Genomic DNA, 72,089 nt, shown 5'->3' with positions numbered 1-72,089 from the left:
CGCGCTACACGGAGGACGGTTGTAGCAGAGACACAGTCCCAGGCAACTCTTGTTCTTGTTGACCTGCTTCTATTTTAGCGTTCGTTGATTGTTGACCAGCTTCGATCTCGGTTTTCATTTAATCTTGACCGGCTCTGATTTCTTGCAATTGCGTCAGTTGTTCCATTTTTCTGGCATAAACTTTCACTAATCGTTCACTTAAAAATAACCCGACACTTGACACCGGTGTAACACTTATTATTTATAACATAACACAAGCGCATCGAAGTTGGAACTGTGGTGTAACGTAATCCGATTTGCTTATATAGTAAAGTCGAGTATACCGAGTGGTGGTGAACATTCTGGAACAAAATACGGAAAGGTTACGTCACTTCCACCTTCGTTCTTTATCGCCGATAGCTAATCTTTAATGGCACCTCGATGTCTATCGGGATTTCTGGAATATTTGCTACACTACTCAAATACTCTCCAATTCTTGAATAACATACGGGGTGTTATATTTAAAAAGAACGTAAATTAAAACAACACTGGAATCAGAAATATTTTAGAAACATGGCTACGGTAATTGCGCACAATTTTGCTTTTATAAAAGAAGGATCTTAGATGCTATTACACCCTGTATGGTGGGTTGGATTGGTAGAGCAGCATTGGCTGAAAATAAAAATATTCCGTTGCATTTTAGAATTCCTTCCAAAATAAAGAGAAGAGAATTTAAAAGAGAAGAACTTACCGACAGAGAGAACAATGCAGAGTAACAGATCCCTATTCTGGTCTTGATAAGCTAAAGAAATAAAATAATTGACAGGGTAGAACATAGGCGAGGGTGAGTTGAACGATTCAAAAATTTTCAAATAGGGCACTGTAACATCTATATGTGAAAGGCCAAAATTTAAAATTTAACTCAATTTTTAGCAAAAGAGAGCAACTTGTAGTCAGGAAAATTATCCAAATCAAACTAGACTTCCACAGAAAACAACGGAGTTAACTCAATAGGAATCAATACTTCAGCTTACGTTTACTAAACAAAAGCAAAATTTTGATCGACAACGAATCGTCCGTACAAATCGGTAAAATAAAAGCATAAACGTGACATTAACTTCAAGAATACTGCTTTACAATACACAAGTAACTAAATTTCCATACAACAGCAATGATCTAATTAATTCAAAATGTAAATAAACCAACATGAACAATTTCTTCAGTGCGGCACAAGTAACTTCACTAAGAATCGTTTCGGAATAAGTCTCGATAATTTCAAAAACTAATTTACAAAGCAACTGTAACTAATATCTTCGTATACCATTCTAATCTGAACAATACAACGAAATCAAACTAACAGGAATTAATCTTCGGAGTAACAAAAGTATCGTAGACAAAATCAGGTCTCGGAACTCGGAAGGTATCTCGCTAAGATGATGGCGGAAGTTTCCAAAGTGTGGTACTCAAATTCGGCGTAGATAATTATTTCACAACGGGTGTTGACGTAGTAGTATCCAGATAAATAATAAGGCAAATGTAATCCAGAAGAGAAAATTAGGAGTCATAATATGTACCGGGTGACCCAATAAGACTGTTCCTCGGTCATATCTCGGGAACCGTTCGTCGTATTAAATCGGTCATGAAGAATCGCTGGAAAATATTTTCAAGTTCTAAAAATGACCAACAGAGGACGTAACTGCCATCTTAAGTTTTAAAATTGCATTTTCTTTAAATTTCGCATAATAAACTTCACATTTTTAAAGAGAACCAGTTTATCATTTTCGTAAAAACAAAAACTCAGTTATTTCAAAAACAAAGATGGTGTGGGGCGTTCAATTGTTTTTGCAATAACCTGCTTTAACTTCTTAACCGTTTGACCGATTGTAACAAATTTGGTATCGTTGAAAAGAGCAAATATAGTTAATTTAGTTGAATCCTTCCCCGCCAAGGGGCTAGTTTTGACACTGATTCTCATTGCACAAGGAATGCTCTTTTCAATCATACCAAATTTGTTAAAATCTCTTCTCTTTAAAAATGTGAAAAAATAAATGTTTAGTTTATTATGCGAAATTTAAAGAAAATGCAATTTTAAAATTTAAGATGGCAGTTACGCCCTCTGGTGGTCATTTTTAGAACTCGAATACATTTTCCAGCGATTCTCCATAACCGATTTACCCAATAATTTTTTTCCCCTAAGTCATACGACAAACGGTTCCCGAGATATGGCCGAGGAACAGTCTTATTGGGTCACCCGGTACATACCTCTCACTATATAATATGGATCCGCTAAGGGTATTGAATGGAGTACCCACAAGCCACAACACATTAGAAATAGAGAGGAACACTCTACAGAAATATAGTGATAGCCAAAACAATGAGCCCTTATTCAGGTAGACAATAAGTCAAGTAAAAGTAATTGCGTATCAAGTAACCATGTAGGCAAGATCTTCTCTGAACGGAACAAATGTAGGGAATGCATATATAAAAATTAAAGAGAGATTAGAAGTATCACGGACACATCTGCACGACCTCTGGCGGCGAAAATAAAAAAGACTAATGTAAGTGAAACCTGTAATACTCAACTAGCTACATTTAAACTAAACGGATTTCAAAGGAAATACATAGATGGCGTAAGAATATCACTTATATGAGAGTATAAATTGAAGGGGGCCGACTTTGTGGTTTAATGGTAGAGCGTAGGGCTATAAAACCGAAGGTCGGGTGTTCGCACCTGGACTGAGGTAAGAATTTTTCATCTGTGACAGAGATGGGAATTTCCTTGGATCAGTTCCATGCAATAAATTTATACCGATCGATTTTATTTTCAATAAAAAATGTAATGGAATTTCTTAAAAAGAACCGATCATATAATCTTTTATACAAATCAAAAAGATTAGGTTACCCTAATTAGTTTTTTTAGGATCAGTGGTACAAACGGTACAGCTCTTACTGGAAAAGATGGCGCCTTGCAGCTGAACAATATAGAAATGATAAAATTGGATCTTCCTCGGACGATTACGTTTTGTTATATAGAAATGATCGAGCAATGAACTTTTTTTATATATCTCGACTACATTCCACCGTTACTTTTTATTGTAAATTGGTACCCTTATGTGGGTTGTGCCATATTTATTGAAGAATTCACCCGGTCTCTTGAAAATTAAAGCGAGTTACAATATAATTTGTTACTGTGGAAATACCTCAATCGACAACGGTAGCGTATATAAATGCAATAAAAATTAGGGGAAAGTAAGAAAGATGTCCATAAACCCGAAAGCTCATCTCAAAATGTAGAACAGTTACATGGCGTATTTTGCGTCAATTATTGTACGTTTCCAATGAACTAATTAATGCGTATAGGAATAGTGAAGTCGATAAAAAATTATTTAATTCGACAGTTTGATTTTTCTTATACCTACGTGAAACTTTTCGAAAGGGCAAATGAATAACTGGCGAGCGGTCGAAATGGACGACATTAATGCATTAATCACATTAGAAAACGTACTCATTTCCATAAATGTGAATTCCGCTTCGAAATTTAGTTTGCGTCCATTAGATCGGTACGAAAATTTATCGTCCCGATTAATATCTTGCCTGGACGAATCTCTCTTTATATTAGAGATAATTTAGCCGAAAGCTTTCAATAAATCATTCTCCAATACCTCGACTAAAATTTACTCGGGGAAAACAACAATGGCCCCTATAAACTGCGTGTGTTTCGTTTTTTTTTTCGAGCACGTTCCCCGAATAAGCGAACTTCCTTCGGTCCCAACGCATATATAGGACGCATTATGTTAGGGTCTTTACCTTGGCTGCCGTTTTAGTAGCCCATGTCTCCCTTAGGAGATCGGGTGCGAGACGGGAAGAATTACGTTCGTATTGGGAATCGGTGTACGACTAGTAAACTTTACTGGAAGATTTTCAAAAAGGGTGTACGGTTGTGTAAAGCACACAAAAGTGACAATTTCTCCTTCTATTGTTAACCTAAAACAGTGCGAATTTTTACAAAGCCCGACCTTTTCGCATTTTTGCCATTTCATTTATTTTTTTTTCGTGACGTTTTATAAAAGCACTCCTTTCTTGAACTTAAATTAATATTCCTAAATAAAGATGCTCATTGCTAAGTTAATGGGTGAATTGAGGCCAGCTTTTTATCATATTTTTCTTTTCAGCTCGACGAATAAAGTACTGGCATAAATAGCGACAGAAGAAAAGCTCCTTTTTTCCTTTGGAAAAATTACTCGCCGTTATTTAAATTCTTAATTAAAAGAAACTTTTCAGTTAACCGATCTCGCGAAAATGCCAAAGGTTAGTCTGTGTACATACAATAGATAAAGTAAGGGTTACTTCATGTCAAATCTAATCTTTCATCTCTTTGCTTTCACGAACATTCAGGATCTTTGCATGTTAACTTTGTAACTTACTGCTATCACCTCTTTATCGTAGCGCATTTTTGAAAGCATTTATCTTTTTAGTTTACCTGATGGAAATTTTCTCGTATGCGGGATTTAGAATCACTTTGTAGATGATACCGATGTATTGATCTCTACGTTTTGTGTCTATTTGCACAACGTGAGATCAGAGTTGTTGAATAGTTGTCGTTTAACTTTAACTTTGGAAGATATAACGAAATGTATACGGTTCTCAGTAAAACTTAATTATACATGTATAAGTGCACAGGTCCTGTGCAGATATAGCGTATTTTTTCAACCGAAATAGCTTTTGTTTTGACATCACCAATGGATATATTTCTTGCAGACGTTTCAATCGCCCTTTGTGAGTACCTCTTCCGACAATCCGTTCTTGAGGTATAAGGGAATATAGCCGATCACGATAAGAGGTCGAGGAGGAGGGCTATGGTTGGTAGAAATTAATTCATTTCGTTGAGACCTTTCATTAGAGTACCATGAAGGATAAAACTAGTTCCACTCTCCCCCCTCCCCCTCCCCCCGTATTTTGATAAGAGGACAGAAAGAAGGGCAGTAGTTGGTAGAAAACGGTTCGGTTCGTTGAGCCCTTTAATTAGAATACAATGAGAAATACATTTAATTTTTAACCCCCCCTCCCCTCAAATTGGTTGTCGTATGTAAAAGTTATGCACGTTTTACTTTCAAAAAAGCATCTCAGGAGCCCCCTTTTAGACAGCGAAATTTAATGGCCGTCTGGCACACCTTCAAGGTATAGGCTACCTACTGCAAAAATTCCAGGACTGTAGGACCATTTCCCTAGAAGTAGTTCAAAACGGTAGAAGTGGGTCCGGACGGACGGACAAAACGACATTTTTTTTAATTCTTAAAAAATGCGCTAAAAGTATGTACCCGAATGTGGTCATGTTGATATGAGTACGTCGATTTTTATTTAAAGATATTATGAACGATAATCACTGATGAAAAATTAAGATCTCCAGAAATTAATATTATATTGTGAGAGAACGAGATAGTAGAAACAGCCGGAGCGGAGCTGAAGAAGAATCACACAGAAGAATGTTTATCACAAGTTTCTTTATAATGATTATTGAATATTATCTGCAGTTTTTATAATATGTATACGGGGTCAGGTAAAAGAGTGATCGGACCTAACCTCATTTTTTAACGGAACACCCTATATAAAATTTCTTCTCAGGGTGATATTCAAAAAATTCTACAGATGTAGAAAAATAAAAAAAAATTAAAAAATTAAAATAGTTTTTTAGTTTTTGTTAAATCTTTGATTCTTTTTTAATCAGTATTGAATTTTAAAAAAAGGGAATCTAATATGGTATTTTTTTAGATTAAAATATTATATAGTGTTGCATTTAAAAAAATGAGGTTAGGACTTATTTTGAAAACTGTAGATGATTTAACAATAATGATCAAAAAACGTTTCTGATGAATATTTTTCTGTATCTCTTTTAGCTAAGAAAATATAGAGCAATTCTGAAATTGTCAATTAATTAAAGCGAGCGATATTTTCAGATTTTGACTTTCTCTTTATAAACTGACCTCTATAATAGTGCATGATGCCTACATACTTTTTTGGTCGTCAGTTATGGAAATATAAAAGTGTTAAAAATGGGACACCCTGTACATGAAAAGAAAAAATGTTTTAATTGAAAAAACTAACGAAAGGAAATGAAAATAATTTGTGAAAAACTTGGTAAGAGTTTGGTAGGAACTTCAGAAGTGTAAGAGGATTCTGGATTACGATAGCAGTATGGACAAGGGTCTCACGTATCTAGGCCTCATATTCGTGCTCTTTGTATTATCTCCCTGACTAGAGTCGTCCGACCCTCAACGTCATTCAAGCCATCCCACACGTGAACCCCCAACATAGATCGCCTAAGTTGGACTAGAGCGGAACATTAATCTGTGGTGTGCCGGTCTCATCGTCTCTGTAACAAGATGGTGATTTTATTAAACACATGCGGTGCACGTGTTGCCCAGGAATTATGCATCTCCCAGCGCTGTTTGATCCCCACCAGGTCGTCAGATTCCCCCGTGATCCAGATGGGGAGCCTAGAAAGGCAGTTTTCGTGTACTACCATTACATGTGCAGCCTCCCACAATCGTGGAAAAGAAACCTTTGAAACTGTGGTCGTAATGACCTTTTGGGCTCAGAAGGGCGCTTTTCTGCCTTATCTGTAACAGATAGCAACACAAACAAAAAACAAGAGGGTTAGAAAATAGCGCGACACAAAAATATTGTGGAGGTAATGGGCGCGTTCATAAGACGCAACTGTTGTGGAACAGTTACCGATACGTCTCATAATTACGTCGCTACTTTGCGCTCTTTACGGAGCAATCGGCCAGTTTTAGTAGCGCTACATCTCAAAGTAGTGATCGTGACATAAGACCATAACTGTTACCTGCTGCGAGCTAGCGTATCGGTAACTGTTGTGTCTTATGAACCAGCCCAATGTCTAACGTCGGACACTAGGGTAACGCGAATACTAAAACCGGAATTGATACTCAAATAACTCAATTTATGTTAACTAAACAAAAGCAATATTTGATAAAGAACGTATCCGGCAAATCGGATATATAAAAAGCATAATCGTGGCAAAACTATTATTTAAAGTCAAAGGTAATACACAACTGTAAACTGCCTTAGAACTCGCGTCAGTGAAGCATTGAAAGCAAATCACAAAACACAACACTTTTGCACAAGGAATAGTCGTAGCAGTGCGCACGCAGAAGAAAATAAATATCTGCACGACCTCTAGCGGTCTACTTCTAAACTAAACAGGTTTACAAAGGAAATACCTCGGGAAATACATAGATGGCGTAAGAATATCAGTTAAATTAAAGTCACTAAATATAGAAAGTACCGCAATCCATTGGGCCCGTGTGTTAGAGAGAGAACGCATGATTTTTGCCCAAAAATGGCGGAAGTTACCAGATTCTAGTAACTTTAATGTTAGGGATTGTTCCACCTGTTTGGAGATATCTGTATATATTTTTATAAAACATGACAGCTATTCAGATTTTATTTGTAAATTTTTTTAAGTTGGCAGCAAATTTGCCCAAAAATGGCGGATGATTGCGGTACTTTCTATATCTAGTGACTTTAAGTTAAATAAGTTAAATGAAAGTAAGAATCGAATATAAATTAAACAAAACGTTACAAATTGAAGGTCCATTACAAAATCATACACCTTCATCAGTTGAAAGGAGGATTTTCGATCCTGGCGATTACCACACGGAACAGTTACGAACTGGTTATATGGTATTCGGCTTGCGCTTAGAAAAATGCCACCTCATGGATTCTATTCTCCTCGTGGCCACAAAAAAACAACTTTTTTATCAGAAATACACCTTCCCGTATAACATATTCTCCTGATGCAAAGGTTAAACGAAAATGAAGCCTTGAGCTTAGAAAAATTCCACCACATACATTATATTCTCTCGGTAGCTAGCGAAAACGTACATGCATCACAGATACTCAATAAATTAGTAGCGGAAAGACCTCCTCGCCCAACATATTCTCCTGATTACACGAAAATAAGGCGTTGGAACATTTCTCTCGCGCTTACAAAAAGATCTCGCAGAATAAAGTCGCCTTATACAAAACTGTAAACAAAAGTAAGCTGTTGGAACAGTCCTCTTGGCCTCCTTCTGACAGTCGGAGAAAAGATACTCCGTGAGTTAGAAGCAAAAATACCTCTTCGCATAGTATATTTCTTTGATACAAAATTAAAATGAAAATAAATTGTTGTAATATTTCTCTCTAGCTTAGGAACCACCGCCGTCATGTCCCTTACTTTTAAACACTCTGTATATAACATAAATTTACTCTGGGGCTGGCGGAGCTGTGATCCTTACTGGGTGAAGTCCAAAAGTGACATCATTCCAGAAATCTCGATAGACACCGACGCGTCATGAAAGATTAATCATCGGCGATAAAGAACAAAGGCGGATGTGACGTAATCTTTCCGGGAAATATGACGTGTTTATTCGAGAATGTTCTAGAATGGTTGGGTGCGTTCGGAACCATTCGAGATCTTTCAAGAAAGAGAGGGCTATATAAGCAAGCCGAATTGCGTTTGTCAGTCCTAATTTCGACGCCGAAGTAATAAATAGGTCGCGCTGTTATAAATTGTATATGTGTGAGTGATAAATAATATTTTAGTTGTTATAAATCAATTCGTTTCAAGACTGTTATACATTTATTGTTAATTACTGTTAATAAATAAGGCACGTAATTAAATTTACGTTGCAATATAATTGGTAACACCGTAACAATTTAAGAGGTAATTTGTATAAATGGATAAAAACAGTTGTTGATGAAAAGTGTACAACTAAACGTTAATTCTTCCCTTCAACGCTTAAAAAAAGTAATTCGCCTGTAGTTATAGTTGGATTAAACAGCGTAAATGAGTCAACATGATCCTAAAAAATCAACAAAGAGTAAATTGGAAAATGTACCTGATGTGCTGGGATGGCTGGGTATATTTTGTAGTCACAATGAAAGGAACTTTTTATTTTTAGAACAACGCCAAACAACCAATAAAAAACCTTTAACCGAGTACATACATTTGCAGCCGGAACGAATTAGTAGAAAAATTGCTATCGTAAAACGCGAACGTGTATTTCAGTAACGTTTACTTGCAATGAAAACTAAATTCAACGTGTAAAGAGAGGTAAAATTAGGAATTCGTTTAAATATTTAAAAGAAGCTCAGGTTAAAAGATATCATCTTAATATACCTCGTCTCCTCACAACTACTGCTGCAAGACAAAGAATAAAGGATCTCATCTAAGCAGATGAAATCGGTTGCATGACAACAAATTAGATACAACATGCAAATGCGTCGTGCACACGATTTTCATATGAAACCTCCCCCATTTCAGTGATTGTTTATAACAGATTTTCAATACTTACACCGTGCTTAAAAATAGTAGATCGTAAATTACGGGAAGGACTTTGATTTATTGAAATAATATCAACGAGGCGCGCCGTAAATTATAACACCAGGTGCCTCGATAAGTCTTTGTATATTATAACATAGCACTACACTATCCAATAATAATAAATAAAATCATATCCATATATGAATGTTATTAAAAGTTTGCAAGTTTTTTTTTGGATTGGGATTAGCAATTCATTTATTGTAATCGTTCGATTACCAGGAAAGGACTGGACAGGCGAGATAATCCCACCTATCGTATTACGTTTATTTACAGTAAAACGTGTTAGAGGTCTGAACACTTTAGAAGGGGCCAAAACTATAGTAGTTTGTCACCATTTTTTGAAATGAAGTTGCAGCTGCAATCACGATGGGACACCCCGTATGTCAATTTTTAATTATGTTAAAAGACTACATTTAAACATCTGGAAATTATTTTTAAAACTTTATCTCAGGTTTTTTTCTCCGGCCGTAGATAAGAAGTTCTCTTATCGCTACAAAGTGAATGAGTGTTATCGGCAAAGTGAGCGGATTATTCTAAGACGGTGCGTCATTTTTGTAAAGGAAGGAAGAAGGAAGTAAATGAAGGTTTTAAATAATTGAACCGGACGCTCTTTGTTGGTCAATCTTTTGCTTGGTGGTGGCTCCTTTTTGGTGGAAGACGTGAAGAGAGTTTTTTGGACGTTGAAATTTACCCTTGTTGGACCGCATTTATTTGGAAAACAGTAACTTTTGTAGTCATCGAGATAGTCAGTCTTGTTTAATTGTGAAGTGCACTTAGAAGTCAATTGTGGTGGAATAATTCGTTATTTAAGTCAACGTTGTAAGGTTATAAGGAGTTAAGCGGAAGTGTGCTTTTACGTTTACGAAGAAGTTTTCCCAATACGCGTTAAAGAGTCAATACTATAATTGTAATTACAACGAAGTCAGTGTCGTCGAAATCGAGATTCAGGCGCTATAATTGAAGTCGAGAAGTGAAGTCCCGAAGTATCATTTTATATCTGTTCGTTTGAAAATCGCAATTGCTACCGGAGATTTAGGATTATTGACATTTTAACGTAATTAAGTTTCGCTTTAATTAATTGTCTATTGCTCTCTTGTTGCGTGGCATGTCTGGTCCTGAGTGTCTATTTTTCTTTTAGCTTGATTGTTTTATGTCAAATAAATTTGATTCAATTGTAAATGATTGATTTTGTGATTAACTCCGGCCCAAAATTACAACCTAGGTAATAGTGTTATTGAAGTTTAAATAGGGGTAAGTTAGAAGCAAACGTGACCACATCTTACCTTGATAATTGGAGGAAGTTGTGGAGAGCTTTCAAGAAACTCGTCGTTAAGATGGTTAAGAATAGGACAGAATTTAACTAATTTTTTTCTCTGAAGCGACGTTAATAATTACATTTAAACGGCGTTAAATTAAATCGACTTCTTACTGTAAGAACGATAGTCAAAGAAAGTGAGGAGGTTTTCGGGTTAAATAATTAATATAGATGACTAGATCTTTGACCTATTTAAATTTTGCGATTACCGAATGAATTGGGATCTACTACAGATGCTGGAGCTTCTGCATTGTCTGTAAAGATACTGCACCTACCAGGAACCGTTAACCTTATCCTAGGGTAATTTTGACTATTGTAGATCTCGGACTAGAAGGGAATAGTGGATTTATTTATTTCTAGAGCATTTTTTAAGAATGCTATTGTTTGCGTTTTGTCCGTTCGTCCGTCGATCTGTCCGGACCCTTTAGCGAATTCGGATGTTTTTCGAAACAGGCCGCCTATAAGCTTGAAGGTGTGGCAGACGGTCATCAAATGCTGTTACCTTACCTCCCCTTTGACAACCTTTAGCAGATTCTAACAACGATTAGGGCGGGGGAGGGGGGGGGACTTGAAGATGCTGTCGAGAGGAACTTGAGAAAAGCTGAAGAATTCAAAATATTTTTTTTGTTTTATTTCTGTTTTGTTGCACAAATTACACGACTACTCGTTTTTATAGATTACTCTATACTTGCAATTGGCAACCATGATGAGGAAAAACTATAAGCAGAGCCATCTAACCTTCATGTCGAAATCAAATCTGGCGTAATACACAAATATAAGAAATAAACTACAACAAAATGCACTAGAAATACACAAATCAAACATCTCAAATCGTACAATAAAAATCAAAGAATCGAATCAAACGCCCCGGCATCGGCTACCATTCATTTAACAGGTAAAAATACAAACAGTGTTTATGGTGAATTCGATTATGATAAACAGAATCACATACTAAACAGAAGAAAAAGAGGACCCCCGCTCCCTTTCCGTCGTATTGCGAAGACGCAAGAAGTTCAGTCTACACAAAATGAGAAAGAAACATATACAGTGAAGAATCGGAACGGTATGAGGTATTTCCTCCACAGTATGAACAGTTAGTCGAATCGTACAGGGCAACAGTACGCGAATACATAGATAAATACTTAATAAAACAATATAAAGGCATAACCACCTATACATTATAATTTCAAGATTGAATTGTACAAGAAATGAGTACTTACTACCTGTTGAAGTTGAAATTGAGAATAATAATATCCAGCAGTCTTATTGAGAAGTGAACCTATCCGGAAGTATGACATTGTAGACAAATGCGTGTGTAGAAGAAAACGGCATAGCCTAAATAAGAGCATAATATACGAGTTCCAATTGACGAAATGAAAGGATTTCATCAATTTACTGAAATAGGGTCGTTTATTGGCGGTGATTTACGAAAATTCGAAAACAATTTCGTGTAAAGGACTATGAAATATGAAGTCGGCAATCGATTCCTTTCCACAAACAAATCGTAGTTAAAATCACACGCGACTCGCTCTCTCAGCCGCAAAGTAATTGCACGTTAAAATTGGTTTTTGTATGTGACATTTTAAGGGAAATAAAACGAAGTCGAGAACGAGATGGACAGTTCATTTAATCAGTAATCGTTCCGCGCATTTGGCAACAATACGGTCATCCACCTGACCGTTCAAGAAGAAACGAATTGTCAATCGAACTTTGGACATGGCTTGACAAACTCAATAGGATCTCATTGTTTGGTAAGCGCGATCGCGACGAGTTTTAATTTCAAATTCTCGAAATAAAACTTCTTTCGAAGACCTTGTGCGCTTCTTAATAAAAATTGTTGCCATTTAAACTGAAATCGTGAAAACGCTTCTTTTAGAAAGAAAAAAAAAGTAATACACGGATGCTTTTCAGTTACACAAGAATTTTATATATAATCCGATTACACTCTGGAAAAATTTGTTTCTAAAAGGAGATTTGTTAATTGAAAGTCTCAAATGTTTTTGTTAAACAAACTCGGGAATTTGCATAACGGTTTCCTTTTGAATATTCGATGAAATTTTCAACTTTAATCACCTTTTGTGTTTTACATTACGGATTCGCTTGTGAAACGGGGAAAAGTTCTGTAAAAGTAAAGATCTAAAAGCGAAATTTCTTTGCGTTAACATAAATACCAAAGCCTCTTATAGCGGGGACCAAGTCATACATGATGGAACAGATTGTAATTTTAAATTATACGTTTTCTTGCACTTTGTAGATTTGATCATTATTTTATTCTTCAATGCAAGATACTTTGTAACCCTTTCTTCTTTAACCATGATGAATCCTTAAAATACAGACAATTTAAAAAGATTCACGCGATTATTTGATTGAATGCAAATTTGAATTCGTTGATAATTTATATACCTACTTTCTAATTTGAATTTTCTTTTCAGGTAATTTTCCTACCCCATTTGTCTCCACTGTCAACAAGGGTAAGAATAATAGAAGCTAATCAATGATTCGAAGTGTTTGCTTGGGAAAATTTGCTTCCAAATGAGATTGATATTGCAATCTGTACTTGAATTGCCTGGCTAATTTCACGGAGCGATGGACCTTTGTGCTAAATAGCATTGAGAGAATTTTTTCACCACAACAGCATACGAATTTTTGTACAAATATTAACAGCGTGAATTATGCACTAGTTCGGCTAAATAGGTGAGTTTCTACACAAATAAGCAAGTATGCGCTATCTTGCCCCGTTGAAATGAAACTGAGATTTACTTACTATTTTTTCTTTAGAAGGAATAATGCGCCTGTTTGCAACATTGGAACGAAATTTTTGGCGTGTCAATAATGTTCATAGGTCGATTCCTTTAGGAATATTAAAATGCGAATTCTTAAAAATAACCGACCACTACTTTCTACAAATCAAACGTTTAAAATAAATTACAGTAATTGTGGTGGGTAACAATCTTGTTCTCTTTGGAAAATGCCGCTTTGTTGAAACAGGTCGCTTCGATGGTACGTGATGAATGCAAAACTTCAGCGAAAAAAAAGTCCCGTACATATTGGGCATCGAATCAAACCGGCTGCAGCTTCCCGAGATCGTGATTATGCACAGGAATAAAATGCCAATGTTCCGCTGTGTGGATATTCATTTTACCCAATTCATTAATTAGGTTTTGTTGCAGGTAAATGCACAGATTAATTGTCCTCAAATTCCCCGCCGTATGCCGTTGTATACAACATTTTATTTATCGCCTAATGTGCTATCTAATAGCGTTCCTTAAAATTTAGGAGCTGGCTTTCAATCAACCGTTACAATTAGCGATGTGACGAATTGTAATTAGTTGTAATTGTTAAATTAAATAAGCATAAAGAAACTATACTTTTACAATAAAGTATACATCACTTATAACTCAAACGGAAACTGAAGGCACGAGGACGGACGGACTCGAGCGCCACCAGGGAATGCGCAATTTGCCCCTGGGTAAGGTTTAGAAACGGATGCCACAGATAACACGTCGGAGAAACGGTCTTCAGAGATCTTGTGGGCAACGGCGATCGGCTTCTGGCGAAGCACTAATATTAAGTACCGGTAGCTACGGGTAATCAAATACAGAAAAGCAGCCTGTACCCCTTTTGTAATTAACAGAATGAAAAATATCAAACGCTTACCTTTTAGTTTAACGGAACAGTGATAAAGATTAAGCTAACGTGTCTTGCAAATTGGTAAACATGGAAAAGGCACAAGATCTTACGTTTCGGTTAAAACACTAAAGGCAAGAAGATCCCCGCGAAAATCTCAGTTAATTAATCGCACTTCCAAAGAAACCACTTACGGCCGGTTCGGATGTGATTCACTGCAACTCATGTAAATAGGTACTGTTAATTTATAGGTACTCACTTCAATGGGCGAGATTAAATTTCAAAATTCGGTAATCCATTATTAATTGGTATGTTGGGAACAACTGGCGGGATCGGCAATAGCACGGCCTCGGCTGGTTTGCTTTATTTATAGAGCGCGTGAACGCTGCCTTAAAAACTAACTACCTACATTGTCGATCGCCAGATGTCACTAGCTAAGAATAGCAAAACATTGCGCGAAATGACATTTCCACTTCCCTTGCGTATCAGTAATCATTTCTGTATAAAAAAGAAGATCCTTCTGATTGACCGGGCACTTCTTCCTGTCACTTACTGACCTGAAAACCTGATATGCAGATCTGAAAACTTAAAACCGTTCATCTGCTTTCCCTTTACTCATTTCATACCACTTTCCGTTTATCCCTTTTATCTTGTATCGTTAAACCAACTTTTCCTGCATCATTAACGTCGCCATCCATATATTGTATATGTACCGGGTGACCCAATAAGACTGTTCCTCGGCCATATCTCGGGAACCGTTCGTCGTATGACTAGGGGTAAACAAAATTATTGGGTAAATCGGTTATGAAGAATCGCTGGAAAATATTTTCAAGTTCTAAAAATGACCACTAGAGGGCGTAACTGCCATCTTAAATTTTAAAATTGCATTTTCTTTGTAATTTTCTAAAATGCTGATTTCTAACCAAGAAGCATTTAATATGCTGGCGGCAGTGGTTCGTGGTCGATTCGGATAACGCAAATAGAAGAAGTGGGCAGCGATGGTCGCATTTTCAAAATACTCAAAATATTTCGCCAGCATATTAAATGCTTCTTGGTTAAAAATGGGCATTTTAGAAAAGATTACAAATTCAAAAAACTGCACTTTCTGAATGTAAACACAGTAGAATAATTTACAAATTACGGCTGTTATTATTTGATAATGCATCGTGTTTCATTTGTTTAATTTTCGAAGGCCCACCTAAAAGTGTAGGGTGCTTTTGTTTCGCGCCATCGACAAATACCGGAAATACGTAAAAAGTAAATTTAAGATACAATTTAAGCATTTTAAAATTAATTAATTAATCTCACTTTCCCAATATTTGAGGTTAGGAACAAGATTTTGAAAAACTGTTTTCACTGGTCTCTTTGGATGTTATTTGGATACTTTTTCATAAAAAAGGTCATATCACTCCATTTGATTTTTTATATTTTTTTAGGATTTTGGGTTATAGTGTGAAAACTAACCCCCTGGCGGAGAAGGATTTAATTAAATTAACTATAGTTTGGATTCTCATTGCCCAAGGAATGCTCTTTTCAACCTTACCAAATTTGTTAAAATCGGTCAAACGGTTAAGAAGCAGGTTATTGCAAAAACAATTGAACCCCCACGTTTTTGAAATAACTGAGAAATTTAAGATGGCTGTTGGTCATTTTTAGAACTTTAAAATATTTTCCAGCGATTCTTCATGACCGATTTACCCAATAATTTTTTTTACCCTCAAGTTATTTGACGAACGGTTCTTATTGGGACACCCCGTACAGGGTGTATAATAAAAGTGTAAAAAATTTTCAGGGGGCGCAATCCCTTATCATTTTATTTCAATTTTGATTGTTACATTCGTAATCTTAGATTTTGGCCAAATAAAGTGTCCACAGGTAGTTACAGTTACCTGGATCCAATTCCTGTAGTAAAAATGGCTTATCTGTTTTTTAAATCTGAAAATTCAAAAATTCTCTCCTCCGCCTTTGACCCATTTGATAGCAAAAAAAACTCAGAAGTTTTTTGGCACCTCATATCGAAAATCGAAATGTAGGTACAATGGGAAATTTCTTTTACAAAAATTAAATAGCTACAAAATGCTCAAAATCGAGCCGTTCAAGGACACAATTCGAATTGAATATAAATAAAAAAATACACATTACCTTATTTATACGACGTCTAAAACTACCATCGAGTCGTCCAACCTTGGAAAAAATCTGGATCAGCATCTCTCTCAAATACGCGTAATGGAACCCAAAAATAATGTTGTTCGATAAAGCGCCTTATTTGAGTTAATCGCATCGTTTAGGGCTCTATGTGAATATATTCGATTTATAGAAAATTCGACGAGGGAGATACTTGCTCGTATAACTTGACGGAAAACTGACAATACATGAACTTTGACGACTGGGCCGCCTCAATTTACATTGTTATTAAATTTCGAAATTTTGATTTCGTTGGGGGTATCAAAAAAAAAATTCTGGTGGTACCGTTCAGACCCACAAATCAACAGATTTGGGATCGCTACGTCTTCAAACTTCCAAAATACTGAATTGCCGAATGCTGAAAAAAGGTAGGCATAAAAACGCGCAAAAACCCTTTAGCGCCCCTTGTGGTAGCAAAATTTTACTCATCGGTTCCGGTGGTAGTGCGCTGTCGGTCCGATAGAAGTGGCACCCGACAAAATAATAATCGGCAGTAGGGAAGTTGGTGTAATGTTGTGTAAACCACTCTATGCGGGTGTTTTGTTGGAGATCAGCAGCCCGGCAGTATTGATGGGTCATCCTGTATTTGAATTTCAATTTTTATTTTGACGTTAAAATAAAAAAAAATAAAAAAAATGGAATTAAGCGCAATTCCGATCATATCATTCGAATTTTAGATTAATCTTGATTTGTACTAGAATTATTTGATAATGTAATTTTCGAGGTAATTTTTGTTTAAATAGTCGCCTGTACTTTGTTTATTTAATTGTAAAGGAATTACGCGTTAAAACATTAAGTTTATTCATCCGGAATTATTTGCGCGGTCTTAGTAAAAGTTTATCTCCTGTCGTTTGCGATAAGAGTCATTATCGCTGCGAAAACTGATTAGTCTTAAGATAAGCTAGTGTTATCGCCGAGTTAAGATACGCGCCCATAGATCGGCATCGGAAACGCGGTATAGATTGGAAAAAAAAGGTAAATAGTAATACTGAGAATCCTTCAATATTCCGTTGTATCGATTTATTCTTCCCGAAGCTCAGTTGTTGATGAACAAGACGAGTAGGTACCTTAAGCACACCATTAGCCTTTCTTCTGCTCCAACAGGTTTGCGAGCCTAACACCTTTCTTCAGTAATGGTTTCTCTTACAGATTCTAACAAACAATGAAATTTACCACGCGTCATTCTGAAGTAATTAAAAAACCTTTTCTCGTCGTTCATTAAATCAGGAAAGAAATGCACATATTCCTCGAAAACATTTCTTCTTCTAAAAAAATCCCACAACCGTTAACACTTATCGGAATTGTCGAATTCGCCGCAATTATTCTTTTCAACTGAAACCATCAAACTCAGTTATCGTAATCACACATAGTTTCTCTTTTCCATTGACAATCACCAAACAATTTTGATCGCCTCGGCTCCTTTAACACAAATATTCACGTATATTCTTTTAACAAATTTGAAACCACCCTGCGGTAATTTATAGGGCGATCGTCTTAACTGCTCGCGCCTCGACGCAAACCTTCTTAACGACTCCGCGGCTTAATCTGAATTCTTCGCGAAATATAAAACTACCCCGCAAAAACTTACGAGTGGTTGACTTAAACTTTTTTACCCGCTCAACGCGAACGCTATCGTGGCTTAACGCGCATTTCTTGTCACCGTAAAGAGACATTCCCAAAGATGCAAACAACTATAACGGAAACTACGTTACGATATTCAGCCGAGATTGATTTCGCGACTCAGTGATACCTCGAACCAGAGGACTGTTACCTGTTCGAGGGGTAGGATTCTGCAAACAATAACTCTTCAGTTTGGAATATTTCGGTTGTTCAAACGTTGAATTTCTCATCAATGTAGGTTTTTCGGGGCAAGGGTTTACACTTGTGACCCAGATTTGTTATAGAGACAAAGAATGGAACCTAAATATCAGTTCTTTTAGTTTTGTTTGTAGAATATCCTAAACCGTTCTTGTTTAATCGGCGGCAGAGATTCGAGATGTTTTCTTTAGTTATAAGTTTCCGATTTACTCTTTTATCGTCGTTCGTTCTATGGAAACAAAACAGTTTTGTTGTTCTTAGCGATGTTAAATACCGCTAACTTGTTGTGTTTCCAAACATCTGAAATATTCATCCTGCGAGTCTGAATCCGCCGGACCACCACCGAGAGGATGGGAACGTTTGCTTATAATTGCAGATACGGGAAACGTTATTTAGTTAGATTAACTTCGCTTTTGCACGTACACCCGGGGGAGTTGAAATAATAATTTATTGAATCCGTGCATCTGGAAAATAGAACAAAAAAAAAGAAATCCTTTCCTAATTAAATTGTCGAACGTTTACCGATTTCATATGAAAAGAAAATGCCCCATGATTTAATTAAATGGGGACGATTGCGTAAGCTCTTCAATCGGTAGTCGTCAGCATTTCTTTGTCTTTTCCGCGACCTAACGTTCTCCTCAAAAGTCTGCAGTCGAGGAGGAGGCGAAAATAATTTTATTAAATTTGGCAACGCGTTTAATTGAAAATGAAGTTAACGCCTTCCATTATAATTACAAGTTTTATTAAAGCGTATTGTTTAGCGGATAATTTTGTTACCGGAGGCGGCAGATACAACGTTTATTTTGTAACGGCGGCGGTTACAAGTTGTAACACTGTTGTAAGGGGTTTAATGTTTTATAGATTTTGATAATAAAACAGATTCGTGTGACGTTTAATGTAAAGTTTTATTACAACCGCACGAATGCCGTAATGGCGGTTTTATTCAATAAAGCCCCCATCCTTTCATACTGTCGATACTGAAAACTTTTTATGGACTAAATATGAACCATCACGTTATAAAAGAAAATCAACAGACGAAAATAAAAGTTTGTTGACTAAAAGGAGAACGGTTGCCCTTCTTCTTCCACCACCGCTGCTCTTACAGCGAACGGCATTATTCTCATTACAAAAACGTAATTTCGCCACCGTTTTCCTCATTTTGAGTGTTTGCACTTGCAAAACGTCCATTCTTTTCATGAATATACTTAGTCTACTTTTAACACGACTAAACTTCAAAACTGAAAAATCCTCTTAATCTCTTTCTCTGGCGCAGTTCCATTAAAATAGTCTTCGAAATGCATTTCTAATTAACGTCTCCGATTGCCGTTCGATCATCAATTTATTTACGCTTCCACTTTAACGCCCAAAGGGGCGAAACGCGCCATAGCGAATTGTTTCGATAAATTTATCTTAAAAAACATCAATCAATGGCCGTTTCATTTATCATTCGGTTTAAACGACTCAATAGCTCATCCCTATCTGAATTGGTATAGAAGTGATACGTCAATAAAAATTTAAGCCAATCAAATCCGACGGGAAGCGGGCGCCGCCGGGGGCACGGATTTCCGGAATTAGGATCGCGGTTTTCGAGACAATTTCTTGATTTGAGCCGATGTAATGCGACAAAAATGGCCGCGAATTTGTTTTCGAGATTTTGAATCGGAACGAGTGTTCTTTTGCGAAATGATAGTACCCTCACACTTCTATAAGAGCGGATCTTCGCACCTTGCTGGTAGTTATTGTATTTTGTCCGATGCGCGCTTGATATTCGTAGTCGGAAACTCATATCTCGATGGTGCAAATTCTTCTTTAATTAGTTGTCCCTATACAGACCGTTTTAAAAATAGTAAACAATAATGTTAATTTTACGTCAAATTCAAGCAGACAGACTGTACTAATTGATTAAAGTGACCACTTCCCCAACCACACAACGTTTCCCTGATTTATAATGAGAAGGGTTACTTTTTCCCTTTACTAACAATTTACAATCTTGATAATAAAATCAACCAAGCTGGCGGAGTCCCCTTTTCTAGAATCGCAAAATTTAATTTCACGTTTAAAACTTCCACAATTGTTCGTATTTACCGTGATAGTTTCTGGGTCGCAAATTATTCTCAACAAAACTTTTTAAAACATCCACTTGTAAGGAACAATGTGTACTAGGAAATTTTATGCTCTTTTCAAAATCTCCAAAATATATAGGGGGGTATGAAAAATGTAGTTTAGCGTCGTATAAAAACACCCTGTATAAAACCTGTGTATCTCGATGGATTGTAGATAAAAAAAAGTACTCTAAGAAAGAGAGTGCAACTTAAGGCGAAAGTCTACAAGACTGTGATCCGGCCGGTTGCTCTCTATTGATCCGAGTGCTGGCCTGCATTGGTGAAACACGAGCGCGCACTTCGCTGGATGGAAATGCGCGTATTTTGATGGAGTTTGGGCCTGACGAAACTCGACCGAAGGCGTTTATAAAACCTATGCAAAAGTATATGTGGAAATAAGAGAGATGAAGAAAATATACTTGAATGATGGAAGGAATCTTTAAGGAGGGTTGAAGGAGTGAAGAAGTCGACAGGTGATACAGGTCAGAAATCCGCGAAGAAGTCGCGAGCGATCGCGAAGCATGCGTGAAGGAAGAAGGTTTGAAAAAAGCGTGAAGTGTGTATAACGAGGACGAAGATAAGAAGTGTAAAAGTAAGAGGAATGAGAAACAAGGATAAATTGTGCACAACTATTGTGCAGGTAAAGCGCATTTTTTTAACCGAAATAGCTTTTGTTTTGACATCACCAATGGGTATATTTCTTGCAGACGTCTCAATCGCCCTTTGTTAGTACCCTCTTCTGACAATCCGTTCTTGAGGTATAAGGGAATATATCCGATCACGATAAGAGGTCGAGGAGGAGGGCTATGGTTGGTAGAAATTAATTCCTTTCGTTGAGACCTTTCATTAGAGTACCATGAAGGATAAAACTAGTTCCACTCCCACCCCCCTCACCGTACTTTGATAAGAGGACAGAAAGAAGGGCAGTAGTTGGTAGAAAACGGTTCCTTTCGTTGAGACCTTTAATTAGAATACAATGAGAGATAAATTAATTTTTAAGCCCCCCCCCCTCAGGCCCCGTCGCTCACTGATCTCGAAAAAGAGTCGCACGGGAAAGTTATAGTTTCTAGAGTTTATTTCGATGAGACCTTTCATTGGAATACCATGAATGGTAGAACATATGTGTAACCCCCCCCCCCCTCAAAAGTTATGCACGTTTTACATTCAAAAACAGCATCTCAGGTAATAATTCGTGGGTGGGGGGGCCTTTTAGACAGCGAAATTTAATGGCTGACTGGCACACCTTCAAGGTATAGGCTACCTACTGCAAAACATTCCAGGACTCTTGGACTATTGCCCTAGAAGTGGGTCCGGACGGACGGACGGACAAAACGCAAACAATATATAAATAATAATTCTTAAAAAATGTGCTAAAAATAATGCAAAAGGAAAGGAAGAGAAGTTCGTGAAGGGGGCGTGCAGAAAGAAATCATGAAAAGGGGCACGTTAATAAAAAAAATAAAGGACATGTGGAAAAGCGTAGGAAGGGGATGTAAGGAAGACGGTACAGGACCAATAACCGCGGACCAAAATCCCCCCGAACTGCTTGCTTTTTCAACTTGACAAAACTTTCTCCGTAATCGGAAACTTTTTACACCGTTTTGGTTAACTGGCTTCTGCACAAATGTATTATATAAATGACGAACTGCGTGTTCAACAAAACAAACAAGGCTGACTGCCCGAAAAGTTAGCGTAAACAAATGTACACGCTCTTCAACCGTCGCCAAACTAGCAGTTTCGTTTTCTTGTTTCAGTATACAAAGAAACTCCACTTTTACCATAAAATAAACTCCTTTAAGAATTTTCAAATAAATCGCTAATCACGATGGAACTTCTCAGCATCAGAACACCGGCGCTAATTAGATTTAGTCTAACAATAAAACTTCTTATCACAAACGACTAGATGTAACCTTTTATAAAACATGCAAATTTGACCAAATGTCTCTTCCTTCCAGCACCTTATCTAAATTGAATAATTACAAAGCGATAATATTTAAACAAGACTTACCTACTCATTTACAAACAAATTTTAAAAGGAAAAAACAAACACTGAATGAAAAAATGAAACAAACCAACTATGTTCTCAAATAATCTCCAGATTTACTTCATAAATTGAAATAATTATTATATACAGGATGTCCCGTCAGTATTTTGGCACATTGTAGGGCTGCTCAGTGCTCATGGCCTTAGTGAGCTTAAGTGTCTCTTCTTTACCGACCTTTGCAATCATCTCCTGAATTTCGTCCACCATAAGTTGTGAAGTTATAGTCACCAGCCGTTGAGCCTTATCCACCCGTTCCCCAGCCTCACGAAGTGTTTTTTGGGATAAATTCGCTCATTCCCTTTTGTATTTGGTCTCCGACCTTCTCTAAATTTCGCTGAGATCTACCATTGTATTCATTCCACCATAGGCCAACCTCGTCGGCCATTGGGGACGGGGGCCCTACTCACACCGGCCATTTTAAGTTCATCATGGAGCGATATCTCCATTCTCCTATTCGAAAAAAGGGCTATCCACCCCGGGCATATTTTAACATTCGGTGATCGCATTCGCAGGGATCCGAATAATCCACCAGTACCAGTGGGTCGTTAACGTTTTGATTCACATCACAGTAGGCGCACGTTTGGGGGTGTGACAACCCTCTCGAGAGGTGCGTCCCCAGATCAGAAAGTCTATTGTCCAACTACCTGTTTGGTGGCTATGTTTCTATCTGTCGTTATCAATACGGGCAGTCATTTACGTTTGTAGCAAAAAAGGGATGCGTTTCAAATGGAGCCCACCCCCTTGAGCGTCTATTTACGCGGAATTTAAAACCAAATCGCACTGTGCTTTTGCGTCCCTTACCGCACATTAAATGCCACCTCAGCGGCTCTATCAACACCGAAAGTGATTAAGCTTCCACCGGTCTAGTCTTACCAAGGGCTTTTTAATTATACTAAGCCTTGGCTGAAACCCCGCCCACTAAAAAATAAAAAGGCAAAATAAAATTTCCGATAGTCGGTTTTCACGTGTTTCGCTGTTCGTACGTTAATTTGTCCAAAAACTTGATCACAGCTCCCTTCTTTCTCGTCTCACTAGCGTGCACCCTCTTACAATCTCAAAAAAATTTTAATTAATTAATTTTAAAAAGAAACAAAAACACTTTCAAACAGCTGCAGTTCAGTTAACACACGTTCAATCGCTCGGACTACGGCTAACATAACCTAACATAATCTGTTCAAAACATACAAACACCTCTGAATGCTAAACAAAATTTTAATCCAACCAAAGGAGTGGTATCGCTGAAATTAGATGCAATTTCCCATCAATGAAACAAAATAACCAAAATTCTTTGTTTGGATGTTATTAATATCAATAAATGCAAGACAAAGTTTGTTCAAGGGACGGGTGGTCGATTTCTTTAGGAATATTAAAATTATGTCAAACAATATTCCTTATGCACATTTCTAAAAATAATCGACCACTACTTTATACAAATCAAAACATTTAAAATATTTTAGTGGAGAACGTCACTTCCTTTAGAAATATGGAAACAAATCGCTTCCAAACAAACCGGCTTCAGTTTCGCGAAAGAAATCTTCAAGATCGCGATTATGCACAGGAATGTTAAGCCAATGTTTCGCTGTGTTGATTTGATCAATTTGTGAACTACGTTTTGTTGCGGGCCCAATGCACCGATTAATTCTCTGCCGTAATGTCGTTGTATACAAAAATTTTATTTATCGCACAAGGCGCTGTCCAATGGCATCAGTCAACTTGCTTTTAACCAGTCGTTACTGTTAGCGATCCGAAAAAAACTTCTTTGTTTATTTGAGTAAGGTTTAACACCGGAAGGTAAACGGCCTTGCTATGAATTTCCGTTTTAAGTTTTTTAGTATCGCTCAGCGACACATTGATTTGAAAAAAAATTAAAGAACTAATTAACGGTAAATTAAGCACTTACTTTCTTAATGTAATCATCTTTTCTAGTGGTCTCGTTAAGTTGATATCAACATCCGTTTTCAAGAAAGGTATGAGAGCGGCAAAATTTTTATTTCCACAACTAATTAACGGCAAAATGCTAGTATTTTTTTGAAGCTGTCTCACTAATTTGATGGAAATTTGTAGATGCCAAGCGGGCGATCCGGATTCGATTCCCGGTCCATGCTTTTTTATACATTAACCGTGTCTGCGTTTCGCCGATCGTTGACCTAGGAGGGGCTGGTATTTCTATATTACGAGAAATTCAAGAAATCCACTAAATTCGAGAGACGCCCCCTAGCGGCCAAACTATTCGATCGCTATTGAACTCAGAAACTCGATAGGTTGGGCACGATCTCTTTCAAGAGGATTTGGGTATATTCCAAGTCCACTGCATTAACTACTACACGGCGCCACCTCATCAACTTTCACGATCGTACAAGCAGGTTTTCTGGAACGGGGTGGGAGTTTTGATAACCACTGTGGAGAGGGCTTCGAATATCTTTCCAAGCTACATAAAATGAAATTGAATTTCACGTTCCTATCTCGGAGATGGCGATACCATAAACTTTGTCAATTACATTATTGGAGCATTAGCACACAAATCATAATGTACGAAATTGTCCCATTCAATTTTAACCGTCTGGTTAACATATTGACAAAAAGAGGGGTCGTAAAAAGAGTGCAATTGCTCGCGAATATCTTCGTTCAAATTGATATTTGCAATATGTGAAACTTTAGCAAACCATGCGTCACGCAGACAGGCTCGTGCTGGGCAAAGATAGGGTGCACATTTATATCACCCACAATAACAGCCCCCTGTTATTTACTCACGGCATGCCTACCTTCTACGAACCGGGGGGTGATTTGAGTAATAGACTCGTAGGTGGTTGCTTTTTCATCTCATTAATCTCACAAGTGCACCTTTATCATGTATACCCTTGCACATGTACAGTTTCGGTCTCCGACTTTCGCAGGGAGGTTGCGTGAATATTCGCAATGCATCTTGGTGATAAACCGTTTTTCTCTTTACAACGTAAAACCTAACCTGATGTTACCCCTACATAAATTATCCGACCCGGTAGTTTCCTCGACATTTATATATTTTTTACGATTGTTAGGGTTATTTGCGGTGACATATTCAAGTAGAAGTTCAATATCTTGCGTTGCCAATTATTTCGGAACAAAAATTTTGTATAAATAAGAAGTTTTATTTGAATTTTATTAGAAACGGTAATGATTAACAAATAGTATGAACGGTGTAACGCCGAGCTAACAAAGCGATAGAAATAAATTGATGGGGAAAGTTGCGAAGTAGGATAATAGAAAAATATGAATGTGTGAGGGCAGACACGAAACGCAACCCTCTAACGAAAGCGAACTTTGCAAATGGGTGAATTCATACATATATCAGCAAGAAAAATGTAAAAGTTGTATTATTGACGGTACTAATCTCTACGGTACGGCTATGTCTAACGTTGATTCAACCGAGCGAACAATTTATTATGTTATCAACTTCAGTGAAGTTGCGGGATTGCTACCTACACATTCAGACGGATTAATTCACCTTCCATTATGCCTGACACCCGCTGTTCACCGTCAAATATTTGGCCAGCGATCTTTTACGAAACCGCCGCATAGTCTGCAATCGTCATTTCGCTAAATCTGCGCGTTGAGAAAACTCGGCGAAGCGTAAGCGACTATTCCAAAGTAACAATTGCATCTATTCATTAATCTTAGTTACGGCGTCATAAGCGCCCTTGGAGATGGAATTATTTTCGACGAATAGAAAATCGCGCTTTCGACGTTTTAAAATCGCGTACTAAAATGTTTGAGGGACATTGATCCAAATAAGAAATGTCAACCGCACGCTATCTTTATTAGGAGTGATGAAATATCCCATTCTTCGACTTCGGTCGAAAATAGTATCATACGGGCGTCTAAGCGAAGTAGATGGAATTTTAAAGGAGACACTCGAGCGGAAGATTTATTTCGAGTCTAAAACCGCGCGCAAACAAAAGCAGACTGCACGCCGAAATGCAAGCGCATCTCGGATTACTCGTACTGCAAACAAGAATTAATTAAGTCTTCTGCATCTACACGGAAAGAGAATAATTTCGTGAATACGGGAACTTTCAAATTAGAACTACTCCAACCTGAAGGTAGCGGTTACGTTCTCCTCATGAAAATATCCCCAAATGAAATCAGGTTGACTTCGCTAGTTTTGCAGGCGGCAGACACAAAGATTTGATTTGGTTTTTTCCCTTTACAAAGTACGGTCTCCGTATATCGTATGAGTTTTATTCTTTGAAAAAAAAAAGATCCACTTTGTGTATGTTTTTGTAAATATTCAACGAACTGAGACTGCTTGCGCGCCAAGAAAGGGCTCCTAAAAGCATTGGCGAATACGTCGGAATCAACCGCTACGGTCAATAAAAAATTACACATCCTTGCAGATTCTTTCGATGCTATTCGAAATAATGGATTCGGATATGTTATAATGCCAACTGAGTTCCATTCCATAAGAAGCTTTAGTGAAATTCCTCGGTGTCAATAAGTTTTATAGCATTTGGAGGCATTGCACAATTAATGTAAGCGGTCCCCAAATGTTTTTAAAGAAAACTTGTCATTGGAAAGGGAGATGTTTTAAAACAATCGAGATCTGGTTTGTTTACGATCCGTTGCTTTTATGTCCTATTTTGCTAAATCGAAGATACACACAATAAATTGCAGAAGCAAAAGACCCCCGGGGCCAAAGAACCAGAGGCAACGTAGGGCAAGACTAAAATTAACCACTCTGTCACCTTACTCCGAGCCATTCTAGAACATTTGCGAGTGGATTTAAAAAAAAACTTCCTCAAGTCAATTTTGGGTTAGATGCCCTTTTAACACATCGTTGAAAATTTTTTTTTTATTTTTCATATTCTTAGGATTTTTAAAAAAATCTTATTCCTCCTGTGCTTCAGTTTTAGATTCTTCCATTTTTTCAATTCTTGAGGTTCCTCAGGTTCTTCGAATTTTTCCATTTCCTTCGAATGATCCAGATTCTATTCCTTTTTTTTGCCAATTATTAACTCTTCGAATATTTCTATTCCTTCTATTTTAATCATTTCTACGATTTCTTCAGTTTAGTTTCCATTTTTCCTGCTCTTTAGACTTTGGAAGTATTCAGGTTCTCTCGAATCTTCAGTTTTTCCCACTTTTTCGATTCTTCATAGTTTTATCAGAAGTTTCAGATTTTTATGATCTTTCGGATTTTTCCGTTTCTTCGATTCTTTTTGTTTTTAGATTCTTTAGTTCTTTAACTTATTCGCATTCTTCAGTTTTTCGTTAAATTTTTTCTTTGACTTGAGAAATTCTTCCGGATCGTGTTTGGTGTTCCTCGAAGTCTTCCAATTTTGCATATTATTCAAATTCTTATGATTCTTCCACTCATTTGATTTAACACTTAAGACATGCGCCGATGACGTCATCAGCGAAGCGTTTTTTTTTTGGCGATTTTGAGTTAAATGGGGCGCGAAAACGTCCGTGAGGGGCCCTAAACTTTCTAAAATTTTGATCCTCACTTGCTTGAAGTCTTTTGCCGTCACGAAAAGACGTATTTTCCTTCAAATGAGAATTTTCCGCCATTTATTTTTAAAAATTGTGTTCGATCTTGAGTAAGAATGAAAGATAATAAATAATAAATGAATGATAATCTCAATATCTGAAAAATCACCTCAAAATTCAATTCAAGTTTAACTCAGTAATCAACTATTAGTGAAATAACTCAAATTTTGAGTTGAGGTTTAACTCAACACCAAAATGAAAACTAAGAACTAAAGAATCAACTCAATGTTCAGCTCAAAAAATTAAAAAAGTCATCTAATAATTAGAAGTATTGAACATTTGCTACTATGTCCTACGGTAGAATGTACAGTAAAATCAAAAGTGACGTAAAATGTTAGCTGATGTAAACTTAAAAATTAGCTCAAAAATTAACTCATTTGAAATGAATTCTAGAAAATTTTCAGTATCGATTCAATTGAGGAATGAACTAAGAAATGAACCCTTCATCCAAGCACAGTTTAAACAAGTATAAATTATGCAGATAATGCGCATTTTTTAACCGAAATAGCTTTTGTTTTTACATCACCAATGGATATATTTCTTGCAGACGTCTCAATCGCTGTTTGTGAGTATCCTCTTCCGACAATCCGTTCTTGAGGTATAAGGGAATATACCCGATCACGATAAGAGGTCGAGGAGGAAGGCTATGGTTGGTAGAAATTCATTCCTTTCGTTGAGATCTTTCATTAGAGTACCATGAAGGAAAAAACTAGTTCCACCCCCCCCCCCCCTCTCTCAGGCCCCGTCGCTCTCTGATCTCGAAAAAGAGTCGCACGGGAAAGTTATAGTTTGTACAAAGCAATTTATTTCGATGAGACCTTTCATTAGAATACCATGAAGGGTAGAACATGTGCCCCTCCCCCGGGCCCCCCAAGTTTAACTTGGCACCACTAAAGGCATACGTATGCAAAATCTGAGACCAATTGGTTGTCGTATGTAAAAGTTATGCACGTTTTACTTTTTCGGAAATAATTCGTGGGGGGGGGGGCTCGCTTTTAGACAGCGAATGATGGCCGTTTGGCACACCTTCAACGTATAGGCTACCTACTGCAAAAAATTCCAGGACTCTAGGACCATTCCCCTAGAAGTAGTTCGAAACGGCAGAAGTGGGTCGGGACGGATGGACAGACAGACATAACGCAAACAATAGCACATTTTTTTTAATTCTTAAAAAATGGGCTAAAAAATAACTCAATAATCAATTCTATATCTAATGAACTCAAAGAGAGGAAATAGAGGGTTGAATACGATTACAATGTCAAGGCAGAAGAAAATACCTATCCTTTAATCAGGCATTTTATTTCGACCACGTGTTGAAGTAGGATTTTATCAAGGAGTTTAATCCCGACCTCCTTTGAAGGTTAACGTTTAAATGAATTTTTAGAGTTACAAGGTTTAAATTTTAAATTAAAATCGATAAACTCAATAAATAAAATAAATAAAATAAATAAAATAAATAAAATAAATAAAATAAATAAAATAAATAAAATAAATAAAATAAATAAAATAAATAAAATAAATAAATAAATTAAATAAATTAAATAAATAAAATAAATAAAATAAATAAAATAAATAAAATAAATAAAATAAATAAAATAAATAAAATAAATAAAATAAATAAAATAAATAAAACAACAAATTTGACATTTATTATATACTTCTTTTTGTTGCAGGTGCGTACATACTACAACAAAATGGTGTAAGCCAAAACTCCGGTTCCGTACGGATGGTAGAATTTTATTTTCATCTTGCATTATTAAAGTGTATATCCAATCTACTCTCTGCTTTACTCCAGTAGACACTTCATCTGGATCGTGACGCGATCTATAACTAGTAGGGAATTTTGTTTCTAAAAAGATCATAAACTGCCTAGGTTTAACCTTTAATCCAGAGTTTTAAATTCTTACGAATGTTTGGGCGAGAAGGGGGGATTTCATCGTACATTTCAGGAACGGTTCTGGTAGCAGTTGGCTGCGGTTTTCTCTTTCTACCAAGTCAACTGTCAATAGTTGCGCGAACAATCACAAAATGATACCCTTGAAAGAGAGAGCCCTTGAGCATCAGCTTGGCCTACTTTCCAAGTTCACCCCAAAGGCGGCGAGCGACCTTGTACTGGTTCAGGTTTTTCCTTGTATATCTACTGTCATATTTAGCCTTTTTGAGACTTCTTGAGTATACGTCAGTTGCACTGGGCCTGTTTGAGCTTTTTATCGTTTTTCAGTCGTCTCGAATTTTCAGAGGGCTTTTGGATTCTGTAGTGGTAACGACATTAGTGGGGTTGCTTAACCGTTCTTGAGTTTAAGTTTCTAGTCTTTCGACAGTGGAGTGGCAATCGATCTTCTTTTGAGTTTTTACGGTGTTGGTACAGTTTCTTTAACCTAAAGTTTTTCCAATTAATCTGACTTTTGATTTTATGTTTATTTTGCCATTTGGGATCTGGAACTTTGAACCAACATATGAATGATGTACGATATCATAGAGAAGGGCCCATGGAAGAACACTTTTTTTTAAGACAGACAGAGTCGAAACAGAGATATAGAGAATGAATTTTGATAACTTGACACAGAAAAAAGGAAATGACACTCTTCAATTTTGAGAAGATACCAGTTTACTCAGAGAAATTAAATAACTTACAATTTCCAACCCTTACAAGATGAAAAGTTTGGAAAATCTGTTATTGATCTCTCAGACACGTTTTCCTCAAATATTTTGAACGTAAACTTCCCCAAGGTGGGGGTGAAATGTGTCATCTCGGAGATGTTCCCATTATTATCGCCGCATCGAATGCGGTAATCCGCATTGGGAAAAGCGAAACACGGTACAATGTATAATTCCTAGGATGTGTGTTTGTATATAACGAAGGAAATTCATTAGGCTCCATATTAACATTGTAAGACAACCTCGAAAGCATGATGTACGATCCGATTTAAGGAGTAGAATGACATGCAAAACACGCACTGCGACAAGGGAGTCTGCTTAGAGAATGACGTCGGTATTCATAACTCGTTTTCCGTCCATCAAGCAAGTCTCATACAAGTCATATTTCAACAATTTTTCATTATAAAAGCCTCATCGCGTATGCATTGTGGGACCACTTGTACTTTATTAGAAGGGAAGATAAATTAAAATGACTTCGGTGTTTCTGGCATGTGATGTGAGTATATTGTATGTATAACACAAAATGAACGACGGACGTAGTCTTTTCCGCACAAAAGCAAAGCTCACCCCTCGCTCGCGAAAAGAAGAATTGAAATCTCATTAGGAGAGAGTGCGTGATTGCGAAATTCCGTAATTACTCCCTCGGGCACTGCCGAATTCTTTATTTAATACGGTTACACTTTCAGTCGATAATGCGTTTGGTCGAAGACCCCTGTACGTATAGACCGTGCGGTTATTTGTTTGAAAAGAAAAATGGTGATTCTAAAACAATTAGGCTGCGAGGCGAGCGGATCGAGCATACGTTCGCTTTCGTGCCATTAAAGTTGTAACGTCGCACAAATCGGACACAATGCGAATTTTTTTATCCGAAGATAGCTTGAAATACTGCCAAAGGGACCTCTTTTTACTGTGTATTTTTAACAAAAGTACGATTTTGGACATTTTGCCTGTAATGCATCAACGATCCTTAATGTTTAAACGTAATGTTATTACAGTTAAACTATTTTTTTTCATACATCAAACAAACCACACGTCTAAGTGTACATACACATTCAAATTTAGAAAAATTGAGGAAAATTCATGGAAAGAAAAAACTCTCACTCACTCACTCCCCCAGCAACGAACGTAGACAATGGTTCCGCAACGACATTACCGACTCTCCATATTTTGGGCCATATTTCATTGTGTGTACGCCATTTTGTTTTCCGGTATGTGTGAAGTCGGATGTGGTGAGGTATGCCCACTTCTTTTTCGACTGAGCCCTTAACTTTTGGTCTACTACGAGCGCACAGATAAGTGGCATTACTCAGAACCGATTGGCCACGGAAAAGCAAACTGGTCCTTAGGATTTATAGAACCAAAACTTCAGACTCAATTCGGGTCTCACTGACAACTGCAGTAAACTTTTTCGAAAGGCTTTCTTTGAAATACACTAATGAAACGATGAAATTACGATATGAGTAAAATATAAGAAGCAAGCGAACTACTTAATCCTTTCAGCTAAACTTAATATAATTTACATTAGCTGCTCGCGCATGTGAGGAAACTTAATTCCAATTACATAAATTGACGTTCGTCAAACGCATAATTTCGCGCGGCTTAATTTTCATACATAATAATTAATTTAGCAAAGACCACATTTTAGGTAAACAAAGTAATGGAAATTAGGAAGCAATTAGACCACACGCAAGTTTTGTGTATTATAACACTACGTGCAAATTATTATCGATTGAAGTCAATTAATGAATGTTAAATGAAAAGAAATTCACTTGCGGTATTGTGAGATTCAATTCCTGCATTGTAAGTATTACGAAACCGGAGAATTACTCTTGTAAACCGCTTCGATATATCTGATTTCACTTACGCTGCGTCTGTCGTTGCCGAAGAATATACTTTTCGAGACCCGATTTGATCTGCATTACCTACGATTACTCCAAAGATCCATTTGTACTAGCTTAACTACGTTTTATGTCCTTTATATTAATTTGGTTACCGATAGTTTCTTTTTAAATTAGTTTTGAAGAGACTTTGTCTAAAGTCGATATCTACAATTTTAGTTGCGTTCCTTGTTTTGCTCCGTTCATACTGCCTTGCTGCTGTTGTATCGAAATTTAGTCACGCTTCTGCTGTTATACCTGATTTTGTACGAGCAATCCGTGATCGAGTTAACCATTTTGCTTTGGGCTAGTTAACGTAAGTTGAATTATTGATTCGTATTGAGTATTAACTATTACGGTTAATATCCGATTTTCCGAGTGTCAGACGTTAGAATTATATTTTATGTGCCGCGCTATTCACTGCCTCTTTTATTTGGTTGTTTGTGTTGTTGTCTGTTACAGATTCGCCGAAAGCGCCCTTCTTGAGCTCGACATTCGAGAAGGCGGAACGATTCAGGAAGACTGAATTTAAGGCGAATCAAGACCGTATAAAAACTCTTGAAGACTGTAACGGGACATAAAACTCAAGGAGAGGTAAGAAAACAGCAAGACTCAAAATACTCCAAAAAGCCTCGTAACGGTCGGCTCAAGAAACTACAAGAGACTCATAAGACTTAAAAAATCTTCTAAAAGCCAGTTGAGACCTAAACTCGTGCAAAGCCTTTGGAAGATTCAATAAAATTCAAGAAGACCCAAAACGACTCCAAAAAATGCCAAAATATCCGGAGAGGATAATTGTAAAAACACAAGAATCGGTACGAATTGAATGAGAATTGAAGTTGAATTGAGTTGAAGTTGAACCAAAACGTCCCCAAAAAACGCAGAAAGAGGAATATTGAAAAGTTTATATAAATTAAAATAAATCCGGAACTTAAAATTGGAGACAAGAGTTATCGAGAGATCCCCCGGAAAATTTTTTAAGCAAATTTTACATGAAAACTATCCGGATCGGACAATGGGTTCGAATAAACACAATTAATTGATTGACGATGACAACATTTTATTCCGAAACACATAAAAAGAACTTTATAGAAAATTCCTAAAAGAAAGAGGAGCTTGAAAAATTTGTTTGGACAAATTACTCCGCACGCGGGCGTTTGACAAATAAAACAAGAAAATATTAAAATTACTTAGTTTTTTCTTTGTTTATAAACCCAATAAAGTTGTTTGTGATGAACAAGGCGCACTTAACTCCACACGCAAACACTGACAGGTTCTGAACTTCACTTTTCTTTAGCACACAAATCTTGATGACATTAAAGGACTGTTCAGAGTGGGGGCGGCGAGCGTAGCGTCGATCGTAAAACAATCGAATGGTCAACCGCAAGCATTCAGGGTGGGAGTGATCAATGCCGCGTTAAAATCGCGATGTTTGGCGCTCCTACTGTGAAACGTCAGCCGCGACGCTCGCCACTTCCTCTGAGATCCATAACTCGGCGAATTAAATTACAAATTGCCGGTGGCTATTCAGACGGTACAAACTTTTAGCTTTAATAACAAGAGAACCTTGACAGAGGGGCTTACTATGCATTAAAGCGGCTGCCGTTACTGTAACTTGACTAACTTTTTTGTTGAACTTCTCATAGCTTCGTAACTTCAGTTAACTCCCTTCTCTACAGAAATATATTATGAAAAAGGACGAAATGCGTGAGTGAACCGCCCGATTAAAAATAGCGTACGCTTACAACCGTCACGAAAAAACAGCTAACAGCAGCCTCCTGTTTGCAGTATTTAACGAAACATAACTATAATAAAATAAATCTCCTTCCGGTTTGTACAAATAAAGCGCCAATCATAATTAGCCTTGAACCTTCGACAGAACGCGTTGCGCGTTCCCACTTATGCCGGACTAATGCGCACAGCGTTGAACACCTACATATCTCGTTATCTCTTCTAAAAGCGATAAAAAAACACGCGCATTCATTAAATCGCGTCTTCTTATCACAAACGACCACATGTGCCAACATTTTAACACGTAATTTCATGCTTTAGAATTAAATAAACAAAACCCAATTATACGCAATTACAAAAATTCTAAAAAACAACAACACTACAGTAATACAAATTTAAATGAAATAAACCAATTCTGTGCTCATTCGTAAAATGAGACATTATCCACCATTTTTGTATTAAGAGAAAGCTAATATAATAAAAACGTATTGGTATTAAAAAGTATTGTTATCTTTCTTGATAAAAAAACTGATGGCTTTAGTATGAGATCTTTCCGAAACTCATCACTAACTTTGTAGTATTGCATTATTAAGTAAAAAAGGGAACTTACGAATTGATATTAAAGGGCGAATTCTGAATAAACCATAAAATCGCCTCGTGATTAGAAGTATACAAAACAAATTTAGAATCAGGGAACTTAAAATGGACAATTGTGATAGCTGGAATTAAATGATTACACGATCTCTGTCATCGAGTTAAAGTTTTTTTCTAATCCACTTTAGTTTAATAGCGCTTCTTCGGTCTAAATTACATTTATAAAGCTATTCAGCCCTAACAATGTTCAATTCAGGGCTGCAACAAACTTGCGCTATTTAAAGCATGAACGGAGCCGCAACAGTGTGTCAAATTACGCTTAATAAGATATAGATCTACTAGTAAAACCTTTATTGCGGTAAGAAACTTTACCAATTTCGAGAGAGGAGAAGTAATTCTCGACGTCGCCGCCTACCTACATTCCTAAAAAAGAACGTCCACGCGCCCGGATGTATTTCTACAGATTTAATTGTCCGAAGGGATGGCGAGCGAAAAATTAATAAATTAATTAAGAACGTTTCGCACCCGAGGAGAATGTAAAGGGGAGGATTTTGAAATTTATTTTCGTTCGCGTCGTAATAATGCCTCGTATTTTTGTTGAAGTTGCCACGAGCGGTGGATGAAAATTCGTTATAAGAGCTACAACTCCCTCGTCACGTTCGTGCCGGTGGCATGGACTCTTCAAATCCCACGAGTAACTAAGAAAAAGTTATTATTCTTCCAAAGCTTATAACTCGCTTATGATTGTCTGACTAAAGTAAGCAATCACGAATTTCCATTAAACTTATTAATGGAAATCTCATTTCTTCACACACTACTTTTGGGGGATGTATTCTAGCTCCATCTCCCATCTGTTTTTTTTCTTTTTACATATAATGTATATATTAGATTAGAAGCCAAGAAGTTGGCGTCGGGAGTATATGAGCACGACCGGAAATTCGCGCTTATCTTGTTGGAATATTGAACAGAAGAAATTTCTCCTCCAAGAAACCTTGTGTTCCCCGGAATATGCAATCTGCAGGTAAATCGATGTCAGCGGTAGTAAAGAAGTAATATCACTTGGTTTTTAGGAGCTTGTCTTTGTTCTTCAGCTAAAGACAATTGCAATTGACCTGATTTTGGTTATTAACACTTTAACGTAATTAAGAATTCTTTTAATTAATTTTTTCTATCGATCGTTTGGTGCGTGGTATTTGCCTTCTGGCTCTGAGTGCCTATTTTTCTTGTTGTCGCGGATGCTGGACGTGTCCTGGAAAAATAGTAATGATTTCGTATAAAAGATCTTGTTAGTACCTGAATTTGATTCAGCTAGCTGGGCAGGTGTTTTGTGGGTAGTTTAGTGACCGTTTGCCATTGTACATAGCGATATCTATATTTAAAAGTTTGCTCTATTGATGTGGTTTATTGAATGTTCACTTTCCAAATTTGTTCCTAAAAACTTTCCCTGCAACACATTTTTGACCCAGAAAATTGGCGACCATACGCCCTTAAGGAAAACTTGTTTCAAGAAAATGTGAGAAATATTCGACTCCATGGCATGGATCTTTATAAATATACAGTGGGTTGGGTTGGTAGCTTTGGCTAAAACCACGCCCACTTGGACCCAGAGAATTTCACCCTTCAAAAACCTCTCCTGGAATTCTCCGATGTATTTGTCCTCAAAAAAATCTTCATCGAACCAAAAAAAAATTCACCTGATGGTATTCGTCCCCGAAAAAAACAAGAAATCCTGTTTTCCGAAATATTAACCACCAACATATGTTCGCAAGGAATTTTTCCGCAGAATGTTCGACTCACAAAATATTAGAACAAAAAAACTCGCCCCAGAATATTTACCCTCGAAATATTCATCCTCGGGAAATTTGTACCCGACGTAATAATCGATCGAAAAAATTTCACGCCCAGAAAAAGCTTGTTTCTTGAAATATTCTCCTCCTACGTCCCCCAAAAATTCATCCCTAAAATATTCGCCCCCAGAATTGGAATATTCACCTGCGATATGCCCTCAAAAATGTATTCTTAAAATATTTAACTTACAAAAACGCGCCCTCGGAATAATGGCCGTCGATGGGATAATCGATCGCGAAAATATTCCACTTAAGTAAATTTATTTCTCGGAATATTCACTTTCGATGTCTCAAAAAATGAATTCTTAAAATATTCAACCTTCAACCTTCCAAAAACTCGCCCCGGAATATTCCCCCTCGAAATCTTCACTCCCCAAATATGTACCCGACATATCCTATCGAAATTATACTCGACCAATTTTACCCCCAAGAAATCTTGTTTCTTGGATTATTCACCTTCGCTGTGTTCCGAAAAGTGTATATTCGACCCATAAAAGGTGGCCTCTGGAATATTTTCTCTCGAAATATTCATCTCCGGAAATTTGTAGATACCCGATATATTGTCCTTTCGGAATAATCGACCGAGAAAATTTTATCCCCAAGAAAGCTTGTTTATCAGAATATTCTCCTCCTATGTATCCCTAAAATAGCTGATCCAAAAAAAGCCCCCGAAATATCCTATCAGAATAATAGACCTCTGGCAAAGCTCCGATGTGTCTCCAAAATAGTGAACCCCAAAATATTAAACTCAAAAAGAACCCTTCGGAATATTTTTCTTCGAAATTTTCATCCTCGTAAATGTGCACCCAACATATCCAAATATGTACCCTCTCGATTCGAATAATAATCTCAAAAAATTTCACCCTCAAGAAATCTTGTTTCTCTAAAATATTCGACCCGAAAAAGGTGGCCCCTGGAATATTACCTCTCGAAATATTCATCTCCGGAAATTTGTACATACACGATATATTATCCTCTCGGAATATTAGATGAGGATCCCCATGAAAGTTTGTTTCTTAAAATATTCACCTCAAAAAATTCAAACAACATCCTCGGAATATTTTCGCTCGAAATCTTCATCCCGGACCTCCGATGTATCCCAAAAATCCAGCTTCAAATTATTCGACCCAAAAAACGCCCCCAAAATATTTTTCTCGAAATCTTCGTCCCCGGAAATTTGTACCCGACATAGTCTCTCGGGTAATCGAGCGAGAATCTCGGAATATTTGCCGCCGATGTGAGCCCAAAAAATGCATCCTCAAAATATTCAACCTAAAAAAACTCATCCCCAGAATATCTCGGAATAATCGACCGACAAAATTACACCCTCAAAAAATCTTGTTTCTCGAAGTATTCACATTCGCAGTGTCTCAAAAAGTTCATCCGCAAAATATTCGACCCAAAAAAGGTCGTCCCTGGGATATTTGCCCTCAAAATATTCCGGAAATTTGTACATACCTGATATATTATCTTTGTCGACGCAATAGATTGAGGTAATTTGCTCACCAAAAAAGGTTCTTAAAATATTCACCTCAGGTGTATCCCAAAAAATTCCTGTTCAAAATATTCGTCCCAAAAAAACGCCCCCAGAATATTTTCGGTCGAAATTTGCATCCCCGAAAATATGTACCTACCCGACAGATTGTCCTTTCGGAGTAATCGACCGGGAACATTTTAGCACCCAGATAGCTTGTTTATCGGAATATTCTCCTCTTATGTATCCCCAAAAGTTCAGTCTTTAAATATTCGAACCCAAAAAAACTCGCCCCCGGAATATTGGTCCCCTAAATATTCATTCCCGGAATAAAATCGACTGAGAAAATTTTACCCCCAACATAACATGTTTATCAGAATATTCTGCTCCTATGCATCCCCAAAAATATTTGGAATATTGGTATTCTCCGGAATTCCTCTCGGAATAGTCGACAGGGACAATTTCACCACCAAGAATATTGAATAAATATTCAATATTTCTCCGATGTGTCCCTAAAAATGCATGCCTATTTGACCCAAAAAACCCGCCCCGGATTATTTGCGTTTGAAATATTCATCCCCTGAAATTAGTATTCGAGATATTATCCTCTCAGAATAATCGACCTCCGGGAAAGCTTGGATTATTCACCTCCAATGTGTCCCCAAAAGATTGATTTCCAAAATTGTCGGTCCAAAAGATTATTTTCGCTCGAAGTCTTAATCATATTCAACCGAGGAAATGCTTGTTTATCGGAATATTCCCCTCCTATATATCCCCAAAATTTCAGCCCTCAAATATTCGAACTAAAAAAAAAATATTCCACCCAATAAGAACATTCCCACGAGATCTTCATTCATACTCGGCATATCAACCTCTGGGAATATTTAACTTTGCTGTGTTTCGAAAAATTCATCCCCAAAAAAATATATGATCCAAAAAAGTTTGCCTCTGGAATATTTTTTACTCGAAATATTCATCTTCGGTATATTATCCTCTTGGAATAATCGACCGACAGATTTTACCCCCCAAGAATGCTTGTTTATCGGAATATTCACATTCCCGAAAAATTCATCCTCAAAATATTCGTCCTAAAACAACTCGCCTCCGGAATATTAATTTGCTCTCGAAATATTCATCCCTGGAAAATTGTACCATTTATTTTACTCTCTTCTGGGAATAATCGAAACTCCAAGTAGAAGCTTGAAGGTGATGGTTGCATTTTAATCTTGAGGTTGTTAAGTTGACGTGTAAAATTTAAATCCGATGGCGCCATCTAGTGAAAAAAAATTAAAAATCGACGGTATCACGATTTGAAGTTGGAATTGGAGCACCAAGTTGAATTTTGGGAGTTTAAAGCTTTAAATGGACCACAAATTGTAATCATTAGTAGAAGCTGAAGCTGGAAAGTAGAGTTCGAGGTAAAAGGTTCAAGTTGAGGCTTGTGATTGAAACTTAAAATAAAACATGAACGGGGAGCTCGATTTTAAAGTTGAAATTGTAACTGGAATTGTTGAAAACAAGCAAAGTAGCGAACTTAAATGACCCACACCGAGGTATGCTTACAAAAAGAAATGACTGGTTCCTTGAAGCCAACGAACTTTCGCGATTTATATAAAACGGTATGGAGAGCAGTGGCGTTAGTCCCTTGTTTTTATTGATTAAGAATTCTTTTCCTTTAGTTGATATATTCCAATGGAACGCAAATTAACAATTCTTGGGTGAATGGCGTTAAACAACCGCACGAACTCTACGCAGTTAAAAGAATTAATAAGTTAACACCATTGACCGTAACACAACGTTTTAAGTGGCGCGTAAAATAACAGAAGATTGTTTATTGTTGCTTTCGCGGCAAGTAAAGGTTCAAATGGCGTTAATTTCAGGAAATACCTTCTGGCAAAAGGTAATAAAATAAATTTAGAACACAGTTAAGAGACCAACAACTTTAAATTGCATAATTAACCCTATCATTTCGGGGACTTTCTCACGAAATCCATTCAATTGCAGTTCCGTGAGTAATAAAGTGTTGTTTGTAGTTATTTGGAAACTATTTGAAGCTAAAGCTTTCGCCATTACCATTAATAATAAAACGGAGGGGGTGCCGTTTGCTTGACCAGTACGTGTTACCTACTAGGAATAATGTAAGATTGCGATTAGAATGACTCATACGACAATAATAGAGACCGCTCACGCCACGATAACATTGTTTCCCACTCTCTTGACGTTACACATACATACATCCACCTGGTTCTCTGTTTTATACGCGCGTTTCCACCCTCGTTGAGATTGTGTACACAAATTACAATGGAACTATTTCAACTTTAGGGGCGAATCGGATCCGAACAGAAATTCTAATCTCAATTTGCGATCCGAAAGTGTTTGAACAAGATAGCCTTTGAGCACGGCACAGTTTTTGACGTCGTCGTCGCCGACGTATAATTGAAACACATTGTTCGCCGCGCCGCCAAAAAAAGATATAAAAATCCGTTCCATTACATTAAATGTTAGGCACGGAAACTTTTCAATTGTAGAAAAATAGTCGGCAGCGACCGAGACCGAGATTTCCCATCTAGGGATCTAAACTACACATTAAAACGGCTAATTTCAAACTTTAGATCGAATCAAATACGTCATTTCAGTTTTTTTTCCTTTGCTGTTGGAAACGAATTTTCTCTACGGACTTGAAAATGGTGATTTATGCCAAATGCTAAAGTGTACAACAACAATCTGACGGGGATATTTGCTCGTGGCGCGACATATTCTTCGGTACAACATTTATTTACCTTCATGTTGTTTTGGGGTTGGGGTGCATATTTAGTCGCAGTGACGATTGGAGGATTTTTGCCACCCGATTTTAAGTCGGAAAGAGAAAGTGAAAACTAAGAGGCAAGCTCTCCCTTACGGTTACGCATCTTATTGGTTCTCTCTTTTTATTTTGTATGCGACCAACAGAAGCGCGATAGCGAGCTTGTCTCTTAGTTTCCCCTTCTCTCTCACCTCCAGTATCCGCGCTTAGGATTGGCACGCGCAGTCAGAAAATCAAAAACCTAGGTGAACTCTTTATGTTATCGTTCACAAGACAAAAATTGAAGAAGAAACCCAAATTTGGGTTCCTTTTGGGATCTATTTTGAACCTTCGGTTTATTTGGAAACATGATTCCCTCTACCACCCAATTTCTTTGTACAGAATTATTACATTATAAACTCGAGGGGGAATTCACACTCAGAAATATTTGTATTGCTACTTCGAATTGTTCTTGTCAGATCGCATATGTTTCGCAGTTTTTACAAAAAAACGTATGCCCAGTATTACAAAAAATTATTACATGGTCCGTTTTTAGCGCAAATTGGGTGTGCTTTTGCAGCTTCTCCGTCCGTCGGTGCATTCGAGGTCCAAACTACTCCTACAGTTTTCAATGTATTTAGTTCGTTCTTTTTGAATTCGAGAGCTTATAGCTCTGGCAATGAACAATTTTGACGTCTAATGTACCTACGCATGCACAGGCTGCGCAATATCAACTTTCTTATTTGATGATATATTTTGTTAAATTTTATCACAGATGCTTCTTCTAAAGGCAAACATATCGCATATTGTCAATATAAGATGTGCACAATGCAAACGTCATAGACATTTCTTTGGAATTTTAACCATAGATGCTTCTAGTAAAGAAAAACATGTCTTTTTGGGAAGTACTGATCAATGCATGGATAATGCACTAAAGTTACTCGGGCGAGAACCTTTTTACTTTTAGAATTTCTGTACGTTTTTTCATAACTTATAAAAGTATCCGTTGCGTTCACTTTTGTAACCTGAGACAATCACATCGTATCTCCAGACACTAAGACACCTTCACTTTTTAACGCACAATTAAAGTCTGGTACTGGTACTTAGTATCATTTGCCCAATATATGTGCATAATTGAGTGGAAAGGATCGTAACAACAGCTAGCAGCTCACAAAGACCACTGGAGACTCGGGAATAGAAAACACAAACCTCGTGAAGGTCGGTTGAAACTCGAGACTTTAATAGACTCGACAATATTCCGGAAGCCTTTTGAAGATCGATTGGAGACTCCAAACTCACAACGGCTCCGAGAGACACAAAAAGAGCCAACAAGACGACTCACGAAGACATGAAAATTCAAAAAGATTCGGAGACCGTTTAGGATAGGTCGTCCAGACAGAGATGAAAACCCAACAAAATGAGAAGCAGTGAAGACTTAAAAGTGCCCTCGAAGCTCTCGAGAATTCAAGAAGCATCAGGAAGACATTAAGGCTCAAAAAGGCTTAAGAACACTTAAGACGATGGGATCGTTCAAAAAGCCTTGTGACTCTTGAGGAAGTTTGAAGACCGTAATGTTTCAAAAACTCAGAAACCATTAAGTACTCAAGTAGACCAAGAACATGCAAGATTTGAGTTTCCAAAATAAAAGTTACAAGATAGTGGAGATGCTTAATTCAAAATTCAAGATTCAAAGGTTTCCTATTCCGAATGACAAAATTATCATCAAGCAAAAAAGCAGAAATTAATGAAAAAGTTTAGAGAAATTTTTAAAAAACACTTAGGAAAATAAAAATGTAAGAGAATAAAGATTTAAAAATTTAGGAAAATTGGACAAATTGGAACTAGTGCAGTAAAAAGTTTAGAAACATTTTGGAAAAAATTTCAAGAATTGGCAAAATTGGGCAACATTTTAAAAATGTATTTATTGAACGCTTTTGATTTTGCTCTGTTCCCACTCATCTCAAGATTACAATAATAGCACACTATAAAAACAAGGTCACGTTTTAGTTGAGGCACCTAAACACGATCTTGGTCCATAAACAAGGTACTTTAGTTACGCGAAATCCCGTTCACCATGACTTTTTGTCGGGGAAATCCCAAGGCCAGGGCCTTGTGAATTAACCGAAGAAATCCTAAAATCACGGCCTTGTCACGCGACCAGGGAAATTCCAAGGCCACAACCTTAGACCAAAGTCCAAGGTCAAACATTCAAGGTCATTGCCTTGCTCTAGCATGCAAGGTCATAACCAGCACACAAGGTCACGACCTTGTAACGCAACCGGGAAAATCCCAAGGTTACGACCTTGGGAAAACCTCAATGTTGCGACCTTGAGACGTATCGGGAAAATCTCAATATCATGACCTTGTGACTTGATCGGGAAAATCCCAAGGTCATCACCTTGAGAACCCTTAAGGACCTTGTTACTTAAACTGGGAAATCCCAGTGTCGTGACCTTGTGACGTAGCCGAGAAATGCCAAGATCAAACCCAAAGTCCTGATCGAGAAAATCTGAAGGTCATGACCTTGTGACGTCTCGCAATCCAAGATGGTGCATGGTGTCGATGTTCTACTTAAGTGAATTAATTAAAATTAATTAAATAATCCGACGAAATGTTAAACATTGGAGAAAAATTAAACAATTTTACGAACATTCAGTAGAGTAAATTTAGGAAAATTAAAAGAAAATTCGAAAAGCAAACTAGTTAATTAAAAATTTTGGAAAAGCATTGATAATTCGTTAAAATTTACATCAAATCATACAAACTTATCAACGGCTCCACGTTTATGCTAGAAAGAAATAACTAGATACATTACAACGTATTTATTGCACCAAACAAGTTTGCTATTTTTTGAAGATGCAGCGAGTAAATAATGTGGGAAGTTCGTATATATTATGTGGGAACATCTTTTAGATTTGTAAATTAAGCAATATTGTGCTCTCGATAAAGATACAAAGTACCGCCCGGTTAAAATGTATGAATCGCGGAAATGTTTATTAACTTCAAGTGTATTCTCTATTCTAACTAACATTGTATATATATATTTCTTAGTTGTGTACTTAACACGTGCCGCTTTATAAAAATCAATGGTTTTTTAAAAATATCTCATAAACGAATAAACGCATCTGCCGTTTTTTCGCTTTTTAGTAATGCCCAAAAATATTACTCAAAATAAACTAGTCTTTCAATTAAGCATTTTGTAATTTTTCCTCGTCGAAAAAAAGATTTGATTTGGGATCAATAAAAACAATTTGCTGGAGAAGCCCGTCATTTTGCGGAATCTTAATTAAAAATTCGCTTCATTTCAGGTTATGTTACGCATATTTCGTCATTTTTAAATTGGTGAAACTGAAAAATCAGAAGTGACAGCTAATCTTTGTAAGAGGAAAACTTCTTTGTTTACTAAATTGAAATATGCTAGGTTTAACGTATATATTAACAGTTAATGTAATAAAAGTAGTAGGATAGTGTATAATATGCAACACAATTTTAGGTTTACCTCGACTTATACACAAAATAGGCGACTCTTCGCATCTTCCATAGACCGCCACTTTGTTATCGACCGCCGATTAAATTCGTACGCCTTTTTCGTATCAGCTGGTGACTAGCATCGACCGTCTTATCACTACTCGAAAGGGGAAGAGATACCTTTCGCATCTTTCATAGACTGCCTCTTTGTTATCGATCGCCGATCAAATTCGAACGCCTTTTTCGTATCAACAGGTGATTAAATGCAATCAAATTGTAATAGAAAATTTTTAAAAGAATGTATACGCTGTTAGTATTTCAACCTCGGAAATTGCCTCTTATCTGTAAATAATGCACACATGAATTATGTAAAACATGTAGAGAACTACTTACTACATGTATTGTTATTAGGTATTATACATTTATTTATTGCCGTCTGTGTGGCTCAGTGGTAGAAAGTTAGGCTACACAGCTAGGAGGTCGAGTGTTCGAAGCTGAGTTGAGGTGAATTTTTCATCTGTGGCAGAGATGAGAATTACCTTAGACCAGTTTCGAACATTCTGCCGGCTACTCCGAATTACGTTTTCCTGCAGTTTTCATATAATAAAATGAATATGAACAATGATAGCGCATGAAAAGTATTTTATTTTTAAAGCGGTATTAAAAACTATAAAAATATATACATTGTTATCGACATACATATACGACTTTTGTGGAACACTCTGTATGCCAATTCATTTGTTTGACCATACCGCCATTTTGGCTAGCGAAAGCTTCGAACAGAATAAAATTTAAAATCTGGAGGTCTTCCCCGATTCGGAACGCAACTTAAAACATTATTTCGGTGAAACAAAATCGCTTATGGCGCCGCGTATTGCGCCCATTTAACCGTAAACTTGTATACCGAATTGCGATTATTGGATTCGCCCCCTTTTGTATCAGTTCCTATCGCCCAAGATTCATTGAACAGTTCCGGCTAAAAAAAAAGCAATTGCTTCGGAATTGATATTTTCCTCGAACATTGTTTAATTAATTGAAGTGGGAAATTTAGGAACAAAAGGAGTAAATTGCAATATAACACAAAGCGGAGTTTTTTTTTCAATATTGCCAATATTTACACACCACTTAATTTCACGATTGATTTCATCGGCTAATTACGTTGCTCGTATAATGTAAAACATATTTGCGAATTTAAAATGCGGAAGACTGTTTGATGGATGGGTTTAATATCTTTTATTCAAGTAGGGCGAATTTCGCGGATGTCTTGTTCAGTTCCTAGTTCCTTAAACGTGCCCCCGTAAAGGGCGCATTAAACGCTTACAAACTTCCCTTGCATATTAAGTGGTGAAATAATTTAAGAAGCGAATTAAGCTACTTGCGCCGTGTATCTCCCTATTTTTCTTATTACGCCACTTAGTTTGCGATTATATTACAATAAAAAGTAGCGTTCGTGGTTTATTTGACGCGCGAATCGCTCAGAGAGGGTGCCTCCCCTAAGTTTCGTCGCGAAACCGCCATACGTAACATACCTTTTTTTTACTCTCATAATTCTGATGTAGGCAAATTTATTTCTTTTGATGTAAACGGAGTTGTTGGGCGAAAGAAATTCCTGTTTAAATATTAATTTAAACTCTATCTCCGCTACACCTAAAAGCTTCTAATGTAAAATTCATTTCCTTTTTACCCAGTTTATGTTGCAAATAACTAATCGTTTACCACCTACGCCCACCACCCGCACGTACACTCCGTTGTTTAATAATTTACTCGGGACGACTTCCAATTAGCCTCGCAAATTTCCATTTTAAAATCGCCAATTGTTCCTACATTTGTAACAAAAAGTTACAATTACCAACGATGTTGACCCTTTCATTTTATGTGAAAGGATTTTTTACGTACACAGATCACGTTTTTTTTTGCAGCTTTGTCCAATTCTTTTTAATATTTTTGCGATCTTGTGAGTTGCAGAGGGAAATATTTTGAAAATCTACAGTAAATTTTAAAAATATTCAGAATGGAAAGCTAAAAAAGCTTGACCAATCTGATTGAATTTTTTACAGCGACATCTAATGCATAAATCTATAAGCGTAATTTTATAATTTTGAAAGGTACGTATTTATACTGATGCTCAATATCAGACGATTTGAAGTATACCTAAATGTACAGCCACGTATAAAAAGGATAGCTGATCTATCCGCCAATGTCGAGCGCGAAAATCCTGCAATGCCAATAGCCACAACACAAATAAATGGCTCCGCCCCCCCCCCCCCCCTGTCTTGAACAGAATAACCTATGACACCAAAAAGGAGACACAATTACCCCTTCTATGATCTCGACACAAATAAACCGAGTAGCAGTAAATTTTGTTATCTGCTACAACTGCGCATATTGCAGATTAAACCTTAGTATGTTACAACAACCAAAGCGCTTGCAATGGTGAGTTTAATCCAAGGTTGCCCACATTTGTATGTCGAACACGGATTGTATGTAAAACGTCTCCGAAACTTAAGCTGTTCCATTAGAACTAGATTTTGAACTTGAACCCTATAATTAAAACCCCAAAAGAAAATCAAAGGTAACCCCTCTCTTTGATATTCCAGAATGGCGGTACTTACGATAACAAGAAAAAAAAACGCAATTATATCCTCCCCATTGGAGTTTTTAGGCGAATCCGTTCACTAATTATTCCCAATTTAATACTCCAATTGACAGAGACTAATAAAATATGGATGGTGGAAATTAAAATTCCATGCGTACTCAACTAACGCCTCACCTGTTGTGTAATGAAGTGTAACCCAATACAGTTCCCGACAGAAAGCAAGTGAAAGTCGTAACGCACGGCGCGCTAAAATTGCGTGGTTCAAATTCCAACAACAGATGGAGCCATCTATTCAAAAGTTACGGGGATATTTAAACAATGTATAACGTGAACAATAATAATAGAGGGCGTACTGCCTTCTTAAATTTTAAAATTGCACATTCTTTAAATTTCGCATAACACTAAAAAATTTTTTTCACATTTTTAAAGGGAACCAGTTTATCTATCATTTTCGTAAAAACAAAAACTCAGTTATTTCAAAAACAAAGATGGGTTGGGGCGTTCATTTGTTTTTGCAATAACCTGCTTTAACTTCTTAACCGTTTGACCGATTTTAACAAATTTGGTATGGTTGAAAAGAGCATTCCTTGGGCAATAAGAATCAACCAAAATATAGTTAATTTAGTTGAATCCTTCTCCGCCAGGGGGCGGTCAGTTTGACACTATGACCCAAAACCCTAAAAAAATAAAAAAAAATCAAATGTAATATGACTTTTTCTTTATAAAAAAGTAGCAGAATAACATCCAAAGAGGTCAGTGTAAACCGTTTTTCAAAATCTCGTTCCTAACCTCAAATATGGGGAAAAGAAGATTAATTAATTAATAAAAATGCTTAACTTGTATCTTAAATTTACTTTTTACGTATTTCCGGTATTTGTGGATGCCGCGAAAGAAAAGCACCTTACACTTTTAGGTAGGCCTTGGAAAATTAAACAAATGTAACACGATGCATTATAAAATAATAACAGCCGTAATTTGTCAATTACAATTTGTCAATTACTGCTGTGTTTACATTCAGAAAGTGCAGTTTTTTGAATTTGTAATCTTTTCTAAAATGCCGATTTCTAACCAAGAAGCATTTAAATGCTGTCGATATATTTTGAGTATTTTCAAAATGCGACCATCGCTACCCGCATCTTCTATTTGCGTTATCCGAATCGACCACAAACCATCAACGCTAGCATATTAAATACTTTTTGGTTAGAAATCGGCATTTTAGAAAAGATTACAAATTCAAAAAAACTACACTTTTTGAATGTAAACACAGCAGAATAATTTACAAATTACGGCTGTTACTATTTTATAATGCATCGTGTTTCATTTGTTTAAGTTTCCAAGGTCTACCTAAAAGTGTAGGGCCGTTTTCCAAACAATCTTTCGCGCCATCGACAAATACCGGAAATACGCCAATAAGGTACAAACATTTTTATTAATTAATTAATCTCATTTTCCCAATATTTGACGCTGGCCCCTTTGGGTGTTATTTGGCTACTTTTTTATAAAGAAAGATTTTTTTGATTTTTTTAGGATTTTGGATCGTAGTGTCAAAACAGCCCACTGGCGGAGAAAGATTCAGCTAAATTAACTATATTTTGGTTGATTGCCCAAGGAATGCTCTTTTCAACAATACCAAATTTGTTATAATCGGTCAAACGGTTAAGAAGTTAAAGCAGGTTATTGAAAAAACAATTGAACGCCCCACACCATCTTTGTTTTTGAAATAACTGGATTTTTGTTTTTACGAAAGTGATAGATAAACTGGTTCTCTTTAAAAATGTGAAAAAAGAATGTTTAGTTTATTATGCGAATTTTAAAGAAAGTGCTATTTTAAAATTTAAGATGACAGTTACGCCCTCTGGTTGTCATTTTTAGAACTTGAAAATATTTTCCAGCGCTTCTTCATAACCGATTTACCTTTTAACCCCTAAGTCATACGACGAACGGTTCCCGAGATATGGCCGACGAACAGTCTTATTGGGTCACCGGGTACGGTATAACAAAAAAAACCTTTCTGACGAATCCTTCCGGAACAAGACCCGCTAAAATTAAACCCCACAAATTCGAAATAATCCTTACCTCCAGGCAGAAACGGATGACTCAAATTAAATTAGATAGACAAATTAAACCGCATGTTTCCCATTACACCGAATGATGTGTAAAAAGGTAAATCTTCCTTAAACAGCACCCGGACAATTCCCAATCTGTTTTCTGCAAACCAACCAAATGGATGTCCCGATTTTTAACCAATTTTACGTTACGCAAAGTGCCAACCAGATCACCAAATCGTCATCTTCTACAAAAAGGTCTTGAATCGTACAACTCTGAAAAGACAGCAAATCAGTAATCATGGTAACAATAATACAAAATGGCACCTGCAGGTAAACGAAAGGAACCGAAACCGGCAGTGGAAATGTAGAAGAACTAATAAATGACAATGGCGGTGTAGTCATTAAAGGCCTTGAGTTGAACCTTGTGACGGCTGCGGTGGAACGGTGGTAGGAATCGGCGGAACGCAGTACTTCGGGCGCCATCAGAAGGTTTCGATCTCTCTTGCTTCTGGACAAGACGTAAACTCCAGGTAACCCGAATGTAGAATGTCCCAGGAATTCTAAAAGACAAGCGATGGACGGCTGCTGGTGAATGCTAAAACAAACTTAAAGCGCACAGCAATTTTCCTAATAAAATAATCCGATTCGGTAGCGGTTTCCACGGGATAGAAAATGCAGGAAAGCGTGTCATTATCATATCATAATATAATAAAAAGCAATAGCTATAGTTACCGTGCGGTAAACTTAATGTAAAAGTAAAATTTAAACGGTATGAATGCAAAATAAATTTACGGAAAAGGTCAAAATTACGATACGTACAAAACGTAGTTTGCATAGATTTAATAGCAGAAATAAAAAGATTTAAATACCACCAACACCAAAAGCAAACGATTTTAAGTTTCGGTTAACCACCAAATGCAAAATACCCCCTTTAAATTAAGCGTTTACCTTATGTAAGGTTCGGCTATGAGATTTAGAAAACGTAGAAAATTCCAAGTCTGCCGATGATTTCTGTTATGACGTCCTTCCCAGACGTCTTAAAAATACGGGACTGGTGTCAAAATTCAAATTTTTTAAGGGCGCACCTAACGGATATAATCTCGACGCAATCGGCGTTATCTGTAACCCATTCAACTAATTACGGTGAATTATACTTATCCAAATAGTCGGAATGAAGTCCAGCAATGCCCTATTGTTCCTTGGAATGTGAGGTCAAGCGGCGTAATCTGTTCTCACGTCTGATATTTTCCTTAAACTGCACGACTTTGCCGGAATTCGAAGAGGAAAATAGGAATGGTAATCGATATAATTAAAAGCATTGAATGGGTATTGTTTATTAAATGCTAAAAAGTATCAAAGAATAGAAACGTGTACTCGCACAAAAAATGGATCGTGATGAAAATAAAAAGTTTTTATAATTTGCTCGTAGCCAAGACAGAAAGAAAGAAGGACCCCCATCAATCTCACTCCAAAGCACTTAATGTGGATCTCCCTCAGTCCTCTCAACAATTGACACTATTGAAGCTCATTGTTGTCTCTTAATACTCTCTAATATTAGGCTGTTTTGTCAACTGTGAAAGCGCGACGATATTTAATATCTTCAAGCAAACAATAGATCTACCAAGTGTCTGGGAGCAGTTCCTATTATTTATCTCGGATATTTCTTAATCCAACATGGCATTTCCATTTCTCTTCCTCCGCCGTCGTAAAAGGTGAATGAATGAAAACCTATTAATTTACTTATTTTAAGTTTGCGAGCAAAAGTTTTCGCCGACGCGGAAAATTACTTACGCAGTAGTTACATTACGACCGATGCAGCGGTGGGTCGTAGCGTCAGGCAGTAGCTCGTAAAAATTCCATTTGTGTAAGTATCACCCACATGCGAACTTCCCTTGTATATTTCGGTAATGGATAATCTTAGTTACCTGCATTGCACCTCATATCCATCATCTTGAGTTGAGTACACATTTTATATATATATGAAAACCATTTTCGCACAGGAGACGTACGTTTCTCCACAAATTAAACTAGTCGAATCAATTAATTTTAGATTTGCAAAGGAATATTTTGTTGTGCAACAATTCATACATATAAAACATGTCGCATCCAAAGCTTTTAATGTCTCACAATAAATCTGTTTCTTACGTACATTCCAAGTATTAGTAGGAAATATTTTTAATGGATACCATAAATTTCTTTGCTTTGGAAGTTACATTTATAGGCAAGCTATAAAATGAAACTGGGACGTTATTATTCTTAATAACTTTTCGAAATCGAAGAGCAAGAAATATGAATTGCAAGATGCTTGTTTAGCATTTCAATCGGTTCACTATATTCTTTTCGAAGTTTAGAGGCGACTTAAACTCAAAAGTAACGCCACGCTCTTCGCTAATCAAGAGGGATTCCAATTGGTTTCTTAGGGAACTAGTTCAGGCGGGATTCAAGAAAGATCTAAAAATATAAATTCAAGAAGTCAAGTTGAACAACTATAAATCGTGTTTTCAAGATATTCGCTTCGACTTTACCCATAGATATTTCTCGTCCATCAGACGATTCATTTTGCCTTTGTGCGGACTCTCATCCGACAAACCGTTTTCGAGATATTCGCTTTTAAAGTTTTGACATCACCGATCGATATATTACTTCCATATGTCCCAATCGCTCTTTGAGAGTACTCTCCTCCGACAGTCCGCTCTTGAGATATCAGGAATTACAACCAATCACGTTAAGAGGTCGAGGAGGAGGAGGAGTATAATTGGTAGAAATTAATTCCTTTCATCCAGACCGTTGAGTAGAGTACCATGAAGGATAGCGCCAGCCTCTCCACCCCCCCTATTTTGATAAAGGGTAAGAAAGAAGGGCACCTCCCCTCTCCCTCACCCACAGATCTCGAAAAGGAGTCGCGCAGGCAAATTATAGGTTGTACACAGCAATTAATTTCGAAAAGACCTTTCATTAGAATACCATGAAGGCTAGAACATGTGTTCACCCCCCTCCCCACTCCCTATTTTCAAGTTTTACTTAGCACTACTAAAGACATGAGTAATGAGTGTGCATCTGAGACCAATTGGTTGTCGCATGTAAAGTTATGCCCGCTTTACTTTCAAAAACAGCATCTCAGGAAATAATTCATGTGGGGGGGGGGGGGCTGCTTCTTAAGAGAACAAAATTTATATGGGGCCAACATAGCAATTTATGTACGGTAACTGACAGCGTTCAATTTTTACAAATGCCTTGAAAGGGCATTAGTCTTACTAGTTACGTTGCTTGCCCCATCTTTTTTGAAAAGAACAAGCAGAAATGTTCTGTAGCCTGCATTGTTTTACGCCTTTCTTTGTGCGCTCAATTGCGATCAAGGGGGCGTCAAAATTTGGAAGTAAACAAAGAATAAAAGCTATAGAAGCGGAAAGAAACAAAGCACGAAAGAAGAAGAAAGGTCAAACAACGTGAAAAATAATCGCTCTTAGGGCGAAAACGTGAAGGAACTTTGAAAGAGATGTGCAAAAGACACGGGCGAAGGAGATCTAAAGATGAATACGACGAACTTTTGCCGGAAGCTCGCGAAGCAACGGTGGCTTTAGTTCCTCGTTACACACAAAAAATAAACGGTATAATTGCAAAAATGAAATTTAATGAATAAACAAAAAATAGTAGTCGCTGGAAGACGGAGGAACGGTGACGGCGGCAGGAAACGGTGGAGCGGAAGTGCTTCGGACGCCAACAGAAGTTTTCGGTCTCTCTTCCTTCTGGTCAAGATACGGTAGGCGATAGTAAGCAGCAGGTAACTCGAATGGAGAATGTCGGTCCTAGCGGTGGGCAGTTACTGGTGAATGCTAAAGTAAACTTAAAACGCACAGCAATTTCCTTAAGCGGGAACAGTAACTAATCGGATTCGGTAGCGGTTTCTACGGGAAAGCAGTTGCAGGAAAACGCGCCCATCTCCTCGCCCTTATAATTAATGAAACGGAAAGTAGCGAAAAGCTTACCTTGCAATTAACGGAGCGGTAGGAATTACTGTGCAAGAAAAAGCAATAGATACGCTGCGGTATACTTAATGTAAAAATATACACTAAACGGTCTGACTGCAAAATAAAATTTCGGGAAAGCTCAAAATTACGGCATTTACAAAACTTAGTTTGCAAAGATGCAAAAGCCAAAAAGCAAAAGATTTAAATACGGTTAAACACCAATGGCAAAAGGTGAAAGGATTTTATGTTTCGGTTAAACTTACTTTACGATAAACCACCATATATGCAGAAAATCTCCTCTAAATTAAGAGTTTACCTTATATAAAATTTGGCTATACCATGGGAGGGGGGGGGGGTCCAACCGACACAGCATTTCGGTTATCTATATCCTAAAATTACTTCTTTAATTAATTACGTGACATTAAAAATACGGGGCCGGTGTCAAAATTTCAGTTTTTTAAGGCCCCACCTATTGGATGTAATCTCAATTTAATTGGAGGCTGTTTTCTGCAACTCCATTTAACTAATTACGGTTAACTATAGTTATCCAAATAGTTGGAATGAAATTTCTAAATTCGGCAGTCCAGCTATGCCCTTGTGTTCCTTGGAGTATGAGGTCAAGCGGCGTAATCTGTTATCGCGTTGATATTTTGCTTAAACTGCACGATCTTGTCGGTTTAATCCTGGATATACCATTAGAAAATTAAAATCGATGAATGGGTAATTAACGGGCCTAAAACCCAAGAGAGCTTTCGGCGGCTGTAAACACAATTTATATATTTCTACGGGAACGGTTGCAAACGGCGGTTAAATTCAATACGAAACTTACGTGCGTTATTGGCGGCAAAACAAACAATTAAAAATATGAAAAACGCAAAGCTCACTCCCTGGTCTCCTAGAACAAATATTTAAACTCAGAAATTACGGTTTCTTAGTAACGAAACGCCCAACTATGAGATGACATGAAGAGGGCGTGAAAAGAGCAGGTGTGGGCGTAAAGGAAGGGTAGTGTGAAAGTGAAAGGGCGAGAATTAAGGACGTTCAAAAGTTGGCTGAGATGAAGATGCGAACGGCGGTCAAGAAAAAAAAGTGACAGAAAACGAATGGGAAGACGACATGAAGCGGATATGTAGGGAAAAAGTTCAAAGGGAGTGTGAAGGGTGGCATAAATAATCATTTTGAAATATTTTGTTCATCCAAGAGCGAATCCAATCTGCAGATCTATTATCAAAAACCGAATTCTTTCCTAATTTATTGTGTCAAGCTGTCAAGAGTCCCGGGCAAACAGACAGAATCAAAGTATGATTTAATATAGAGGCTGAAGAGGCTTATTAGGATTTTGGTGAGCTTTACATATGTGATATATGTTCGAAGATGTGATCTAACTAAAAGTCGCTACCCCACAATAACTGTCAGTTGCGCGCAATATCGTTGGTTCGATTCAAATTGAAAAAATTGAAAAAATTCAAGGAATTTATTTAAAAAAGCACATTTCGAAGAAAATTCCAAATTTATAAAAAATGAAGAACTTCAAGAAATTTAGTAAGCATTGGAAAAATTGAAAAAGACGAAAATTACCGTGCATATTCAAAAAATGAAAATTACAATACTAAGGATAATTCAAAAAGCATACAAATTCCAAGAAGAAAATGAAATATAAAAAAAAAGAAAATCAAAAAAATAAAAAGCACTGAACATTAAAGCACAGAATCTCAGAAAGTGAAAAGTTCGAAAAAGTGAATTTGAACAAGGAAGAGATGTGAAGGTGAGAGGTGGGATGAAATTCACGGCCAAGGAAGAGGGTGTGAAGCATAAATCATTCGTGAAAAATCTATATAGTACAAGTAGGCTAAGAAGAGAATTAAACATTCATAAAGGGCAAAAAAACGGAAAAATTTAAAAAAGGAAAATTCGGTTAGCAACACACATCAAACGAAAACAGCTGAACATGTATAATAATTCAAGGAAAATAAAATTCGGAAAAATTTAAAAAGCACCGCAATTAAGAAAAAAAATAGAAATTTAGTAAAATTTAAAAATAACACTCGTAAAAATCTAAAGAATCAAAAAATAAGAAAGGAAAAGAAGAAATGACGGAGAGAAGAGAGACGCGAAGCAAGTGTAAAGAAGATCAAAATAAAAGTAAAAGAGTAGCGAGGAAGGCGAAAAAAGATGCCAAGAAGGTGCATATAAAGAAACGCGAACGCGATTTAAAGGAGAGGTCATTAAAAAGACGAGGGGGAAGGAGGTTCAATCGTTTGGGGATTAGTGAGCGAATGCGAAACAATGTTATAGAAAAGAAGCGACAGACAACAAAAGGAAGAAAGGTGTAAAAGTCGTAAGTAAGTGTGAAGGGGTCCTGAAAAAGGGCGTACGGAGAAGAGAGGTTAAGAGAGAAGTTGTAAAGGAATCACGTGCGCAGACATACAGAAAATACAGAAATACAGAAAATCCAAAAAAATGGAAAATGAAACAAATTCGAAAAATTCAGCACATTAAATGAAAAAAAAACTGAACATTCATAATAATCATGAAATATCAAAAAATTAGAAAAATTTAAAAATCACAAAGATTGAGCAAAATGGGAATCTATCAAAATTCCAAAAACCAAAAAGTTCGAAGTGAATTTGAACATTCGTAAAAATCCAAAGAATTGAAAAATAAGAAATATTTAAACCTCAAAAAGATCCGAAGAAAAGAATTAAACATTCACAAAAATACAGATTAAACATTCAGGGTATCAAACTCGAAGAAAATCAGACAATTTTAAAAAGCACAAAAAATCGTAATTTTGGGGAACCTTCAGAGTCTTTGAAACCAATAAGATGATACGCAACGCACGCACTCGCAACGTATTTTTTTAATGTGCAACGTAGAGGTGTGGAGTGAAGAAACATGAAAGGAAAACGAAGAAGGCTTGAAGGAGCTGTTAAAGAGAGAAACGAAAAACAGCTCCAAGGAAGAAGACGCGTCATCTTGAAGATGAAAAGAAGCAGGAGCAAAATAAGTGTGGATGCAGAAAAAATGAATATTGACTCGAAGCGGCGTGAAGAAAAAAGGCGTAGAGGAAGCTTGAAGAAGAAATGACCGATGTACCATAGAACAAAGTTCAACGAAGAGGGAGTGATGCAACGATGTTTAAAGGAAATAGGTGCGGCGACGGGAGGGCGCATGAAGGTAGGGAACGAGTGTGAGAAAGAAGAAAAGGAATTAGGAAAGCTTAGAGAGAAGACACTTTGAAATTGAAGAATGTGTAAAAGACGTATGACGAAGAAAATAATTTGAAAGAGGCGATAGCAAAAACTGTATGAAAAACAAAAGGAGTTTGAAATGGTCGTGCATCAGTAAAGAAGAGTTCCTGAAGACGTTAAGCGGGAGGCGCTAGAGAAGTGTAAACGCAGCATTAGGAGGTTTAGGGCAAACATGAAGGAAATAGATATGAAGAAAACAGGCCAGGAAGAGGAGAGGAAGGACCCGTAAAAAAGGAAGCCTAAAGAAAGTACAACAGAAATGTTTGTTAACCAGGTATCAAAAAAGCAGGCGTGGGGTAACCATGGAAGGAAAAAGGAATGAGGGTTGATCTAACAGGAAGTGAAGAACAAGGGTTAAATCATGTCAAAAATGGAACAAGGTTGTCAATGAGATCTGAAGGAACAGCAATGGAATACAGATTAGCGTTAAGAGGAAGAAACCACCTTCTGCTCTTTCATGAAAATTTGAAGTTTCTGAAGCTTCAATAATTAAAAATACAAATTTACTCTTCGCGAATGAATAAAATTTGCGGCAAGAGGTTGAGTAAGAATTTGTTCTAAAAAATTACCATGCGGCACTTGGTGAGTTCCGACAGAAGTGACTACGTCTTATGGTTTAAGTTAAAAGCTTTCCTCTCGCCTCAAAGTTCCGCTTACCGCTAAACCGCGTGTCGATTCTTTCTTAGTTACTTTTCATCAATTTAATGAACACCTTGTAAAAAGCGCCCGTGCTTGGATTCGAACCCGCGTCATCGACCGTTGCAATCGAAAAATAGCGGCTTAACCAACCGATCTATGGAACCTCCCTATTTTTCATGGCTTATACTGTTATAAATGCGACAAACTAATACGTAACAGTACTCATTTTATTAACTCCGTTACGATTAAATGCGCTTTAAATATGTATATTAATCAATTTCAAATACGATGAGTTGAGATGAATTTACTCCCGTGCAAAACGTACAGTCATACCGAGCAATAAGTAGTCACTTCAAAAAAATGTTCACCGCATCATAACAAAAAAACGGTGGTTTTAAAACCAGTAGACAGCGACACTTTGTAATTCTAGAAGCTATTTAGAATAAAAAGACGGGTTTTCTGGAATGTAGTTTTCCGATTAAAAATTAGGTCTTCCAATATTGACACCGAGTATGCAATTATATGTAGGATATGTATAACAACAATTTATCAAGACAAGGCTTGGATGCGAAGATGAAATGTACACATAAAAGCCTGCAATACAACAATAAATTAATGACGTGCCCTAATATCGTCAGCCATCGATGAGCAACAGTCCCTATACCAGCCCTTATAGGCTTATACATATATTAAATGTGAGTACCTTTCTAAATTATATCCAGCAATCGAAGTGTCATGTTTGGTCAATGATTCACGTATACTACAATATCATAATCCTCCACCCTAATCCTCCGATCTTTCTAAACGGCATAAAACTTCGCCCTTTTCCCATACAAAGGTTGTATCGAGTTTCATACAAGTTGCGCATTTTTCATAAAAAGTAACCGGCCGATAATTTACCGTAAAGATACCTAATACGAGGTGCGTGCCTAGTAGTGTAAAGAGCCGCATTTCGCCGTGTTTACCCGGATTATTTTATAAACCAAATTTTTGTCGATCGTCTCGCCACGGCTCGGCGTATATTCTAAAATAGTAAACGTTCGGCGAAGATTTCCGAAACCGTATAAGTTTATAACATTATATTACAAAGTTTCTTGGGGTGGCTCACCGCGACACCGATAAGGCACGCTTTTACTTCTTAGCCGTTTGTTTTAAGAGCGTATTATGTTGGTTTATTGGTTTATGGTTAACTTTGCGATTTTGGTTATTATAACTTTCGTCATGTTGATGAGACGATCCGTCTCTGAGTCTTAATTAAGCTCTTGTCGAAAATTTCTAAGAGCGACCCCAAGTTTCGGGACAGACAGTGATAAGACAATTGGATATGTCGCGAGGCCGGATATTAGCCCATTAACAAACCTCTCGGGGGAACTTTCGACGTTTGCTTATTTACCCCGATCCGATTATTTCGCCGAAATTGTGTCATTGATAAGGGACGTGATTTTATCATCTTAATCCCTTTCGATTTACCGTCTAATCGGACTTTTTCAATTTCAGACGTGCTACGAAATGGAGCGATATCTCAAGGACGAACCGAAGATGCACCCATCCCTCAAGAAGCTTCCAGATGTCGACGCGACGTGGTTAAAAATGGAGGTGGAGTGTTTGGAGGACTTTGGCGAAAGGCATTTGGACTCGTTAAGTACAAGTTCGGCAAGTTCGACGTATTCGTGGGACAGTACGTTATCGTGCGCTGTGTTAGTTAAGCAAGAACCGGTAGACGACGAGGAGGACGATGAGGACACCTACGAGGAGAGGGTTAGGGTCGATACCGCGGATCCGTTACAGTTAAGGCTCGTCGATAGGAATTCCACAACGCTAACGCCACCTTCGAGTCCGGAATCCGGGCAGGGCCATAGCAACGGTAGTTCGAGTGCGGGCGAACTGGACGTTTTACGAATGGGGGGTGTTCCACGAAATACGATTGTGCGAGTACGTGCATCGGGACTTACCAGATACATTTCAGTGGTACCTCGGGCGGCGGCACCGTCGCCCGCATCGCCGGCGGCGCCGACGGGCGCGAAACACGCAAGAATCGACCATTCCCCCGACTCGAAAAGGAGGATACACAAGTGCCAATTTCTCGGATGTAAAAAGGTCTACACGAAAAGTTCGCATCTTAAAGCACACCAAAGGACACATACAGGTAGGACTACTCTGGACTCATTTTGACTATACTTTGTAGACCTAACGCCTAACCATAAATGGTTTCTAAGACAAAGTAACGGTTTTGAGCCGTTAGCATACGGGGGAAATCGATCAATCTCAATTATTGAATATATGAACTTATAATGATGATGACAGCCTTCGGAATGAGGAAGAGTTGTTTGTCACATCTTCCTCTATGGAAGAGACTGCGCATTGTTGCAATATCCACCGCTTCCGCAGGGGCCGCCTGATTCGTTTCATCTTCTGATCACATTTTTCGCAACACTTTTGCATGGACCTCCTATTTTGTATCAACCGCCCATTTATCATCGACCAATTTTTAGACGGTACTGTGGGAAGGTTGTTTGTCGCATGTACCATGAATCAGATTTTTCGCAGCACCAGTCTCTCTTTCACGGGCCGCCTATTTTCTATCGACCGCCGATTTATTATATTAGATACCATTAGATCGTATCGGGGAAGTGTTGCCAGTCGCACCCGAGATTGCAGTTTTTTTAGTCGACTGCGATTTAGTAGCATCTACCATCGTCCCCTAATGGGGAATGGTTGCTCGTCGCATTTTTTATGGATCGCAACTGCCGCTTTTTTACATACACTGACTATTTGCTTGTAGCACATTTATGAAGCTTCCAATTGCATATTTTGCAATAGTTATCGTTTTTGCATGGATCGTCTTTATCATATCCACTACCGACTAAATAGACCCAAATATTCTTTTATTTTATCTATTATTATGGTTACTGCGAATAAAATCAAGGAAGAAACGCAAATGTTGGCCCAGGGTGAAGATCGCTTTTGGTGTGAGTATTTCTTAGTATGAACACCCTGACTGTATGCAGCGAAATTGATTGGTGGAACTGTTAAGTTTTGGACCATAAACCAAAGTGTCAGATATAAAAGGAGACGGATATGCATCTTCGTGTGACGTGCTAGTTTTGTGGAAGGCGGGAAGAGTCGACTTCATGAAATATCAGAATTAAGTTAAATGCAAGGATAGTGCTATTGATAACCACTGAATTCAGCTGTATTTTAAAGAAACATTATAAATCGCTCTAAATTAGGAAAAGCTGGCGAAGACAGGAGAAAAATCAAGACAAAAATGCATGTTTGTTTATGTCGATCACTCCAACCAGAAAGGAGTTGAGTCTACATCATGTGCGGATGCTAATTCACCACGCAGCTTCACAAAATATATAGGATGCATATCCGTTACCTACACTTTCTGACATTTTGGATTAATTTGGTTTTATCAAATATTTTAAGCTGCATACACAGCAGGTCTAAATGCGACTTTTTGTGTTCTGTTGATTACAAGCAGAACTATTTACCTTTCGTGTCAAAAGGTCAGGAGTTTTGCGCCAATTTTAAATCACTGTAGCACGATAGCAGATAAACCCATAAAAATGGCAGGTTCAGATGATGATACAAGCAGTATTCAAGGTAAGTCGATTATCACACAAACAAATCCACATACTAAGCCGAAGATGTGTTAATTAGAGGACCTCCCTTTTTGTACTGCTTGCGCATCCTCCGGCATCGGGTACGAGATGCAATTGACACAAGAAAACAGATACAATGAAAATCGGAACTGTATGAGGTACTTCCGCAACGGACTATACAGAGCACTGATAATTTACTTCCACGTAAATACACAAATAATACTTAATAAAATAATATAAAGGGCTGTGCATTACAAACAAGCGATCGATTGAAACAATTAATTAAAGTAATCTTAAATACCTTAACGTGCGAATAATCGAAAATATCCGGTCAATTGCGATTGTCTTTTACTAATGAAAAATCACATACAAAAACCAACGGATGTTGCTTCCGAGACTTCACGTTTCTACTTTAATTACACTTGAATATCGATTTAGATGACACTAGGTTCGTTTCAATCACTGATTCTTGGCTCTTTGATGATGGAAATACACCAAAAGCCTCGACCATCAAAAAAGCAATTATTAACGTGCGTCTCTTCTATTTAAAACAACTTCTATTTCTTTTCAACTTTCCGAACCACCTCCCCCTTCTTATTAAAATGAGTGCGTCGTCGAATATAACCTCTGTGTTTTTTTATCGCCGAAACCCGCTTATCTACAAATTTATTTAGCTCACGCAGCCTTAACACTCTTATCGTAATAACCAGAGATAGTATGAGACACCTTAGTAACAGAATTCACGGAGTTGCATCTGAACAATAAAATGAACGAATTAATAAGCGATTATGCAATAAATTGAATTGAAATTCGCACATACATGGTGACCCAACATTACTGTAGGCGCTGAATCCAAATAAAATGTCTTGGGGGGGGGGGGGCCTGATAATTTCTGAGATGCTGTTTTTGAAAGTTAAACGTGCATAACTTTTACATACGATAACCAATTGGTCTCAGATTTTGCATACGCATTCCTTATAAAAAGAGGGTTTGGAGGGGGTGGGCAGTGGATCTGGTTTTATCCTTCATGGTACTCTAATAAAAGGATTCAACGAAAGGAATTAATTTCTATCAACCATAGTCCTCCTCCTCGAACCCTTATCGTGATCGGATATATTCCCTTATATCTTCAGAACGGATTGTCGGAAGAGGGTACTCACAAAGGGTGATGGTTGATTTCAAAACTTTAAGAGCGAATGTCTCGAAAACGGTTTGTCGGAGGAAAGTACTCTCACAGGCAAAATGAATCGACTAGACGAGACATATCTTTTGGTGAAGTCGAAGCTTTCAGTGCAAATGTCTGCAAAATGAAGTGTCGAAGGCTTTTGTATGTATGCCAGGCGGTCTTTAAATGTTTATGTGTAAAGTGCCTCCTCCCCTTATAAACCAACAATTTCCTAAGCTATTTCGGTTTAAAAAAAAGCGCTTTATCTGCGCAAGAGTTGTACACAATTCATACTTGTTCCATAGTCCATTCTTTCAGCTGTAAGGTGTGTTGCCTAACCGTAGGGGTGTGTCACCACACTTGTCATTTTTCAGGCTCTCCTGATACCAATCTTTTTCATAACATCTTTGCGCCTTATGTTCTCCCGACACAAATTGTGTATTTAAAAATGGTTTGGTCAATATGACCAAAACAAATTTTTCTTTAAATACCGCCCTGTTAGAAATGCAAGGAGATATAAACACATCGCTTCAGGCAGTCGTCAGTTGAGTAGATTCAATTTTGCTGACTCGTCCTTTATCTTAAACCACGACTCAATTTTCTCGAACAGTCCGTTTCCAATTGTATGCGCCACGATGGCACTATTATGTCACAATATGACTCCCCGTCCGCTCTCTCCTCGTGGATGTATGCGCAGGATTTAATTAAAAATCGGGAGAAAGGCAGTTTGATAGCGAACTTATCAATAAAATCAGATATTAAGGGTATAGGATAGGAATCATTTAACAACGTCATTGAAGTTGGAGCGTCCTTGTGACAATTTTATAACAGGTTGGAAGTTAACAATGGCAGCAAAGTTTCAAATAAAGAGGCTTTGTAGCAAATTGTGAGGAATGTTTTTTTGTTGTGTTATGGACGTCTTTGTTAGATGATATAATGGAAAATAATGCGGTTAGTACGACAAAGGATCAATTTCAAGTGGGAGCAACCCAATTGTGGTGAATCAAAATACGTGCGGTCCTACTGTACTATTCATCAAGCACTTTAATTGCACCGGCGTCTCTGGGAATAGTGTTTTGTCACATCCACTGAACTAAAACATCGAACATAACTGGAAAGCTCGCATGCATCACACAGCGGCTTCAGGATCTGTTCATAACAGACGTTATAATTACAATCTTAATTGCATTTAGGAGACGCAAGAACCATCAGTCGAGAGTATCCTCGAACACAACCTCTAATTTTGTAATTCGCTAAAGGCAACCGAAACAGCAGCAAACGCGAGGAATATGCAGAATTTTGAGGAGATTTCCACTTTCGACATTTAATCCTTTATGAAACAGTTCTAAATTGCTCCATTTATTCTGCTACTAACAGTGTTTAATCCGCTTTGCATTACTCAATGTTTTTGGTGTCTACATCTTTAATCCCTTCGTTTCGGATTACCCCTTCTTATATTAAACATTCGGGCATCTGTTAGCATCAATTAATACGGCCGTAAATCGCAGGTTGTATTTAATAAACACTTTAGCCGCCATTTACATAAGATAATCATTTACCCATTAGCTAATATGTAAACAAGTTTTACTCGGCATTAATTCCACAACGGCAATAAATATTATTTAGCGTTATTTCCAAGATATTGTTCTCTCGTCCTCCCTGTGTGTTACAATGCGCCGTTTCCACGGCAACCGTCGCGCTGAATAGATACCCCAGCTGGACTTCAAGATAGGAATCTGGGGGGAGAATGCGGCGAGCGCCGCGACGACGTAATTAAAAACTAGAAACTTGAAAATTATCCTCAACTTTTAATAGAATTATGTACGGGCAGTGGGTATATGGGGAATTTGCGAAATATTGGAAATGCTAATTACTCTTTGCGTTCGTTCGCTTTATTCAAATTTCGTTTTGGGGCATTAAACGGGATTATGGAAAAAGTGTTGCGGTCGGGTACGGCGCGTGAGTTTTTCGATTCATCGGGCCCTGGTGGTTTTTGAGGGTGATCCGGTTAATTAAAATGCCGACATTTGACGCGAGGGGGGCGACGAACTTCGAACTGCACGAATTATTATAATTGCGATTTAGAAACACGAGAACACCGGCAAGTTCGAAAAACAGAAACTGGAATTGTATACATGCATCTCGAGTCTCGAGTTTCGATTGAGTTCATAACTAGGAACAACTTCGAATGAAATTCCAAAAAGGAATAGAAAACGAGAAATTTACAATTTCACTACGCATATTGCACAATTATTTTTAATTTTGCTTCTTGTTCCGTTTATTATAGTTCTCCTATTGAAGTTTTACGTTACACTAATAGATGTCCCTGTATACGAACCATGTTTGCGCCGGTATTCACTTTTTGTGGTACATCTCTCAAACCAAAATGCTCAATCCATTATTGTTTTGCCACTTCCAATGTTTATATTTCGCTTTCACTAATGATCTCGCACTTAACACGTATTACTACATGGTTTATTGTATATCCATGTATGTTATATTCGCTTATACCTGTGTATATCAGTTACAGTATGGTTTAGTATATACCTACAGTGCTAATCGTTCCGTCTGTGTCCCTGTCTCTTTTCGGCAAAATGTCTCTCTATACTGGTTTTAGAACCGCAATTGTTGTTTTAAGTCGCGAAAATTTATTTTATAAACCACAAACCGATCGTAATTTGTTATACAAATCTAAAAATTACGTTACCTTAATTATAGCGTTTTCTAGAATTGATGGTTGGATTTGGTACAAATCAATACGGCCGTTCTCGAAGAGGCTAGGAAATATACAGTGTCCCAAATTTAAAGGTTCATCCTATAATAGCAGGTACAGTACCACAAAATAAGCATCAATTGTTAGATAATCATACAACCTTTCAATTTCGATTGACGGACGACCTTTGCGCTAAGTAATTACGAATTCTTTTACTTGAGATCCACCAATGCTCAAACGCGAGTTGCATAAACTTGATTTACCCGCTGACTGCTTTCCGCTTAATGCCCGAAAAAAACTATTATTTCGCTTTGGTGGCCCAAAACCGAATGCCCCACCCCTATCTCTCCTGGAGGCGACCCTACCCTTTATCTTTTTAACATGCGTACAAAACGGTGCTATAGATTAAATCGGCCATTTTTAATGATTAACCAATTGGCTTCGTTTCCTTACCCCATTCAAATGGGTATAAAGGCCATCTATTAAAATCCAACAAATTTCATGGTTGTTGTTTTCCCAATATGTTTATTTTTGATTGCGTGACGTACACCGCTTTCGAATTGAATATTTGCGCGTATTTTTCGAATTCGATTATTTACATTCCCACGACCTTGACTGGCGGACGACTTTTGCGCTAACTTTAATTATCAGTGCTTTTACTTGAGCTCCTACAAGGTTACGTGCGAATTAAAAATGAACGTGGTTTTCCCGCTGACGGTTTCACGCTTTGTTTTCTAGATCACGCACTTGACCCTCTCGTGGTCCAATACCGAATGACCTCCCGCTCTCTCATGGACGCGTCTCTACTCTTTTTTAAATTTTCTAACACGCCCACAAAATGGCGCTAACAAGTTAAGTCGGTCATCTTTAATCATTAACCAATCGACTTCGTTTCCTTCCTCAATTCACACGCTGCTCCATTGGATCACTACGAGTAATTCTGATTGGGTCTGTCTGTTTTGGTCACTCAAAAGTTATTAACATGGTGTTACCTCCCAGCAGGCTGGCGCTGATAGCTCTTCCCGGACCATTAACCAGTCACGACGCATCCGGTAGCCAATGACATTAAAAATACATTGACTTGAAAAATTTGAAAATAAAAAAATTGGAATAAAGGGCCTCTACTGGAAACACCCCGTATACTTCTACTGAAAACAGAGCGGCTGTGCTCTAAATAAAATTCAAAAAATATAAACCCCGTTTAAGGGCTCCCGTTACAGAGTTTTTTCAAACGTTCTTCTTTTACATCTGCTCGAAATGTTATTTTCCTTCGAGCCTCCTCCTTCCATAGTTCTTCAGTTTCTTTTACATTTCTTTCACATAATTCACGCCATCCATCTTCCTCACGATTGCTTTACGTCTTCTTTCCTATCTGCACGTATGCTTCACAACTTTATCACAGGATTCGTTTGTCTCTCGAATCTTCTTCCTCCCTTACCTTTTTTCTGCATGTCTATTTCCTTCGCGCTTCTTCTAAATATCCTAATGTAGCGCTTACATTTTTCTAGCACCTTACGCTTGCCTCTTCATGCTTTCTTTACTCCTCCACTACTCTTTCACGTCCGTTTGATGACATTCGGTTTATTTTTACAGTTTTTTCCTTCACGCATATTTTTTCATATCATTTCTCTCATCACGCCTTTTGAATCAACTTCAATTTTTCACATTCTACCCGTATCTTCATGCACCTCTTTCCTTTAAACCTCGTTCCATTACTTCCCCGTTCTTTGTACTGTTTTCGCTTGTTCATCTTTTACTTCTCCTTCCTCTACGCCTCTTTCTTTCACGCTACCACAATTCCAGTCAATTTTCATTTTTTCATCCATCTTTTCACGCCTGCTCCATACTGTTAGATATCGTTCTTCACAATAACGCGTTTTCTTCCTTTGATCTTTTTTCTTCCTTTAAGACCTTCTCCACGTTTCTCATTTATTTTTCATACCTCCTACACGTTGAATTTACACCTTTTGCGTATCTGTTTAACGTTTTCTGACTTCTTCTTCGACTTCTTTAATTGCCTTAACGACTCATTTACGTTGGGTTCCTCACGTCATTTGCGTCTCTTTTTTTTACACTTCATTTTATGATGTCACATTCTTTTTTTACATTTTTTTTCTATTACGCCTGTCTTCACATCTCACGCTTCATTCAGACCTTCTTCATGCTCATTTCTGGACAGAACGCTTTACTTGCCCCTTTTTCGCACTTAATCCCTACACTCCTTCTTTTGACTTATTCTTCTTCACACTTTCTTCCTTCACATTCTCTCACGCTTCCATTGCACCTTCGCACTTTTTTCAAAGTTCCTTCACGCCTACGTCCTAAGCGATTTTTTCCTTGCAGTTCTTCAGATATCAGACGCTTTCATCCTGGTTCACGGATTTGTTACTGACAATTGCTTGCTTTGTTTCCTCCATTGACACCTTCATTGTCTTCCTTGTTCGTCTAACACGATCTTTTTCAGATTTTTTTCCTTCGCATCTACCACATTCTTTTCCATTTTTATCGTTCCCTTGTACTACCTTGGCGCTCCTTGTTACTCCTGCTTCGCTACTCCGCCGAGTATTCTACAATGTCTGCATGCATCTTTTACAACGCTTCTTTCATACCTTCTTTACAGTTTTGTTGTGGATTTTTTTACCTCCACCCTTCTATCCATTATATTTCTTCAGGTCACATCCCGTTTCCACATGATTCATTATTAATGCGTATTCATTTCTATCCTTAAAGCATCGTTTCTTCACGCTTTCTTCGTGCATATTTTACACACGCCCTTCCTTCTTCACGTTTTGTTGCACTCATTTTCTTTGTGTCTCTTTTCTTTAATCCTTCTTTTCTTCGCGTCTTTTTCCTCTATGCCGCATTCATGCTTCCTCCATGTTCTCCTTATATTTCACCGCTTTCCTTTCTCTTCTCCACATACATCATTTATTTCCCATCACTCCTTCTTAGTGCTTCTTTCTTCATATTTTTTATACGTTCAAGTGTGAAACCTACCTTCTTCATGTCTATTCCTTCTCCTTCTCCTTCAAGTCGTAAACTCGTCTCCATTAAAGCTTTTCCAACCTTTCGTCGCACTTGCAAGTCTTCCTCTTTCCTCGGCTTGCCTAGATTATGCTCCCTACATTCATATTACTTCGTCTTCGGCACCCGTTTTTCCTCATTCTTTCATCTCGCCATGTGTCCATTGCTCCACCCGTTTTAGGCGAATCTTTGTATCTTCGTATCGCCATCTTCATCCTTTCCGCGCTTTCTTTGCGACTTTCCTGACAACCTCTTTCATGAAACCCCCTTCAAACTCTTTCATTACGACATATTTTCGCAGCCCTTTCTTTCGGATATATGCATCATGCATACTTTATGATTTCTATCCATCTTCTTTCTTAACACTTTCGTACTTCACGCCTATTCCTTTCACCTCATTCTATGTTACATTCACCTTGGGCAAATGCAACAAAATTGCGTTGAGATAAGCACACGATAAGCTCAGGAAAAGTGGGGTTGGGTTGGGGGTTTTGGTACACTAGCAAAAATAAGCAAAACGGGGAATGTAGTAATCGTAAATCGGATAGGCGCCACTTAGTCTTTAGTAAATTTCAAAAGAGAGGAGAGAATACTTACCAAAAAAACTAAGAGATCCTTGTTTTGGTCTTGACAAGCTAAAAGTATAAAAAAATGACCTTTGAACTTCGGGTCGCGACCTTTTGAGCTTAAAAGGGCGCGTTCAGGCTAATCTGTAACAGACAACACAAACAAACAAATAAAAAGGGTAGTGAATAGCGTGACACAAAATATATTGCGTAAGCAATGCTAACGTCTGACACTGAAGCAATCGTATACTAAAACTGTGTTAAACAATCAATAATTCGAATGACTTTACCCTAGGGAAAGCAAAATTTTGATCGATTACGGTGTATAAAAGTATAAACGTGACGTTAAATTAAAACCACTACTTTACGATGCACAAGTAACTAAATTTCTATACAACGGCAATGCAATATAACCAACTCAGAATGTAAATCAGGTAGTATGAACAAATTTTTCGGAATAAAGCGAGTAACGTAACTAACGATTGTAAATATCGGTCTTGGATAAAATCTCGGTAACTTCAAAAACTAATTTTCAAAGCGACGGTAGCTAATATCTCAATTAACACAAACTAATCTGAAGGATACAATGTAATTAAACTAGCAAAAAAGAATCTTCGTAATAATCAGAAGGTAAGGTAGACCAAATCGGGTCTCGGAAATATATCTTCGTAGCGAAACAAGTAGTAATAATCTCCAATGTTTTGTTATACTTACGGTTAGAAACTATATTGCAGGTAACCTGATTCCACGTAAGTATGTCACAGGCCAATAGGCATCGCATAATTAATTTCACTGAAATCTACCGGTAAGGTAGAAACTCATATATGGCGTGTCGTTCGCCACAATCTTGCTAAAATGGCGGGTCAAGGTAAAAATGCACATCATTCACGTAGGTAATAGGTAATATCCAGGTAGATACAACAACTGTGAGAGAAAGGTGAAGGAAGGTAAACTTGATGGAAGGTAAAACTTCAAAAAAACGTATTAAGAAAAATGCTGCATAATCATCTAACATACTTCGTATTGTTTATATGCAAATACAAATCCGTAAAAACGCTTCAATGGAGCCACAGACATCAAACGAGAAAGAGAGAAACCACTACAAAGATAAATTGTAAAGCCAAAACAATAATCCATTTTTGGTAATTGCGTGTGTTCTTGAAATAAATGTTTATTTTGGGTCACCTTATGCTAGTTTATTTACAAAGAGAAAAAAACAGAACGGCGCGGGCGTCTCGGCGGCGCTGTCGACGTTCCTTTCTCGGCGTCAGCAGCATTTGTTTCCCCACCTAAAGGGGTTCTAAACTTCAGGCTAAAAAATGCTGAAGGAGGACGATTAGTTGTAGGATAAAAAGCGCTACTGAAAATCTGAGCTCGCGCGCCGCCATATAAAGCCGGTCGGCGTGCGTGGGTGGCAAGTAAGTGCTCGCGGTGTTGTGCGACCGCCACACCTTAAGCAGGTAGACAAAAGTCAGTAAAAGTAATGCAGAAAAATTTGCATGTAAGCAATGCGACGCCGACGGGAGAAACTTCACTCAAGGGAAGAAGTACGGCGAATGCGTAAAAAGGACGAAAACCTCCGTCGGCGAAACAAAGAACTATTGTAGTAAGAAGTCTATAATACTAGGAACAAATTTACTACAGGAACAACTTACAACTAGTGGATTACAAAGTAAGAAGATCAAATTTACATTAGAGTAATTTTAAAAATGAGCACAAATCAAATGCTCACTTAAGCGAAATATCAATCAGGAATATCAATTGGTAAAAAATAACATTGCAATATTTCTCCTCGCTCTTTCACGCACATATTTTTCCTTCACACATTTTTTCTTGGCATTTATCATTTGGATAAAAAAAATTCCCCATATGTTCATATCTGTGACTAACGTTTTGTTGGAAATGGCTATTGTTCTGAAACAGGTTCTTGATGGTAATGTGTACCGTACAAAGTATGACTATCATCAGCTGTGAGATAATTATGTCTCAGAAATGTTGGTATCATTTTTTAAAGTTTAGATTTTTTTAAATTGGATATTGGTTATGTAACGGTATTGACAAAACTTATAAAAATTGAATAAATAAAATAAAAGAAAAAATGAAAAAATCAATAAAAATATAATAGTAATTCAAACATTCAAAAAATAAAAAATAAAACCATCTAAATTAGAAGAAAAGAAGGGGAAATTTAAAAAAAATCTGGTTTCCTGATTTGAATAACGAATAACTGTAGCTAATATTAAATATTAGTATTAAAATATGATGACGTTATGTGGTCAGGTCACACAACAAGTCACGTTACGCATCTTACGTCACGTCACCTCACGTTGCATTACATTGCAATTCATTGCACCATATTACAGTATAGTATACTTTTCATATTTACACTTTTATGTGTTTTTAATTATTTACCATTGCGTTAATCCTTAAAAGCGCCATTTGTGGAATGTAAATGGATGTGGAAGCTCCACGTGCCAGGAAAGTAGTCGCCTCTTTAAATGTTGATATTCATCATTTAAAACTCTGAGCAAGACTTGTCTAAAAATTAAAGGGAGGAATAATTTTGCAAGAAAATTTATACCTATATGAAGTTCTTTAAATCTTTCTATCACATAAAAATTCAAATGAATGAAGAAATCAAATATAAAGTTTGCTCCACGTCTCCTCCATCCTATAAGATTTTTTTTATTATCGAGTATTGGAACTTTAATCAATTCTTTGAAAAATCTTTGCTCTATTCTCCGCGATATATGCAGAAAATTAAGTTAGCGCCCCCGATCTCTTGCAGCAGCTATGAAAAGATTTAAAATGTTTGCTTTACGGTCGTCTTATTTTGAACAAGTATTGAAAACAATTCCCCGTTGTACTGTAATTGTTGGTGAGATGGAAACTTCGAGATGGGGTATTCTGTTCATAGCTCAACTCGACGAGAACAAAAAAAAAACATAAAAGTTTTAGAAGTTTTTTTCCCTTACTTTGATCCTTTTATCCTTACAGACACCGAATGTCTGGAAGTAGGTATAAAACATCCCCTTAGAAGACGTATAAGATGCATTTATGTGGCTTGCATTTGATATTTCACCTCTTACTTTTCCGACGGGCTCTTCTAAGTTTGTTTAGGGCGAGATTGAGCGTAATGTCATGATCCGATGCGACGTTGTCGTACTTAATTTAAAACCGCGCACGTTCAAAGTTATCTTCTCTACACGAGAATAATTACGAGAATAAACTGCGAAATGGAACTTACATGACATGATAATTTAGAGGCTTAACAACAAAAAGGGATTACTACAAGGTAAGGTACCGCTTTCGGAATTTATAGAACGTTGCACTTCTACTCCTAATTAATTGGCTATTTGACACTTCCCGGTGAGCGTTGCCTTGTATCCTTTTAATTAAATACCTTTGCGGTCTCCTTTCACGTTCCCTCATATTAAACTTACATTACACACACACACACACACTGGTAAATATTTTCTTGATTAAGCGAGCCGCACGAAATTTCAGTTACAACGTAGATTTACGAGAATATTCGGGATTATCTCTGAATAGGCGCAATGAATTTAAGGGGATTTCATTTGGCTCGAACAAGTGATTTAATATCTGATAAGGATTCGTTTTTAGCGTTATTTTTGAATGATAATGAATTTGTTTGTGTTTTCCGACGCAATATAATACCTCCGGTTTTGGGTGGAAGTTGGCAACTAGTTGGAAGCGTAATCGTCCAAATCCTTCTAGTTATGCTGCTATATTCGGATTTATTTCTGCAGATTTATTGTAAAATTGCCAGCAACTGTAAACTATAAACACACTGAAGAAACGCATTTTGAGCAAAAACAAATTGCAATTACCCCAGCCCTCGGCAACGGCAATTACGGCGTGAAGTGATATAATGATGATACGGACTCTAAAATTGATCTTTCCGACGGATACTTTTTCTTTTACGAATTTGGCAGAAAGTCATTGCCCTTTGGATGTTTTTTCCTTTATAGATACATTTTTTTTACCGTGGAAATGTTTAAAGAGGTTATCCGAGCTTCTTTTCCTTACCCCCAATCAAATGCATATCAAGACCATCCGATTTTAAGACCGCTTGG

At 37.3% G+C, this 72,089-nt stretch overlaps 1 protein-coding gene across 1 annotated transcript; it reads left to right on the top strand.

Annotated features, from left to right (window-relative positions):
- The first annotated feature begins 13,357 nt into the window (after positions 1 to 13,357).
- On the top strand, positions 13,358 to 59,088 carry LOC116174603 (Krueppel-like factor luna). Its single transcript, XM_031492544.1, has 2 exons — positions 13,358 to 13,376; positions 58,414 to 59,088. Exon 2 carries the CDS (start codon positions 58,426 to 58,428, stop codon positions 59,086 to 59,088), a length of 663 nt encoding a protein of 220 aa, XP_031348404.1. The 5' UTR covers positions 13,358 to 13,376; positions 58,414 to 58,425.
- Positions 59,089 to 72,089: the final 13,001 nt, after the last annotated feature.

This window comes from Photinus pyralis, unplaced genomic scaffold, assembly GCF_008802855.1.
Source record: "Photinus pyralis isolate 1611_PpyrPB1 unplaced genomic scaffold, Ppyr1.3 Ppyr1.4_LG6, whole genome shotgun sequence".
NCBI lineage: Eukaryota > Metazoa > Arthropoda > Insecta > Coleoptera > Lampyridae > Photinus > Photinus pyralis.
The sequence above is the reverse complement of the archived record's forward strand: the minus strand, read 5'-3'. Positions and strand labels throughout refer to the sequence as shown.

What these genes read in the sequence shown, in the direction of transcription:
- LOC116174603 (XM_031492544.1), top strand. Translation starts at nt 58,426, where the DNA reads ATGGAGCGATATCTCAAGGACGAACCGAAGATGCACCCATCCCTCAAG.